The 72089-nt window shown below is 45.6% G+C and overlaps 1 protein-coding gene across 1 annotated transcript; it reads left to right on the top strand.

The window, feature by feature from the left end:
- The first annotated feature begins 27375 nt into the window (after positions 1-27375).
- Positions 27376-66374, top strand: LOC131741419 (protein-glutamine gamma-glutamyltransferase E). The gene is made up of 13 exons (XM_059038342.2): positions 27376-27407; positions 40514-40681; positions 41024-41266; positions 41875-41993; positions 43384-43512; positions 46956-47133; positions 47237-47372; positions 53655-53758; positions 55540-55785; positions 59074-59382; positions 61720-61877; positions 65220-65353; positions 65723-66374. The coding sequence occupies exons 1-13, from the start codon at positions 27401-27403 to the stop codon at positions 65868-65870; spliced, it is 2079 nt and encodes a 692-aa protein (XP_058894325.1). The 5' UTR covers positions 27376-27400; the 3' UTR covers positions 65871-66374.
- Positions 66375-72089: the final 5715 nt, after the last annotated feature.

Raw genomic sequence — 72089 nt, 5'->3', positions numbered from 1 at the left:
TGAGCCATGGCCGCTGAGCCTGTGCGTCCGGAGCCTGTGCTCCACAAGAGGAGAGGTCACAACAGTGAGAGGCCCGCGTACCCCAAAAAACCAAAAACAAACAAACAGAAAACAGAAACAGACTCACAAACATAGAGAACAGACTTGTGGTTGCTAAGAGGGAGGGAGAGGGAGGGTTGCATTGCGAGTTTGGGGTTAGCAGATGCAAACTCTTATATATGGGATGGATAAACAATAAGGTCCTGCTGTATAGCACAGGGAACTATATTCAATATCCTGTGATAAACAATAATAGAAAAGAATATAAAAAGAATGTATATATGTATATAACTGAATCACTTTGCTATACAGCAGAAATTAACACAGCATTGTAAATCCACTATACTTCAATAAAGTAAAAATTTTTTTAAAAATAATTCAAGCCTTTCCCCCGGTTGCTCCTCTCCCTCAATCCCTTCAGAGCACCTTCCCAGCTCTCTGCTCCCGCAGCATCAGCGTGAGTATTGTTGCCTTCATCAGTCTCAGAGGGTGAAGGGACTTGCTACAATCCCACAAGAGAAGAAGACAGAAAATACCGAGTTGTTCAGAGTAAAGCAAGATTATGTCTGGTCAAGAGATGGGGGGAGACTTTGTGAAAGCAGCACCTTAAATTTCATCAGTAAGAATCTGTCAACAAACATGTACGCATACCCACTCTGCCAGGCTCCATACCTCCCCTGAGATGCAAACAGGAAGGATGCAGACTTGGACCATTACCCTTTGGATCAGAGGAAGTGACAGACAAGAAACATGCAATAACAGTGTAGTGTGAGAGGCTCTGGAAGCCCAGAGGAGGGCTATTAAAGCTCAAACCAGCCATTCCAGGAAGGCTTCCTGGAGGAGCTGGCGGTTGAGCTGACTTTTGAAGTACAGGTTTGAATTATCCAGGTAGAAAGGGGTGTGTGTGTATGTGTAAGGGAGGTATTGATGCCATTACAGTGTTTTGTATGGTCCAAAGCCCTTATCCATCCATTATTTTATTCAGTGTTTATATGATACTTGTTGAGAGTCTTTTTGGACCTCCTGACCCTCAAGGGACTAGGATGGGAGGCTACCCTCATCATTACAGTAGGAGAATCAGAGGCCCTCACTTGACAAATACACTGATTATGGAAGGAATCTTCTCTGGTGCTGGGACTCTATCCATGATCCCCCTCAGTCTCTCTAGTAACATGTGAAATGGGTGGAATTTTCTCTCCTTTATCAAGGAAGAAACCAAGGCTTAGAGAGCCTGAATTTTTCCATCGACACTTGTGTACTTAATGACTAAGCAAGAGCTCAGCATCTTTAAACACTTTCTGGATTAAGGTGAAGACTACATTAACAAATAGTCCTCCGGAAGCAGTGTTGTCTTTTACCGCAGCTGCCTGCTATACACAGGAGGAGTTATGATGATGCTGATGATGTACCTCACTCACTCCCTGTTTAATCCTCGTTGTCAGCTATCATAACCCAGCAACATTAATGGCAATGAGATTGTTTTAATTTGGCTATGGATAATTAAAATCATGCCATTTTTGTCAGCTTCTCCCATGATTACTTAACTCATGTCACAGCAGAGCTGATGATGTCCAGGGCTTAAGCACAATGTCACCTTGATCCTTCTAGTTGTATTTCTTTTCTTTTTTTTTTTTTTTTTTTTTTTTTTTTTTTTGCGGTATGCGGGCCTCTCACGGTTGTGGCCTCTCCCGTTGCGGAGCACAGGCTCCGGATGCGCAGGCCTAGCGGCCATGGCTCACGGGCTTAGTTGCTCCGTGGCATGTGGGATCTTCCTGGACCAGGGCACGAACCCGTGTCTCCTGCATCGGCAGGCGGATTCTCAACCACTGCGCCACCAGGGAAGCCCTCTAGTTGTATTTCAAACAGTGATGCAGAGAGGTGGGTACAGAACTTTGCCTGAGCGCCCTAAGATTTCCAGGAAGTGCTGGTAGATTCCAACACATACAGTAGCTCCCAGGTATAGGGGTCTATGTGTTCAAGATAATTCATTATCGGTGAATCACAGTAGAATGTGGAGATTGTGAAGGACATGTTGTAGTTCAGAATATTGTTTTGATAATCAGCTTTTTAAAAAAATAGATAGTTTCAAAAGTTCCCTTGTAACTAAAATAGAGGTTGCTCTACTATGAGGAGAAAAACCGTAGCCGCAAATTTTAGATGAATAGGAAAACTACCATTTAATTCTGGAGAGGGAAGGGAGACTATTTATTTATTTATTTTTTAGAAATTAATGTGTAATTTACATACAGTGCATACACCCTTCTTAGTAAACATTTCCCCAAGTTTTGACAAATGCCTACACCCACATAACCACCACCACAATGCAGGTATAGAACAGTTCCTTCACCCCTCAGATTTTCTCCTGGCTCTTTTTTTTTTTTTTAAATAAATTTATTTATTTATTATTTATTTTTAGCTGTGTTGGGTCTTCGTTGCTGCACTCTGGCTTTCTATAGTTGCGGCGAACAGGGGCTGCTCTTTGCTGCGGTGTGCAGGCTTCTCATTGCGGTGGCTTCTCTTGTTGCAGAGCATGGGCTCTAGGCGCTTGGGCTTCAGTAGTTGTGGCTTGAGGGCTCTAGAGCTCAGGCTCAGTAGTTGTGGCACGCGGGCTTAGTTGCTCCGCGGCATGTGGGATCTTCCCGGACCAGGGCTCGAACCCGTGTTCCCTACATTGGCAGGCAGATTCTTAACCACTGCGCCACCAGGGAAGTCCCTCTCCTGGCTCTTTATAGCCAAGCCCTCCCACCACTCTTAGCCCCTGACAACCACTGATCTGTTTTCTCTCCCTATAGTTTTTTTTTTGTGTGTGTGTGTGTGTTTTTTTTTAACATCTTTATTGGATTATAATTGCTTTACAATGCTGTGTTAGTTTCTTCTGTACAACAAAGTGAATCAGCTCTATGTATACATTTATCCCCTCCCTCTTGAGCCTCCCTCCTACCCCCTCACCTTCCCACCCCTCTAGGTCATCACAAAGCACGGAGCTGATCTCCTTGTGCTATGCAGCAGCTTCCTATAGTTTTGCCTTTTTTGTTATTCATCATAATGGGATTACACAGATGTAGCCTTTGAGAGACTTTTCATTGCATACCTTTTCATATCTCGTTAATTTTGTACCATGTGTGTATATTACCTATTCAAAAAATAGATACTATTTTTGGAAGGTTAAGAATCATATTTCTAAATAATCCATGTTAAAGAGGAAAGCCAATGAAAATTATAAAATACTTAGGGCTGAATAATATGAAAGTATTAATGAAAGCATTAATTAAATGGGTTTTTATATTATCACACACAATGGAAGTAATCAAAACACATGGATGCAACAAAAGTGATACCTGGAGGAAAATTCATAACCTTAAGTGCACTCATTAGAAAACAAAAAAAAATTTTTTTTTAATATTTATTTTATTTATTTATTTATTTTGGCTGCATCGCATCTAGGTGGGGCACATGGGACCTTCACTGTGGCACGCAGGATCTTTTCGTTGCGGCGCGCGGGCTTCTCTCTAGCTGTGGTGCTTGGGCTCCAGAGCTCTAGAGCACGCGGTTTTAGTTGCTCTGCGCCATGTGGGATCTTAGTTCCCCCACCAGGGATCAAATCTGCATCCCCTGCATTGGAAGGCAGATTTTTAACCACTGGACCACTAGGGAAGTCCCCCCAACATTTTTTTAAAGAACCTAAACCTATTTTAAGAGCCAGAGGGATAAAAAAAGGTAAACCCAAAGAAACTAGAATATAAATAATTATTGAATAATTAATGAGTAAAGACAAAAAATAAATGGCAATAATAAAAATACATATGATTTGTATATTGGTGCACAAACCAACTGAGGGTGGTGGAATGAACATTGGACTTAACACCTTTGAGCCTCAGTTTCCTCACTTCTCTGATGGAGATAGTAATACCAGCCTCTGCCCAGCAGTTGGTAGGACTTCCGCCAGTAAGGATTTATTTGGCCGTGATAGCACTTCCTTTTCCATGTGCATCGACATAAAAGACCATTACAGTGATGATTATCGTGTGCCATTAGGGAAGTTTCTCATCAAGATATTACGTCTGTGTTCCCTTACCTGAATTTCTTTCTTCTCTCCTACCTCTTAAATCTTTCCTTTCCTCCTCTGCTATTGACCTATGCTAGTGAGGCACTCAGAAGAGGCACACTGGGGCCTCTGAGCCCTTGGTCAGGCCAGTGGGAGCTCACACCCTGGATTCTGGACCCCCTGAGATACAAGCTAAAGCCCTGTATTCGGAGGTCAGGGTTTCCAACGACATCTACCACCTTCTAGCTATCGCTTTGAGTTTTGTGGCTGTATCTATCAAACGGGATCATAATAATGCCCATACTATAGGACTGTTATGAGAATCAAATGAGGTGATACATGTGAAAGTATTCTATAAATTGCAAAGTGCTATAAAAATGTCAGTTATTATGGCAATTATTGTTATTAAATTTGTTCACCAAGAGTATACCCCCAAAATACTTCCTCCATTCAAATGTGACTTCTGTGCCTGTGACAGTTGGATTGGAATGGTAGTTCTTCAGAAGCCAGATTAGATGTCTGGCTTCCTGGGTTGGCTGGCCAGCCACCCAGCAATACTTCAGTGGATTTCCCAGCTTTTCAGGTATGTGGTTAAAGAGACTGCAATGGAAACTTTAGGGAAAGGGTTAAGGTAGAGAAAAGAAGGAGGAATTTTGTTGCTGTTGTCGTGAAGAAAGTTAATTACTCTCACCTTTATTTCCTAGGCTCTCAGATAGCCTGAACAAAGGAGCTTTTACTGAAAGGTTAACAACTCATATATAATTCTTTTTTGTTAATTTTTAAAGCTTTTTTTCTTTTTTCACACAACATAGTGATTTGAAATTTTTTATACGTTACAAAATAATCGCCATGATAAATCTAGTAGTTACCATCTCTTACCATGCAAAGTTACTACGATATTATTGACTATATTACCTGTGCTGTATGTTACATCCCTGTGGCTTATTTATTTTATAACTGGAAGGTTGTATCTCTTAAGCTCTCTCACCTATTTTATTCATCTCCCCCAACCCTCCAATATATAATTCTTTTTCTAAAGCTTCTATAGACTAGATTGCAGTGCTGTTCAATAGAATTGTAATGCAAGCCACAAAGGAAAACCATACATGGAATTTAAAGTTTTCCAGTAGCCATATTAAAAAAGAAACAAATGTGATTGATTTTAATAATATTTTATTTAACCCAGTGTATCCAAACTATTATTGGTTGAACATTATTGGTTGAACAATATAAAAAAAAATAGTAGTGAGATATTTTACAGTCTTCTTTCACACTAATCCTTCAAAATTTGAGATTCATTTATAGCCCATCTATTTGGACCTGCCACATTTCAAGCACTCAGTAATCACAAGTGACTTGTGGCTGTCATATTGGACAGTGAGGACTAGAGCTTAGTTAGGCTTGAGGAAAATAGCCTCACTTCTGAAGGGTAGAAAATATGGTAGGAATCTAAAAAGTTTCTTGTAGAGCACAGTCAGAGGAGAAAAACGTATACCAGATTTGGGTTCATTCAGTCATTTGTTTATCAAGTATTTATTTATCTAGCACTTACCTTGTACCAAGCACTGTGGTCTTGGCTCTGCAGCCAATACACTCAATGACTGTGGGCAAGTCATTTCTCTTCTCCTCAGACTCCCTGTTCCACCTTTGAGAAAATTAAGATACCCATATAAGAAGGAGAAAAATGTTTGTACCAGCAGGAGGAAAATGCATCTGGAACTCATTAGCTTACTTGGTGGAGTTTTGAAAGGCCATCAGTACCAGTCACTTTCATCGATTGTTTGATGAACCTCTCACAATCCCTTTATTATTAATCGACCCCATAGGAATTTACGGGAGGACTTAATCATATAACTCTTATCCATGGAAATGGTGATTTGTCATGTTGATGGTGTCACCCAGGACCCTGAATTCTTCACCAGTGTCTTATGGACCACACTTTTAAGGAGGTTCTAAAGAAGAACTAATAAAACAAATCATAAATTTCTTTGTGACACCAAGCGCTTTAGAAATGCTAAGTAGAACGTGTCTGGGGGGTGTTGCAAGTAGAATGTCTGTCGGTTCAAACAGTCATCAAGGCTTGGAAATAAAGTCACATTGATTAGCTTGTAGGTGGCTGTGACTTAGAATGACTGTAGCTTAAATAGAAAAAGGAAATAGAGCTACACTTTGTGGTAACAGGGCGGCATCAGCCAAACAGCTGGGCTATCAGGTGAAATCAGTTTTCAACTTCCGTGTTGGGAGAATGATTCTTACACGTATTTAGAAAGAGAGAGAATGACTCAGAAAATGGAAGTGTTGGAAACTTATTAAGGAGATAATGATCAGAAAATTAGGTATTATCACTTGCGGTTGCAGCCGAAGCCAGAATTGGTAATCAGGAAGCATGGAGACAGGCAGGCATCACAAGGGCTACCACAAGTTCAGGTGGTAAGCATGGAAGAATAATACCTGACATTGGTACCTGGTCTTTTAACTTTACAAAGTGCTTTCGCAACATTGTCTCATTGGAGGATCACAACAGCTCTTCCTGGTAAGTTGAGGAGACAGAGGCCCATGGTGAATGGCAAAGATGTCTCTAAGAGTGATGGGTTTTTGTTGTGTTTTTGTTTATGATCACTACATCTTCCTAAGCTTCCCCAGAACAGAAAAGTGGCCTTGAATTCTTATACAACTTGGGGCATGTGAGGAGCTTCTTAGAAGACTGTGTGTCTAGAGAGATCCCAGCAGTTAAGCAGACTTTCAGCTAACTGAAGAGAACTGAAACATAGAAGGTGGTCATCCTCTGTTCTCTCATAAATGTGTTGACTTTTCACTTTGGATGGGATGGAAGGAAAGACAATAGCTGTTCTCATCTACTCTATTTCCAGTGGTGTCAGCCACAAAAGATGTAGGATCATTGCTAAGAAACACTTCCCTAGAACTGAACATAATGGACTTTATTAGAAGGGAAATATTCTAGATCCCATCTTATATAAAACAACCCCTTCTCTTTCCAATGTACTTTATAATTTATGAAACTTTTTCAGACATATCTCAACTCATACATGTAGCAATTCCACAAATAGAGAAAGTTATTACTTCTTGCATACAGTGCTCTGTTGAATTAATGAATAAATGAATCTCCAACTTACAGATGAGAAAACTGAGGTCCATGGTCCTCTATGAGTTCTCCCTTGAGATCTGGTTTCAGAACCTGCGCTATGGCAAATCACTGGGGGAAACAGTCAGACTTTCCGTGATGTAAGGATGTGGGGGTATCTCAGGCCTCTCCAGTCATTCCTGGTCATTATTCACTCTCTCTGGAAGAGCAGTAAAAAGGTCAAATTGGCATTCTGCTTCCCAAACAGCCCAAGGCAGAGTGAAGATGGCAGTGAACAGAAGCCAAATTTCTAATCATCTCATCAAAAACCAAAACAGAGGAATTAATCCATGGACCATCAATCACAAGTGTAAAATAATGCCAGCTTGTCAAAGAAAGTGGGGAAAATACACACACACACACACACACACACACACACACACACACACGTAACCCCACCCCCACACCCCAAGCAGCACCTGGCACTGAAATCTGAAATCCCAGTTTATGGGACAGATGCCTCAACAAGAAAGACTGTGTTTATTTATTCTCCAGGAATTTCAAAAGTGAAGAGAGAAATCTTAAAAGAAGTTGAGAGCTCCATGTGTTTATTAGTAGGCCTCAAAGGAGGAATGATGGTCGGTGGTGAGGGAAAGGATGTGATTTCTATAAATCCAGAGGTTTTTGGAGAAATTATTTCTTTCCGGAAGGATTCAGGCACTACTGGACAACCTCTGCCCAAAAGGGCAAGCATCTTCTTCTCAGGAACTTTCTAGAATTCAAGTCTCCACACTGAAGGGGCCCTTAAATTGACCATCTCGTGTAACCCCCTTGACCCCAGCTGGTCTGCCAACTGTCTCCAAAACATTTCTGTCACAGTCATTGAGCCTCCACTTGTCCTGCAGTGGTGGACAAATCCAGCCTCCTTTGAAGTACTGTTTCTCTTGATCTGAGTTCTGGAAAGTGTTGCCCTTATGTTGAGCCAAACCTGCCACCCAGGTACTTCTACGTTAGAGCTCATTCCAAACAAAGCTAATCCCTCGTCAACGTGACAGCCCATCAGCCACTGAATACCTTAATCGTGATGCTTCTGTCTCATGCAGCCAAACATCTCTACACCAAGTAACTCCAGTCAGAGGGTAGTCCCTGAAAGCATTCCAAGAAGAACTGGGTTTACAGACCCATTATCATCATGGCCATCCTCCTGGCCAAATTTCAGAATTGAGCTGGACCCCAGAGATAGTCTGAACTGCAGAGGGCACTTCCTCTCAGACGGTTACCCAACGTCTACCTCTGACCTCAGAAAAATGCCCATTGCGAGGGGAGGGAGTGCAGGATGGAAGGGTGGTCTCTGAGCTCAGGGAGCTTTAGAGCTTTAGAACTGGTAGGGTCCACGTCCTGTGACTGTTCTGGGTTATCATGGCAACAGGCATCACTGTGTCAATACCTCAGCACTAGCCATCAGGGCCTGGCCCTGGCCTGTGCCTGTGGCTGTGGGCCCAGCAGAGGGCAAGGGGCTGAGCTCTCGAGAGAGCCCCTCAGAGCAAGCTGGTTCTCCCTACTGCAGCTCAGGCCGCAGCCCCGTGAGGCCCACTCTTGCCCAGGCTAAGTAGTTGTAATTTAATTTATACTCTGCCAGCAGCACGGCCTGCCCATCCTGGGCCTTGAGTCTCTCGAACATGGGTTCTGTAACCTCAAGAGAGAAAACATGCCCAGTAAATGGCCAGGGATTAAACGGATGAGGCCGTAGAGCAGGGGAAGTGAGGGGCAGTAGGGTGTCAGCTATGCTTTGCCCTTTGACTTGAAGCTCCCTTCCATGGAACATCCACAGATAAACATCACAAACTCAACCTCCTCCTTCTTGGATATGAGGAAACGGGCCCAGAGAGAGGGGAGGTGACCCACCACCACCACCCAACAACAAGGGCACACAGAGACGCAGAAGCAGAGTCTGAGAAAGGCCCAATACCTGCCCCCTGGAGTCTGGAGCAGCTAGCCCTGTTCTTCTAGGACCTACCTCGAAGGCTCTATAGCAGGAGGCACTTGATACAATGCCCCCCTTTCTCCACCCAGTCCCCACAGATGGTGTGCAGGCTCACAAGCACTGCGTTTTCATTTCCCACCTCGATAGCTTAAGTCTCACACTGCACATGAACTATGGGCGGGGGCCCCGTGCTGGATCCCAGCGACGCGAGACCTCAGCCCCCTGGCCTCACTTTCCACATGTAGCCTGGCCTGGTTTAGTTAGTCACCAAGCTCTCTTTTCCACCTCTAACTTTCCGTGATGGTTCTGTGGTCAGGCCAGGAATGTTTAGCTTACATTGCAGAGGGATTTCACCCACTGTTAGCAGAATTAATAAGGAATCTCTATCTCTGCTTCTTTTACTGTCACGAGAGAAGGAAGGGTTTTGTGGATGTGACTGGAGGTCCTAAGGCAGCCCTGCTGTTCCCGGTGGGTGCGGGCCAGGAGCAGAGGCTCCAGCTTCCCATGGGCAGTACTGGCACCTCCCAGGAGCCCAGTCCCCTGAGCTGTTCAGCCTCCCAGGAAGCCTTCTCCAGGCCCCTGAGACTGGTTCAAGGGCAGTCCGTGTGCTGCTACAGAGTAGCCAACACCATCACCACACTGCCATGTGGCTGCCTCTCCACAGTGTCGTGTTGACCCCAGCACCTGGCACCTGCTGGGTATTTGCCTCATTCCTAATGACTGATGAAAAGGGCAGAGCCTCTCCACGGAGACAGGAAGGCAGGACAGGAGTGAGGTTGTGGGAGTACTGGGAATTACCCTGCTTCAGCCTGTCATATTACTTGGGCAAGTCTCCTGCTTCTCTTTTTATACTTAAAGGAGTCTGATTAGATGAATATTTTTCCAAAATGCTCCAAAAACACAGGTTTCTTTGTATTTTGCATGAAAATAAACAGTAATTTGGATGATGAGGCACAATACAGCTCCCTCTCAGAGGCTCGTGTACACATTAGAATATTAAAGGCTCTGAGAAGTCCCAGAGTAAAGACGTCAATTTGATTTTATTTAAACCAACTTTCTCCAAAATCTTCTGACTTCCTTCTCCTCCCTGAGGAACTGCTGTTGTGAGGCACACAGCCTGGGAGATCCTGAACTAGACGATCTCCAAGACCTCTTGTAATATATCCCATCCAGAGATGAGGTAGCCTGATGTAGGGAAAAGACTGGGGATTTTGGAGTCAGACAGACCTGGGTTTGAATCTCGGCCCTGTCTTTTCATAGCTGTGTGGCCTTAACCAAGTTACTTAACTTTCCAGACTTGGATTTCCTCATCTGTAAGATAAGCATGATAGCACCTACTTGTTAAGGTTGTAGGTTACTGAGAGAATTCAGTGAGATAACAGATATGGAGTATCTAGTACAGTGTTTCACACATAGGAGGCCCATAATAAATATCAGTTCCTTTGCCCCATTACTCCTGACACTCTTCTTCAATCTCTCACCCCCACATCCTTCAAACCCAGAGCCAGCCACTAGCAGGGCAGAGAATGTAGCAGGAGGTACGCCGAGTCTAATGGGCTCACATGACTCTGGCAATGTTCTCTCAGTTTCATAGAAGGACCACACCCCAGCAGGACTAAGGAGAAGGGGCCCAGGGGGAGGTAGCAGAGAAGCCTGACCTTCTTTGCCAAGCAAGTGTGTCCTCTCTGCCTTAGGCAACCATATACTGTTGGTGAAAAGAGAAGATTGAAGAATGCTGTCAAACTGTTCCAGAAGAAATGCCTACTGTCATAAATCCACTACCTAAAATACCAAGCCCTACTCAAGTCCCAACTCGAGGGCAAAGCCTTGGCCTGTCTGCCTGGGCAAGAAGCTGAAACAAAAGCAGTGCTCTGAGTGATGGCAGCAAAAGGGGCAGGGTTCAGGATGGCTCCTAGGAGCCTTGACACCAGGACAGCCACAGCAGAACCTGCCCTTGGAGCAGAGCCACCACTTGACAAACAAGTCAAGCATCAGGTTTGTGCCAGACACAGGGCTTGTTCATGGTGGAGGAAGCCAGGAGTTTGCAGGGGAGGCAAGAATGGCCATGGGGCTTGGCTCTTCACAGGAACTGAACAGGCTGGCTGGACCAAATGCATTGACTCTTGCAGACGGATCTTGTTTTTGTAGAGCTCCTTTCTTCCTCCCTTCCCACTGCAGGGCAGTGTTAGGAGAAAGTGTAGGCCTTAGAAACGGAAGTGGCTTCAAGTCTTATTCTGCCTTTGCTAGTTTTGTGACCTTGAGCAAGTTGCTTAACCCCTCTGAACCTTAATTTCCTCATGTGTAGGACGAGGACCATTATCCTTACCTCTGAGAGTAGTGGCAAAGACTAAACGAGCTAATCTAGATGTACCCTGAAGTGCGGCATGAGTAACTATGACATGGGGACAAATATTTTTTAATTCTAATAGTTATATGTTTATTTAAATACACATTAGAAAAATAACTAACATGCCAAACCATTCTATAGATATTGATTGGTAGACAGCTAAAGTAGGTATATAAGTTAAAGAAAACAAGAGAGTTGATTTAAAGAAAACTACTAAGTAGAGTAGATAATGGTATAGCTGGTATAGACATGGCAAAACCCATGAATGTGCTATATGAGTGACTGAGGAGTGGGAAACTGTACAGAACCCAACACAGTGGCTGGCACATGGCAGGCTTTGGAGGTCTCTTCTCCTTCTTTCTCTTCTACTCCCAAGAGATGAAGGAGAGTAGGGAAGGGAGGAGGAAAGAGGGAGGAAGTAAACCTACTTACTTATGTACCTACTTGACTTGTAAGTCTATTTCAGCCCCACCCTTCTTGTTCCAAAGTTTCCCTTTATGTAGGAATTGCCTCCTTACCTCTGTTTCCTCCCAGATGCAGCTCTTAGCTGTTCCACTAGAACATGATTTTTGCCTTAAGTCTTCTGATATAATCAGGTATTGGAAGCTCTAACCACCTATACTAAATCCTCACAGTGCAGTACGTCCTCTGGCACTTTGCAGGAGATAAACGTTTTAATGGATGTGAGAGAGACAGAGACAGAGACAGAGAGAGCATGAGAGTTACTTATGGGAGGAGAGGGACCAGAATTCAGGAGGGGGAGGCTGTGGGGCTACAGAGTCAGATCATGACTCTTGAGTCTTTGGGACTCTCCTGAGTTGTCTTCCTGTTTCCTAAATATTTTTTTTTTTTTTTTTTTTTCTCTTGAGGAAGTGAAAATTCAGAGAGGGGAAGTGATTTGCTCAAGAAAGCAGCAACTTAAACCTGCATATCTCAGTTCTTGGTCCTATTTCTTGCTTTCTTTCATAATGGGGACTCTGGGCTTTACAATCCTAGGAGAACCAAAGCAGTTCTTAAAAATAAGCTCTGCTGGGCTTCCCTGGTGGCGCAGCGGTTGAGAGTCCGCCTGCCGATGCAGGGGACACAGGTTCATGCCCCAGTCCGGGAGGGTCCCACATGCCGCGGAGCGTCTGGGCCCGTGAGCCATGGCCGCTGAGCCTACGCGTCCGGAGCCTGTGCTCCGCAACGGCAGAGGCCACAACAGTGAGAGGTCCGCAAGCTCCGCTGTTCAAAACAAAACAAAAGCCAAAACACTGGGACTAAATATCTCTAAAACCCATACTCTCTCAGGTCAAGGCCCGGCTTTTACAAAGCACAGTTGAATGGGCGCTGGAGAAAGAATCCCTGCCTGGATGAAGCTTCCATCACATGGAGCTGGGGGGAGGGGCACATGACCCAAATGTCACAGGCTCTCGCTGTTCCTACTGAGATTTAGTAGGTTTTCTTAAGTAAATGCATTTGCTGTATGGCTTTAGAATAATTTCCAGAGACTTTATATGATTTTTAAAATAATTTTCACCATTTAGATGTTTGTTTTGCTTGGGGGGAGTCCATTAAGTTCCCCACACCACCAGTCACACAGTCACTTTTCTCATGGTGACTGTTTTCTCCCCTTATTTCAAGGATTTTTGGTATGTATATGTATATATACATAAAATATATATGTATACATACATATATACACATATGTATATATACATATACATATATACATGTATATATACATTACATAAAAATATAATAAATTTATATTTAAATATATATATTTTAAGACAATACACATCTTTCAGAATGACCCAGATCTAGAACACCAACAACACCAAAGGCTGGAGAGACTGTGGAGCAATGGCAACTCTTATTCTTTGCTGATGGGAATGCAAGATGTCACAGCCACTTTGGAAGACAGTTTTGCAATTTCTTACAAAACTAAACATGCTCTTACACTAAGGAACTGAAAATTTATGTCCACACAGAAACCTGCACACAGTTGTTTATATCAGCTTTCTTCATAATTACTTCATAATTACATCTTGGAACCAACCAAGATGTCCTTCAGTAGGTAAATGGATAAATAAACCGTACATGAAGAAAATGGAATATCATTCACATTAAAAAGAAACGAAGGGCTTCCCTGGTGGCGCAGTGGTTGAGAATCCGCCTGCCGATGCAGGGGACACGGGTTCGTGCCCCGGTCCAGGAGGATCCCACATGCCGCAGAGCAGCTGGGCCCGTGAGCCATGGCTGCTGAGCCTGCGCACCACAAAAAAAAAAAAAAAAAGAAAGAAAGAAACGAGCTATTAAGTCATGAAAAGACATGGAGGAAATTTAAATGAATATCACTAATTTAATCTAATTACTAATCTAATTACTAATGCAACCTGAAAAGCCTAAACACTGTATAATTCCAACTACACGACACTCTGAAAATGACAAAACTATGGAGACAATAAAAAGATCAGTGGTTACCAGGGACTGGGGAGAGATGGGATGAATAGGCAGAGCACAGAGGATTTTTAGGGCAGTGAAGCTATTCTGTGTGATACTATAATGATGGCTACATGTCATTATACATTTGTCCAAACCCACAGAGTATATAACACCAGGAGTGAACCCTCATGTAAACTATGGACTTTCACTAATTGTGATGTGTCAATGTAAGTTCATCAGTTGTAACAAATGGACCCTCTGCTGGGGGATATTAATAGTGGGGGAGGCTATACATGTGTGGTGGCAGAGGGTATATGAAAAATCTCTGTACCTTTCCCTCAATTTTGCTGTGAACCCAAAACTGCTCTAAAAAGACAAAGTCTTAATTTTAAAAAGGCAACACATATATGACAGACATTACTAATTCCAAAGCTCGTATCCATTCTCTCCATTCTTACTAACAGAACCCCAGTTTTACATGAGGTGGCAATATGTCCCAGCCTCCCTTGCAGTCAGAAGTGACAGCCACACAAGTTCTGAGCAATGAAATGTAAGCAGAAGTAAGCTTAGGATGGTTACCAGACAGCTCTTTTGTGGTCATAATCAGCAGGCAATGCTCTTTGCCTTTTCACCTTCTTTCCTGAAACACAGGGGCTCTGCCTAAAGGTATAGCAGCTGTCTGTGAGCTTGCTGCCTGATGCAGGCCAGAATCTCAGGAAGGGGAACAGAGAGCTGGAAGGAGCCTGGGTCCTTAATAACATGGTACCAGCTCTAGACAGCCTGCCCCAGACTTCTTATTTAGTAAGAATAATAAAATCCCTTGTTTGCTTAAGTCACCATTTCTCAGGTCTCTTTTACATGCAGTCAGTTGGCATTCCTAACTTAATATGTATTTGGTAAATGAATTCAATGAGGATACAGTGAAAAGTCAGTCCCTTTGTTTCCTTAACCACCAGACTCTAGGTCTCTTCCCTAGAGAAAAAGCACCGTTAGCACCTTCTTTTAAATCTTTTCAGTTATTGTCTAAGCACACACAAGTATATGCAAGCATCATTGTGTGTGTCTATTTTTTTCAATGCTCTTTTGATAATAATTTAAGTCTAGAATCCTAAACCTTAAGACTTGCGGGTGTGAAACATACAAAGGTCATTTTGTTGAGATTCTCAGAGAAGGTCAGAGAATGGGCCACACTTGTTGACCATCACTGTGTCCAAAGAGGTGTTCTGGATGAGAGTGTGTAGAACATGTGATTGGTGTAGGGCCTGAAGAGAAGGTCTGACCTACTGACTGACACCAAACCCCACATTTCCAAGGTCTCCATGTGAGTTAGTGAAGAGCCAGGACTAGCACTGTTTCCAGTTATCTAACTAACTGCTCAAATGTCACCCAAATATAATCATTAAGGACAGAGACTCTGAGCCGGAGGAAGTCCTCCTGGCTGTTTTGCTGCGGGGCAAAGCTGAAGAGAGGCCAAGTGTTTGGGTCCTGTTGGAAGCAGATAGTGGCTAGTAAGTTCTTTCATTGGTCCTGTATCGCGATTGACTTGAAATTCCATTTCCTCTCATGTTCCCTGTGCACAAGGCCTGTGAATATTGCCACCTCTCTGAGAGTCAGCCTACTTGGACTTTCCAGGACTTCGTGCTCCAGAGCAGTGAACAGAACTTCTAGTGCCCTGACTCTCTTCCAGCAGACAGGGTTCTAGCATTGTTTGCCAGTCACTCTTCCAGTTTAAAGTCAGTAACTTCCTTGCTGTGAAGGGCCATGTTATGCCAGCACAAGCTTGAGGCCTCTGTAGTTTATAGCTTTCTTTATAGATGCATGAAACTAAGATCTAAATCTTATGCGTGGGATATCCCCACTTGTCCTTGAGAATTGAAGAACCTTTAGTATCGGATACATTCCTGAAGATGAAAATTGCCAATCAAACCCAGCCAAGAACCAATAATTCAAACTGTAAAATAATTCACTCATAAGTCACCTAGTGCCAAATCCATACTTATTTCCCTCATCCAATATACAACAAGATCAAAACAGGATGGAAAGTGCACCCTTTGCACTCATTCAGAGCAGGCTGTTTGAAAAGGTGTGGACAAACTTGATAACTAAGCATGACGGTTGGCTGGGAAAGGCGGGCATCTTACAGAGAAGAGTTGATCATGCGTGATCAAGCCTCTTCCCTTTCTTTTCGCTGCAAAGAATGCCCTTTCTTCCAATTTTTGTTTGTTCATATCTACCTTTTAAGGAGTGGCTCAAATGTCTCTTCTATGAATCTCTCCTCGAGCCCTTTTCACTGTGATTGTTCCCTTCTCACAGCAGGTAAGCCTGCAGAATGCTGCTGCACGGTGTTGTCAGGTTTTCTCTTCTCATCTCCTCTGTTAGGCTGTTAGACTCAACTCTCTAGAGGCAGGGATTCTATTTTATTAATAGTTTTTTTAGAAAAATAAAAATTTTCTTGTTACATAATTTTACTTTCTTGTTAATAATTTATGCATATTCATTCTAGACAGCAGACAATACAGCAAAGCAAAATCAGGGAATACAAACATTTGCATTTTGTTGTACAACATTCTAAGCTCTTAAAATTCCTACATTTAATAACAAAAAAGCAGACTCAGAGATATAGAGAGTAAACTAGTGGATACCAGTGGGGAGAGAGAAAGGGGAGGGGCAATATAGAGACAGGAGATTAAGAGGTACAAACTATTAGGTATGAAATAAACTATAAGAATATACTGTACAAAACAGGGAATATAGCCAATATTTTATAATAACTATAAATGGAGTATAACTGCAAAAATTGTGAATCACTATATTGTACACCTGTAACTTATATAATGTAAATCAGCTACACCTGAATTTAAAAAATTCATACATTTAAAATTCTTACCTTTATAGGTGTATCAAAATTGGATTATCCTATAAATAAAGTTTTAAAATCTTCTTTTATGTTACTCTGTATCATTAACATCAGTGAATATGATGGTATTTTTTTAATGGAAATATGTCATTTTTCTGATTTTTAAAAAATGGAAATATGTTGTTTTTCTGATTATAAAAATATGTGATACGATTTATAAAAATTGAAAGAATACAGAATTGCATACAGTATCAAGATTATCTTTTTTTAACATCTTTATTGGAGTATAATTGCTTTACATTGTTGTGTTAGTTGCTGCTGTATAACAAAGTGAATCAGCTATACGTATACATATGTCCCCATATCCCCTCCCTCTTGAGCCTCCCTCTCACCCTCCCTATCCCGGCCCTCTAGGGAAAGCACCGAGCTGATCTCCCTGTGCTATGCGGCTGCTTCCCACTAGCTATCTATTTTACTTTTGGTAGTGTATATATGTCAATGCCACTCTCTCACTTTATCCCAGCTTACCCTTCCCCCTCCCCATGTCCTCAAGTCCATTCTCTACGTCTCCGTCTTTATTCCTGTCCTGCCACTAGGTTCTTCAGAACCTTTTTTTTTAGGTTCCATATATATGTGTTAGCATACAGTATTTGTTTTTCTCTTTCCGACTTACTTCACTCTGTAGGACAGACTCTAGGTCCATCCACTTCACTACAAATAACTCAATTTCGTTTCTTTTTATGGCGAGTAATATTCCATTGTATATATGTGCCACATCTTCTTTGTCCATTCATCTGTCAATGGACACTTAGGTTGCTTCCATGTCCTGGCTATTGTAAATAGTGCTGCAGTGAACACTGCGGTACATGACCCTTCTTGAATTATGGTTTTCTCAGGGTATATGCCCAGTAGTGGGATTGCTGGGTCATATGGTAGTTCTACTTTTAATTTTTTAAGGAACCTCCATACTATTCTCCATAGTGGCTGTATCAATATACATTCCCACCAACAGTGCAAGAGGGTTTCCCTTTCTCCACACCCTCTCCAGCATTTATTCTTTGTAGATTTTTTTAACATCTTTATTGTAGTATAATTGCTTTACAATGGTGTGTTAGTTTCCGCTTTACAACGAAGTGAATCAGTTATACATATACATATGTTCCCATATCTCTTCCCTCTTGTGTCTCTCTCCCTCCCACCCTCCCTATCCCACCCCTCTAGGTGGTCACAAACCACCTAGCTGACCTCCCTGTGCCATGTGGCTGCTTCCCACTAGCTATCCACCCTACGTTTGGTAGTGTATATATGTCCATGCCACTCTCTCACTTCGTCACAGCTTACCCTTCCCCCTCCCCATATCCTCAAGTCCATGCTCTGGTAGGTCTGTGTTTTATTCCCATCCTACCCCTAGTCTCTTCATAACTTTTTTTTTTTTCTTAGATTCCGTATATATGTGTTACCATACAGTATTTGTTTTTCTCATTCTGACTTACTTCACTCTGTATGATAGACTCCAGGTCCATCCACCTCACTACAAATGACTCAGTTTCATTTCTTTTTATGGCTGAGTGATATTCCATTGTCTGTATGTGCCACATCTTCTTTATCCATTCATCTGTTGATGGACACTTAGGTTGCTTCCATGTCCTGGCTATTGTAAATAGAGCTGCAATAAACATTTTGGTACATGACTCTTTTTGAATTCTGATTTTCTCAGGTTATATGCCCAGTAGTGGGATTGCTGGGTCGTATGGTAGTTCTATTTGTAGTTTTTTAAGGAACCTCCATACTGTTCTCCATAGTGGCTGTATCAATTTACATTCCCACCAGAAGTGCAAGAGTGTTCCCTTTTCTCCACACCCTCTCCAGCATTTATTGTCTGTAGATTTTTTGATGATGACTATTCTGACTGGTGTGAGGTGATACCTCATTGTAGTTTCGATTTGCATTTCTATAATGATTAGTGATGTTAAGCATCCTTTCATGTGTTTGTTGGCAGTCTGTATATCTCCTTTGGAGAAATGTCTATTTAGGTCTTCTGCCCATTTTTGGATTGGGTTGCTTGTTTTTTTGATATTAAGTTGCATGAGCTGCTTGTAAATTTTGGAAATTAGTCCTTTGTCAGTTGCTTCATTTGCAAGTATTTTCTCCCATTCTGAGGGTTGTCTTTTTGTCTTGTTTATGGTTTCCTTTGCTGTGCAAAAGATTTTAAGTTTCACTATGTCCCATTTGTTTATTTTTGTTTTTATTTCCATTTCTCTAGGAGGTGGGTCCAAAAGGATCTTGCTGTGATTTATGTCATAGAGTGTTCTGCCTATGTTTTCCTCTAAGAGTTTTATAGTGTCTGGCCTTACATTTAGGTCTTTAATCCATTTTGAGTTTATTTTTGTGTATGATGTTAGAGAGTGTTCTAATTTCATTCTTTTACATGTAGCTGTCTAGTTTTCCCAGCACCACTTATTGAAGAGGCTGTCTTTTCTCCATTGTATATTCTTGCCTCCTTTATCAAAGATAAGGTGACCATATGTGCATGGGTTTATATCTGGGCTTTCTATGCTGTTCCATTGATCTATATTTCTTTTTCTGTGCCAGTACCATATTGTCTTGATTACTGTAGCTTTGTAGTATAGTCTGAAGCCAGGGAGTCTAATTCCTGCAGCTCTGTTTTTCTTTCCCAAGATTGCTTTGGCTATTCAGGGTCTTTTGTGTCTCCATACAAATTGTGAAATTTTTGTTCTAGTTCTGTGAAAAATGCCATTGGTAGTTTGATAGGGATTGCACTGAATCTGTAGATTGCTTTGGGTAGTATAGTCATTTTCACAATATTGATTCTTCCAATCCAAGAACATGGTATATTTCTCCATCTGTTGGTATCATCTTTAATTTCTTTCATCAGTGTCTTATAGTTTTCTGCATACAGGTCTTTTGTCTCCTTAGGTAAGTTTATTCCTAGGTATGTTATTCTTTTTGTTGCAGTGGTAAATGGGAGTCTTTCCTCAATTTCTCTTTCATATTTTTCATCATTAGTGTATAGGAATGCAAGAGATTTCTGTGCATTAATTTTGTATCCTGCTACTTTACCAAATTCATTGATTAGCTCTAATAGATTTCTGGTAGCATCTTTAGGATTCTTTATGTATAGTATCATGTCATCTGCAAACAGTGACAGCTTTACTTTTCTTTTTTGATTTGGACTCCTTTTATTTCATTTTCATCTCTGATTGGTGTGGCTAAAACTTCCAAAACTATGTTTAATACTAGTGGTGAGAGTGGGCAACCTTGTCCTGTTCCTGATCTTAGTGCAAATGGTTCCAGTTTTTCACCATTGAGAACAATGTTGGCTGTGGGTTTGTCATATATGGCCTTTATTATGTTGAGGTAAGTTCCCTCTATGCCTACTTTCTGGAGAGTTTTTATCATACCTGGTTGTTGGATTTTTGTCAAAAGCTTTGTCTGCATCTATTGAGATTATCGTATGGTTTTTATCCTTCAATTTGTTAATGTGGTGTATCATATTGATTGATTTGCATATATTGAAGAATCCTTGCATTCTTGGGATAAACCGCACTTGATCATGGTGTATGATCCTTTTAGTATGCTGCTGGAATCTGTTTGCTAGTATTTTGTTGAGGATTTTTGCATTTATATTCATCAGTGATAATGGCTTGTTGTTTTCTTTTTTTATGACATCTCTGTCTGGTTTTGGTATCAGGGTGATGGTGGTCTCGTAGAATGAGTTTGGGAGTGTTCCTCCCTCTGCTGTATTTTGGAAGAGTTTTAGAAGGCTAGGTGTTAGCTCTTCTGTAAATGTTTGATAGAATTCGTCTGTGAATCCATCTGGTCCTGGGCTTTTGTTTGTTGGAAGATTTTTAATCACAGTTTCAATTTCAGTGCTTATGATTTGTCTGTTTATATTTTCTATTTCTTCCTGGTTCAGTCCCAGAAGGTTGTGCCTTTCTAAGAATTTGTCCATACTAGCACTTGACATGAGGTGGAGAAGAAGGAGGATGAAATTAGGAGTCAAAGGTTTAGATATGAGTCTGGCTTCTGCTAAGACACACAATCTATCTGGGCCTCCCATTCTCTTCCCTATAACATGGCAGTTGTACTAAAATCTGCTCCTAGGAGCCAGGTAAGGATCAGGGGAGATGGTGAACATAAAAGCAAATGTTGTGATAATTGTACAAATATGTAACAATGTTAATAATATTTGCTGCTATTTTTTTTTCTTTTTTTATTCTTCTTTTTTTTCCTACAAACCCTTGTGTCGAGGGCTGACTTTCAATAGATCGCAGCGATGGAGCTGCTCTGCTACGTACGAAACCCCGACCCAGAAGCAGGTCATCTATGAATGGTTTAGCACCAGGTTCCCCACGAACGTGTGGTGCGTGACGGGCGAGGGGGCGGCCGCCTTTCCGGCCGCACTCCGTGTCCCAGGACGAAGGGCTCTCCGCACCGGACCCCTGTCCCGACGCGCGCCCCAGGGGACGCGTGCGGCGGCCCGCCAGCGGGGACAGCGGGAGACCGGCTATTTGCTGCTATTGAAAAGATTGAAAAACATTTCCCTAATCTTTTTTTTTTTTTTTTTTTTTCCAGCACATGGGCCTCTCACTGTTGTGGCCTCTCCCGTTGCGGAGCTCAGGCTCCGGACGCGTAGGCTCAGTGGCCATGGCTCACGGGCCTAGCCGCTCCGCGGCATGTGGGATCTTCCCGGACCAGGGCACGAACCCGTGTCCCCTGCATCGGCAGGCAGACTCTCAACCACTGCGCCACCAGGGAAGCCCTCCCTAATCTTGCATACCCGACTCTTGAGGCCTTTCTAAGATGGGTTTCTTAACTGAAAAAAAAGGAAGTGACCAAAATGGCAGCAGAAAGAGCAGAGTGTGGCAAGCAGGGAAGCCCACATTCTAGTTCCAGGTGTTGCGGCCTCATTGCTCTCTTTGGTGGAAGGAAGAAGTTGGACAAATGACCTTCAATGCTCTTCCAGTTCTGAGCCCAGGCCAGTTTATTCTGTGACCTTAGGCAAATCATTTCTCCAAAGGCCTCAGTTCTCCCATATGTAAAAGGCAGGGTTGGTCTGAATGACCTCTCTGGGCCACTTCCTTTCTGAGGATTTACGCAACCCCCCCGGGGACCTGCTCTCTGTCCTTGTTTCCTGCTGAGCAACCCCGGGGACCTACCCTCTGTCCTTCTTGTTTCTTGGTGGGCAAGCCCGGGGACCTGCCCTCTGTGCTCTTGTTTCCTGGCATGCTCTTGGTGCCTGTGCTCTTGTGCACATCGCCAGCCTTCTGGTGGTGGCTTCCTCTCTTCCTTGTTTAATTTTCCAGCCACGCACTCACAGATGGCTGTGTGACAGCTTGACAGAGTGAACCAACCCTTCCGTCAAGAGGTGTCACGGATGTGCTGAGAGGGGCTGCCTTCTGATGTCCCTTCCTCACGCCCCAGGATCAGGTCCTCATCCTGTTTCAGGGCAGAGCTGGCCTCCCCCACCCTCTCCCACTGTCCTCGCGCTGGTGCTTCCCATAAACTCACGTGCAGTCTTTTCCCGAGAAGGCTGCCTGCTCTCCTCTGCCTGGAAGGGCTCTCTCTGGTCTTTTTCTGCCTCCGCCTCAATAAGTAACTCTTTTTTATCTCTGCGGTCGGTGGCCATCACTTGTTCTGCAGGTCTTTCCAGCTCTTACGAGTTTCTGCTTTTAAAAAAAGTTCAGCTTCACCCTAAGCTGCCCCCTGTCTTCCTGAGGGCTGGGAGTCTCCAGTACTGACCAGTTCCCACCCCTCAGACAGACATTGCATGAAATGAGCACTAACATGAACTCTGAGGGACTTTTACAAATCTACTCTCCCTCCAAGGTTTTGCTTTATTTATTTGTTTGGGTGGGAGTGGAAAATTTGGACATAAACACATTAAAGTCAAGGCTTTTCCTTCCTTCTGTTCAGCCTGAGTTAATATCATTGTCACCAGTATCAGTAACAACAAGCTCCTGAAGGCAAGACCCAGAGACACCCTGGTGTCACTGAACTGGAGGATTCATCAGAGACAGGGCAACATAGATAGGCCTCTGCTGTCCAGCAGACCTGGAATCAGATCCTGCTTTGCTACTTGTTAGCTGTGTACCCTTGTCAAGTTCCTTAGCTTCTCTAAGCCTCTGGTTTCTTATTTATAAAATGGAATTGTAATATCTCCCTGGGAGGATTGTTGCGAGTTTTAAAAGTCAACTGATGTGAAACTCTTGGCACAAGGCCTGGTGTCAGGAAACGGAGGCCAGCCATATGCAGACGCACACACTCCCCTCCTGAAGAAACGTCACTAACAGAGTCAGATCGTGTATCGTTCGGTGCCTGATGCGTGACACTGGACAAGTTCCAGAGGCTCACACGGAGAGAAGTCAATGCACCTTGTCCTTTACAAAGAGCTTTTATGTGTATCATCACACGATTCCTCAGAACGCTCTGGAGGGTTAGCGGTGCTGGCATCATCACGCATTTTTCAGAGGAGAAACCTTAGGCTCAGAGAGGTTAAGTGATCTGGCCAAGGTCCGTGTGATTATAAAGATATGTGCTCATGAAATGTGTCTGAGGCTTAAACCTAGGTTTGCTTGTTTCATCACAAACCCTCTTTCCACAACATACTGGAATGACCAGGAGGAGAGGAGACACTTGCTTTGGGCCTTGGAAGTGATGAGATCTTGATACAGAAGGAATAGGGAAGGTGTTCCAGGCAGAGGCATTTTATAAACAGGTATAGATAGAGGCAGGGACAATCATGTGGGGTTCCAGGAAAAATGATTAGACATGCTTTGCTGAACAGGAGAGTTCATGTAAGAGTGGTAGAATAAAACAGAATTAATTTGGACATTTGCTGGCGTGAACACCAGATTAAGGAACTTGAGCTGTGATGGGCCATGGGGAGCCATCGGGAGCCATCGAAGCTTTCAGAAGAGGGGAGTACATGAACTCATCAAGATGAGAGGCCTCCAAATCATGACTCACCAGGAATGGTTGGAGAAACGGATGTTTAACCTGTTTGCCAGACTTGGGGGAGAACACGATGGTTGTTGGGTGAAGAGGGGGATGGGGGACTCATGTGGGATCAGTGAGGGGTGGGGGAGAAGCAGCGAGGATCAATGGGCAGAAGCTCTAAGGGGACAGATTCTCAGTTCAAAGGAGGAAGAACTTTCTGGTCCTTTCAATGTACTTTAAACCCCAGTTACTGAGAGCCCACCGTACGCCCTGGGTGCAGCGATGCACTGGGGATGGCGCAGTGATGCATCTGGAAAAAAAGCTCCTACCTTCACAAAACTCCTATGAAATGGGGGAAGATATACCTTAAACAGAATCATCCCAGAAACGGATGTTACAGCCAGAGCTGTCTGGCTCGTGTATGGGCTGCTTTGAGACTGTGAGTTCCCCGTCACCAGAGTTTTTAAGAGGAACTGTGTCAGGAAAGGGGATTTTTACACTGGGAAAAAGGCTGAGTAGATGACTTCTCATAAGGTTTTATACCTTTACACCTGTAGTGAAATCTTCAGCAACTCTAAATCCCTTAATTAGAGGGAGAAAAAAAATTCAAATGATCAATTAGCGTCTCCTTTTTTTTCAAAGCCCATATTTGCATGTTGCATCCTAACTGGAATCTGAGGTGCAGAAAGGGTGGCCAAGCAGGAATTTCATCCTACGCGTAGCTGGGTGACTCCACCTGTGAATTGAAAATCATTAGTTGGAATTGTGACACAGCATGCAGATTACAGCATTACCCCCGCCTGCAGGCTAGGGCTGTGGCTGCATCTGTGGCCATGGTACAATCCTCCAGCAGCTAACGTGAAGTCAGCTCAGGACAAGGAGGCAAGGCCCCACTGCTGGGCAGTTAGCAGGCTGCAGGGAGCCGGGCCAGAGCAGCAGGCAGGGCGGAGGGACGCCGGCACCACCCTTCTATAGGGGAGTGTCATATCTACGATTTCAGGGTTCTTAGCCTCACAATAGCGCTAGGAGGTGTGTGCTGATGAGGAAACTGAGGCTCCGAAAAGGAAAAGGAAAAGGATTCTGCCAAAGTCACACAGTGGGCAAGCCCCAGAGCCCGGTGTTTAGTTGGGTTCCTCTGAATCCAACTTGGGCATCTTTCTACCACACCACCCCGGGGTCAAGACTGATCAGCTACAGATCTTTCCAAGGGGAAACCAAGGGGTCGGTGGACAGGCACCACTGTCCACACTGTGGGTCCCAATGCAAAATCTATGACACTCGGTACTGCGAGGTGCTTTACGGGCAATGAGAATACCAATAGCATCAATGCTAACGTGTTATGCTGAGCGGTGCCACACGTGATGCCGAGCGCTTATATTCATGCTCTCCTTCGATCCTCATGGGGCTTGTATCTCAGCTTTACTGATGAGGGAATGGAGGCTCCAAGAGTTGAGATGATGGCAAGCCAGAGTTTGGACCCAGGTCTGTGTGACTTCAGGATTCTTCAAGGGCAGCACCGCCTCCCTGTCCCCTTGTCAGGTTTCCCTGCCAGGTCAATGAAAGGGATGCTTAGGGTCCAATTCTTGGCTGCCAGGCCAACAACCACAGTAATAATAATAAGCAGCCCCTCCCCCCATTTCTTTATCCCTCGCTTGAGGGCATGCGCAGCCCTTCACATCCGCTCATCCCGTTGGAATCACACAGCTCTCGGGGTTTCTGGCAGGACTGACTCAGCATAGTGAGGGCCTTGCCCAGAGTCACAGCCAGTGCCACGGCAGGGGCCAGGACACATGCCACATACCCAGCTGCTGATGGGGCTAGCTCTCCCTGCCATTACCTCTCTACACTCCGCTCTCTTCCGAGTCATCTGCCGGAGCCAACAGTGGCCACAGTCCACGGGACCGTGGGTGCAGAGCCGCCAGAGGCCTGGGAAAGGCTGAGGTCCCACGTCACTTAGGCAGCCAACCTCCAGGTTAAGCAGACGGGCTCTGGAGTCGCTCACATATGGGTGTGAATCTCCTGGTCACACAGACTTGTGTTAACCCATTTCTCGCTCCCGTAAGAAAGCAAAAGTAATGGTACCTATTCCATAAGACTGATTTGAAGACAAGAAAAGGTAATACATGTGAAGTGTTCAGACAGTGCCTGCCCAGGGTAGGCTCTACATTGATGGTAATTATTTCCATCTTTACACTGATTGATTGATCCACTTATTCAAAAATATTTGTGCTCCTGCTGTGTGACAAGCCTATGCTCTGTTGAGAAGATGTGGATAACACACAGCCTGGACCTTCAGAGAGTGAGTGATGGGGACAGACCTAACCAGATTGCCCCAGTGCAGGGAGGTGCATTTGGTAAGAGAGGCCCTAAAATGTACCAAGTGCCGTGGGAGCCCAGAGGACAGAGAGACAATGCGGATGCCTCTTTTCCCATCCACCTGTCTATTCAGTCTCACTTTTCTCAAGATCCAGCATTCCCACCTTCTCCCTAATGACCTAACCATGTTATAATGCTTCCCTCCCACTCCAAGTCTGGGGGAAGCCTTGAGAAGTCGCCACTCTGTCATGAACGCTTGGAGCATTATCATTTTTTAAAAGTCCCTTGTCTGTCACAGGACACCTTGGAACTTGTAAATAGCCACAATAGGATCTTTTGAAAAATATATCCCCTTAAAACAACAAACAAGCAAATAAAATATGTAGAATGAGAGTCTCCCTCTCCTTTATTTAACCAGTGTAGAAGCTAGGCTCAGAGATAGTCCGTGACTTACCCTCCAGTGTTACAGAGAGCACATGGCAGAGCCAGAATGAAAGCATGTCACAGCTACAGGTTCAGGTGCTGTCCCCACTGCCTCATTAAAAGGAACAATCCCCCCCCTCCCCTCCCCACATCTGGAATCAAACTGACATTTGATTCCAGGTGACAACTGGATTTAATCCATTACGGTTTACATTCATGCACTTTCCACTCACATCACCTATTTGATTATTCCCCCACTTATCGAGTTGAGAAGGGTGGGCATGCCACCACCCTAGTCAGATGAGGCTTTCAAGGTTTAGTGATAGCCCAGGACACAGCCAGCATCTGAACTGAGTGCTTCTAACCCCAAATCAAATGCACTTTCTGGCACACTGCAACCTGAACGGTGAACCGTGATGAGCATCTCACGCCACTCATGCAAGTGGAGACCATCAGCGTGTGCAGCTGGTGAGAAAGGACTAGGCAGTTTTCTGCTCTGGGTTCTGGGGAGACATTTCTTTGACCTTCCCAGGGGACTTCTCAGCATCAGCTCTGAACAAGCTACTTCAAGGAAAGCATGACATCATTTCCTAAAGCCTATAATCCAGGAAGTTGTTCATCTTGAAAAAAAAAACATCATACGATCAAACTCTGCATTTTTTTTTCTTATCTCCCCTCTTCTCCCCAAGCTGGTCTTGCATAAGCAGCATGACCTTCCATTGGGTGACAAGTATGTGGTTAGTGAAACGTTTACAGGTACTACAGGAAGGGCCTGGTGCCTCACCCACCTCATTAGAATTCTCACTGGGGTGTGTAGGAGAGGCTTCTATAAATGGTAAGGTGATCCTAGCAGCCAGTATCCCCACACCATCTGTGCCATTCTCAGACGAGCCCAGAGAGGAGGCAGAAGAAGGTGAAACATGTCTGGTGAGTACATGGAATCTTCTCTGCCAGTCCCCGCTGGACGCCATGCTTCTGGGCCGACGGAGGGGCAAGAGTGTCCAGCTCGGGACAGCTGGCTTGGGAACTCTGAAGGCTAGACCTTGGTATTTTAGGGTTCTCTTTCTCAGTGGCTGCCTAGTCCCTCTAGCATGGTCCCGGGGATAGAGCATGTTTGGGATGGAGTCCTGAATAATGGGCAGGGTCTTCAACGCAGCTGGAGGTCACAGCCCCTTAGACGGACAGACAAGCTTTGCCTTTTCAAGCCAGCTGGTACCTGCTTTCTGTGTTTCTCAGTGCAGTTTTACCAGCTGTCAGTCACTCTGGTAAAGAAAAGTGCATCTCAGGGCTACAAGGGAGGGAGGGAGTGACAGCATGTAAGTTGATTTAAAAGAAACCATCGGCAGCGCCGGAATGCTCCTAAGTAAACTACACATCCAGAAGCACCAGCAAGCTCTTTGAAAGTGACTTGGTGAGGTGAAACCAGCAGGAGCATAGGAGCAGGTGTGCCGAGGACAGTTCCTACCAGCGGCACCTGGGAAGGGGGTGAAAAATCACTGCTGGGGAGCTCAGGTCCTCTGGCTCTGCAGTCACTTTGAGGACTGGGCTCTGCTTTGACGGCGCCCCTGCTAGGCAGCAGGCTAATCATTGGCTGTCATGAGTGCTCTGCCTAGCGGTTTGGCAGCTACACCAAATCCAAACAAGGCAAGAGTCAAACGGGTAAAATACTGTGAATGGTGGTTAGGGATGCAGGAAGGTTTGCCCAAGAAATCGCTGAGCACGATGCAGAAGGGCAATGCTGGTTACTTCAGAAGTCCCAAAGACCAGGACAGGGTGGCAGCAAAAAGGACCATTCCCTTATCCCCAGCTTCCTCCCGTGAACACGCAGCAGTGCTGGGTGGTTAAGAAGGGGAGGTTTGGATCCTGTGGACTTTAGCAAGAGGGGATGCCAGCTGTCAGCCAGGCCATCTCCCTCCCTCTGGAGGAGATGGTGGCCCAGGAAGGTACAGACACTTACCGGGGTCCCACAGAAAGTTGATAGCAGGGCCCAGACTCGGTTCTAGCAGTACCCTTTCCACTGTGTCCTACTATCAGATCCGAGCTTATCTGTGAGTGTGGGTGACATTTTGTGAGTGCGGGTGACATTTGCGACACAGGAAAGCAGTACTGAACCTGGTTCCTCATTTGAGCCTGAGACTCAGCAGCAGCAGAGCCTCAGGCTCCCGATTCAAGACAAAGGGCTTGAAATGGATAGACTTCCAGGCTCCTTCCAGTACTCACAGCTCTCTCGCCATGAAAGGGCACCCGGGGACAGAGAGTGATGGGCCCCGGGAGAGGCTCACCCTCCGGAGGCATGTGCAGCCACAGTAGCCTGCCCACCGGGAGACCTGCATGACATCCTGAGGGGCCCAGTGTGCCCGTGCCTGTGACTCATGGAGTTGAGCTCTTAAGGCTCAACTTCTGGATCCACCAGATGTTCTAAGGTCACAGTGGAATGTGGACGATGGTCAGTTCAGAGAAAATCAAATTTTTAAAAAGAGAGACAGGGAAACACCTTCACTCCTTTGCAGCTCTCACACCTGAGTTCCTGGCCCGTCCCAGTCACTCAGCCAACCAGGTTTCAGAAAATGGTTCCTGAACGAACGGGTTCACTTACTGGACACCCAGGGAAAAAGCCACGAGGTGCGGTGGAGCACAGAGATCATGAGGTGCGGTCTCTGCCCTCGTGGGGCTCGAAGTGGATTGTCATTAGGCTGTGTTACAAATCCAAGCAAGAGCCAGGGGGCCAAGAGGAGGAGGGGATTAATCTTGGCCATGGTTTGGGGTAGGAAGGACCCTAGGAGCCCAGGTGACACTTGGTATGGCCGATAAGTTGGACTCAGTCAGAAGTAGTTTTGTGGGGGCTTCCCTGGTGGCACAGTGCTTAAGAATCTGTCTGCCAATGCAAGGGACACAGGTTCAAGCCCTGGTCTGGGAAGATTCCCACATGCCGTGGAGCAACTAAGCCTGTGTGCCACAACTACTGAGCCTGTGCTCTAGAGCCCACGAGCTACAACTACTGGGCCCACATGCCACAACTACTGAAGCCTGTGCACTTAGAGCCCGTGCTCCACAACAAGAGAAGCCACCACAATGAGAAGTCCATGCACCTCAACAAAGAGTAGGCCCTGCTTGCCGCAACTAGAGAAAGCCCGCGCACAGCAACGAAGACCCAACGCAGCCAAAAAAATAAATTAATTAATTTTTTTAAAAAAGGAGTTTTCTGGGGTGAGGAGTGTTCTGGGTGGAGGTAACAGGAAAAGAAATGTGGGTGGTTGGGTGTGCGTGACCCAGGGGACTATCAGGGTCGCAGTGTGCTGGTCTGAGAGGGCTGCATCTCGCTCCCAAGTTAAGGTTCGTGTTGGAATCCAAGGTGTGCGGTTATTCCGCCTCCCGGGGTGGGGGGTGATGTGGTGGAGGAAGGCCTAGCAGCCTTCTGCACAGAGTGGTCGGGCACCATCTGCCTACCGCGCACCGAGGCCAGAGCCCCACGCCAGACAGGAATGCAGGCTGTGGACACAGACGCTGGGCCCAGTGTGGAGGGGAATCATTGCTCCCCATCCTCGAAGCCACTCGGAGGCCCTGGGTCAGAGGCAGAGTCCCCAGGGTTCAAACTTGAATGCAGACCTCTGCCTGCAGGAGGCCAGAACCTCTGTGTTGGGGACTGATGCCCTGTCCCGCTGGGATGGTGAGCTTTCCCGCCAGCCGCTTTGCTGGGCAGAGCTCTGGCTTCAGGACTTACCCTCTCTGGCCTCAAGCCCCAGTCTGCAGACGACCCGTGCTGTGGGTCTGCACAGAAACCCTTTCCTGGGAGCTGGGATGCCAGCGGCTCTTTCCCCATTTCCAAGCCTCAGCGCTCGTATCCACGCTGCTCTGTTCACCTCAGATAACTTCTTGGCTCAGCCTCCACCCTGCTGGACTGCGCTCCACAGATGGAGAAATGGGGTTCCTTCCCCAGGGCCCACATGTTGGCCTGGGGTGTGAGCTGAAGTGAGGAAATACTTTCCCCTATTGCTGAAGTAAGGAACGGGGCCTCAGGTCTCTGGTAGGGGCTGAGGGGGATTCCGAAGGAGTCTGCACTCCTCTCTCTCAGCCTGTTTTCCTCCTTTGTAAACAGGAGGTGGTGACTGCCCCCAACCCCACCCCCACCCCCACCTCACTCCCAGAGCAGCTGTGTGGCTCAGGGGAGAGAATTCACGGAAAGGAGCTTTGATTAGTGTAAACTTTATGTAGGTCTAAGGCAGTGATTCTCAGTCCCGGCTCTGGCTCCGAATTAGAGTCACCAGGAGAGTTTAAGGGAAAAAAAACCAACGCTGTCGCTAACGCAGAGATCCTGATTTCATGGGTCAGTGGTGGGGCTTAGGCTAGTATGAATTCTCCAAGGGATGCTCCTACTCCGTGAGGGTCTAAGAGATCCTAAACTTTCTCTGGAAGTGAAGGGAGCCCAGAATCCTTCCTTCCTCTCCTCTCATGCTGACCATGTAATGTCGAGGCAGGGAGGAGGCTGTGGGTGGCCCTTTCTCTCTGGCAGCTTCCTGGAACCGTGCCCAGGTCATGCCACCACCACGACCTCAGCTGGCTGCAGGGTGGCAGCGTGGAAATTGCGTGTGGTCAGGCCGCACCGGCTCCCACTCTGGGCTCGGGCCAGGCTCTGCCTGAGCAAGTGATATTTGGCAAGTGACATCACCTGAATGGACTTTCAAATCCCTCATCTGTGAAATGAGAATGACAACATAGAAGGGTTTGTAACTATGAAAGGACACATGCTCACACATGCTTAGCAGTGTCTGCACATCTGAGGCCCTCGATGGCAGCCCATGAGAAAGCTCAAACCCTCCTCTATCCTGTGTTGCTGGTGCCATTATGTGTGGGATCCTAAGGCATTTGGATCCCCCTGCCAGAGACCCAGGTCCTAGTGACGGGCACACGTGGGATCCCAACAAAAACCCTACAAGGAAGGATGTTTGATTTCACTGTCCCCTTCTAAAGAGATGCTGAGACCTTGCTCAAGGCTTCTCGGACCATCGCTTCAGGGCTCATTCATCCCAGGATCCTCACCGGCCCCTCACTCAGCCACCCAGGGAACCTCCATTTCCCCACGACCTGGGTGCCAAGAAATTGTACCACCCATGCTGCACAGTGATTGAAAATGTCAGAATGTGGGGGAAAGATGAAGGGAAGCAGCACAGGCTAGAGAGAGAAAAAGAAGAGAGTGGTGACGGCTGGAGCGAGTGGGGGCCCTGCCAGGAGCTGGAAACACCCCGGTGCCTGGAGCTGAGGGGGGCGTTGGGAATGACTCACAGCCCACCAGTGACCAAGATCTAAGACCTGGTTTCTGAGCCAAGCTCTGCCTCTAAACTACCCGGTGACCTCAGCAGATGGCTTCCCCTTCCAATGCCTCAGCTTTCTTTCCTGTCATATGGGAATATTGGATCACATCAATGTGTTTCAAGCTGCCAGTTGTCACCCATTAGCAAGTTGTGAAATCAGTTTAGCGGATTGTGATCAGCAAATTTTAAAAAAAAAGCAGAAAATATCAGTGCATTGTACATAGCAAGGGTTAGTATTGTTTTGTGAAACTTTACGTCAATTATAGACCCATGTGTGTAAACAATGTACAAAATGTATTTCTGTATTAATGAAGTCTCTAACAAAAAGCTTGAAGACACTTGGCTAGATGATTTTTAATATGTCTCTCAGCCCTAATTAACTCTAGAAATCTGTAAGATTAAAAAAAAAATCTTAGTCTAGAGAAGAGACCTAGGGAATAATAGGGTCTGGGCAGGCAGGGAAGATGCAGCCCCTGGAGTATCATTATGTGATGGGTACCTGCCAGCAGCTCTCTGTGGTCCTCCGGGGAAAAGCAGGTGAAAATCCCAGTCCCACACCTACAACCAAGTCATCCTCCCCACCTGCTGCAGGTGACTCGATTACAGAGCCCAGCTGATAAGGATGGAGACAGTTGCCTGGTGAGCCTGCTTTCACAATCTGGAATCTCTTCTGTGCTTCTCATGTTACCCCTGCCAAAGGTGGACCACAGAACAAGGGGAGGTTACATTATCAGGTATATGTAATTAGGTTTAGCTGTGAATGACAGTGAACCCCAAATAACAATGGCTTAGAGAAATGAACAAGACAGAAGTCTACTTCTTCCTTACACAATAGGTCTGGATGTAGGCCCTTCTGGCGGAGAGGACAGCTGCACAATCCCCAGGGGCCTGGGCTCTGTGCAGGTCCCCACTCTGATGTCCTGAGGGCATGCATGGTCTAGAGTTGAGTCTACATCACACCCACACCCGGGGCAACATGTGGAAGAAGATGGAAGTAAGCAGGCTAAGGGCATTTGCCATCTGTTTTGAAAAAGAGGTTTCCTCAGAAGGATTGAAAACAGGTATTCAAACAAATGCTTGCAAATGAATGTTCATAGCAGCACTATTTACAAGAGCCCAAAGGTAGAAACAACCCAAATGTCCCTCAACTGATGAATGGATGAACAAAATACAGTATATAAACATAGTGGAATATTATTCAGCCACAAAGAAGGAATGAGCTACTGATAAATGCCACCACATGGATGAACCTTGAAAACATTATGCTAAGTGAAAAAACAGGCTCAAAGACTACATACATGTGTGACTCGACTGATATGAAATGACCAAAATAGGCAAATCCAGGGGAACAGAAAGTAGATTAATGGTTGCCAGGGGCTGTAGTTAGGGGGGGATGGGGAGTGACTGCAGATGAGTGGGGGATATATTTGGGGTTGATGAAAAAGTTCTGAAACTAGATAGTGGTGATGGTTGCACAACATCGTGAATGTACTAAATGCCACCGAATAGTATGCTTTAAACGGTTAAAACGGTGAATTTCACCTCAATTTTTTAAAAAAGAGGTTTCCTAGAAGTTAATACACATCACTATACCTACAAGTCATTGCCCAGAACTCATTCACATGACCCCCAGCTGCAGGGGAGCCTGGCCATTAACATGGGGGCTTTTATTACCAAGAAAGAAGAAGCAAGTGAACACTGGGATAGACGTTTGTCAGTTGCTACCACATTAGTGGTGCTGGCGGCACTGATATTCTCAAGATAAAGAAATTGGGGAAATTGCCCCCGGCCTGATGGTAGAGTTAAGCAGTGACTCAAGGAGGCGGTGTGGGATTGTGAGACGGGCCCTGGATGAGAGTTCAGAAACATCCCACTGTGCGCAAACCACCTCCTGGGCCTCCACGTCCTCACAGCCAGAATAAGGGTGTGGGGAGATGCTCCGTCTCCAAGGCTTCTCCCTCTGATTTTTGAGAGTCTGTGTTGATGAGTCAACTGTAAGGGCGAAGCCACTCTCCTTTCATCCCTGCCCTTCATCCAGGCAGGTGTAAAAAACAGCTCTGAGGCTCATAAACATCCATGAAGTTGTAAACTCAAGAAGAAACTTGGATGGCTGTGCACCTCCCCTACCCCCTGCCCTATCCTTTCTAGAACACTCTGGCTGTGATTAGTGCTGCACCAAGGGGTGGTGGGTGGGAGAACAAAGGCCCTGGAAAATCCACAGACAGGATCATCAGATCCTTGATTTAGGGCTGACAGAAAGGATCCTAGGGCTCACAAGTGGGGCAGTGACTGAGGGAGGCAGGAGCCACCTGGGGGCTTTGTGAACATGCACTCAACATGCCGTCCCCCTCGGGATTCAGGGATGCTCCTCTTCTACTCACCTCCCGTGTAGAATGCCCTTTTGGAACACATTTCCACTTCCAGGTGCTCACTGTCTCCTCCGTGTCAGGATGCAAATGCCAGAAGGGACGGCAATGCACAGTGAGGGCTCCTCACTACCTGGGTGCCTTCTCAACCGGAAGTCCTGCCAGAGTCCCCTTCCCTGGTGGAGAACAGGGGACCATGGCAACAGGGAGGTTCAGTAAGACCTGGGTTCAGAATCCTGGCTCTGCCAATAATTAGGTATATGACCTCAAATAAGGTATCAGTTTCTTCCTTTTTTTTTTTTTTTTTTTGGTTGAAGTATACTTGATCTACGATGTTGTGTTAGTTTCAGGTATACAGCAAATTGATTCGGTTATACATATATATATATTCTTTTCCATTATAGGTTACTACAAGATATTGAATATAGTTCCTGTGCTATACAGTAGGACCTTGTTGTTTATCTATTTTATATATAGTAGTGTGTATCTGCTAATCCCTCCCTCAGTTTCCAGTTTCTGTAAGATTTCATCGATGACAGGTGTAAGGTGTTTTGTGGGGGGGGGGGGTTAGCAATACAAAAGGTAAATATTTATTCAGAACAAAACTTTAAACAATCGATTTTACATTCGAAGCCACCAGGAAATAGCAAAACATAAAGGAAAGACAAAAGCTAAAAGAAAAGCAGTGTACTGTCTTTTCTACTTTAACCTGATAACACTTAGTAGACCCAATGCCCTCTAGCTTGGCCTATTTCACAAGTACATTTTAGAGTTAACAGCTCCCTTGGAATTCCATTTTTCTCCTGAGAGCCCAGAGGTTGCAGATGAGCTCCAGTCAGCTGCTTCTCTGGGGACGCTAGCTATTGAGGCTAAGATGCAAATGTAAACCTTTCTTTACTCAGGAGCACGTCTATTTCTCACTGATGGCAATGAACAGGGAAGGGGAAGGCCACAAAGGAGCAGGGCCACTTTAATCCAAATATGGTACCCCAGGGGGCAAGGAGTACACCCTGATTATGTTCCTTTGTCCCTTCCGTATCTCCCAAGTATTCTGAAGCTCCTGCCAAATCTTCTGCTTCCTTCCCCAGATGATTTCTTAGCATTCCCCTGGGCTCATTATTCTGGAAAGAGCAGACTTTCTGGGCCCTCAAGTGTTGAGGAAAATGTTGTGAGGTGTGAGAGGTAGTGGAATGAGCACCGGGCTTGGGGTCAGGGAACTCTACTCTAGGCTAGCTCGGGCATCAGACAGCTATGTGATTTTGACCCAGTCATTTAACCTCTCTGGTCCTGTTTCATCTGTTGGAAAACCAGTGGATTGGTCTAGACCCATTTTTAGGTCTTTTCCAGCAGGAAAATTCGAGATTCCATGATTCTGTGAAGAATGGCTTCTGAGCCACTGAAAGCGCTGTCACAAAGTCCATACATTTTAATGCCACAAGAGAGGCCCTTGGCCACCATTCAGAGCTTATTGACTCAGGTTACATACACTTCTGATAACACTGGTTTCACAAATTCTCAGACCACAGAGTTTAGAAGCAGCAAATTAAAAGGGAACAGGATGAGCTGCAAAAGATAGACACCCTGACAGACGCCAGGGTCAACAATGTTCTCAATTCAACAAACATTCATCTCTTTCAAAAACGATTTTAAAAATGGTTTAACTACAAATAGAACTACCATACGACCCTGCAATCCCACTACTGGGCATATGTCCTGAGAAAACCATAATTCAAAAAGAGTCATGTACCAAAATGTTCATTGCAGCTCTATTTACAATAGCCAGGACATGGAAGCAACCTAAGTGTCCATCAACAGATGAACGGATAAAGAAGATGTGGCACATATATACAATGGAATATTACTCAGCCATAAAAAGAAATGAAACTGAGTTATTTGTAATGAGGTGGATAGACCTGGAGTCTGTCATACAGAGTGAAGTAAGTCAGAAGGAGAAAAACAAATACCGTATGCTAACACATATATATGGAATCTAAAAAAAAAAATGTCATGAAGATATTAGTGATAGGAAGGGAATAAAACACAGACCTACTAGAGCATGGACTTGAGGATATGGGGAGGGGGAAGGGTAAGACGTGACGAAGTGAGAGAGTGGCAGGGACATACATACACTACCAAATGTAAATTAGATAGCTAGTGGGAAGCTGCCGCATAGCACAGGGAGTTCACCTCTGTGCTTTGTGACCACCTAGAGGGGTGGGATAGGGATGGTGGGAGGGAGGGTGTTGCAAGAGGGAAGAGATATGGGAACATATGTATATGTATAACTGATTCACTTTGTTGTAAAGGAGAAACTAACACACTATTGTAAAACAGTTATACTCCAATAAAGATGTTTAAAAAAATGGTTTTAAAAAAAAGTTTTGGCACTTAAGAGGGGTAAGCTGGCTCTGTGTTCACCCTGGCAGGCAGGCGGGTGTTCAGTGCCCGGCCACGCCGGTTAGCTGAGCTGCCACGGAATTGTGAACTGCTTTGGGACACTGGGCAAAGGCATGTCCTCGCTTGCCACAGAGGTTACACACGATGCCCTTCCGGCAGTAAGGGCTCAGGTGCCCCTCCTCCCCACACCTGAAGGGGTGCTCTGTGTACTATTAAGAGCAGTTGACACATAGGAGACTGATGACAAATGTGTCATGCTCTTCCTCACCCTCCAGTTCAGAGAAGCCTTGCATGTCCCACGAGCACCGCACGAAGGAGCAAGACTCCTTCATGCCGGGGCTCATGCTGGGAGAGGCAGAGATGACCATCTCAGTCACCCCGGGACTTCACCTAGTGCGTGCAAAGTGCCCTTTGTCTCCTTTCAGTGTCTCTGCAGCCAAGGCACCCTGGAGCTCAGTCTTCTTCATCATTTTCCCTGCAGACAAGCCACTGCGTTCTGGAATGAAAGGGAGACATCACTACTATTTTTTTGATAGTTAGAATTGTTTTATTTTTCAGGACTTAAGCAAACCTTTATGTAAACTGGCTGTGTGTACTTTTGCATATTGATTCATCTTTTTTTCATACAAATCCTTTTTTAAGTTGAAGTGTCGTTGATTTACAATATTATATTAGCTTCATGTATATAACATAGTGATTCAATATTTTTATAGATTATATTCCATTTAAAGTTACTGTAAAATATTGGCTATATTTCCTGTGCTATACAGTCTATCCTTGTAATGTATTTATTTTACACATAGTACTTTGTACCTCTTAATCCCCTAACTCTTTCTTGTCCCCCCACCTCCAACTGGTAACTATAGTTTGTTCCCTCTGTCTGTAAATCTGTTTCTTTTTTGTTATATTCATTCGTTTCATTTTTTATTTTAGATTCCACATATTAGTGATAATATACAGTATTTGTCTTCTTCTACCTGATTTCACTAAACATAATACCCTTCAGGTCCATCCATGTTGTTGCAAATGGCAAAATTTCATTCTTTTTTATGGCTGAGTAGTATTCTATTGTATATACGTACCACATCTTCTTTATTTATTCATCTGTTGATGAACATTTAGGTTGCTTCCATATTTTTTTATTGTAAATAATGCTGCTGTGAATATTGGGGTTCATATTTCTTTTTGAGTTCGTATCTTTGTATTCTTTAAATATACACCCAAGAGTGGAATTGCTGGATCATATGGTAACCCTATTTTTGGTTTTTGAGGAACCTCCATACTGTTCTCCATAGGGGCTGCACCAATTTACATTCCAAACCAACAGTATAGGAGGGTTCCCTTTCCTCCACATCCTTGCCAACTCTTGTTATTTGTGGAGACCCCTCCGTTATTGGCACAAGTATAGCAAACAGTGCATAACCCTTGGCACAGCAAAGGCCTGTCAGAGGGAAGGCAGAAGCTGGCTATAGATGGGAATCCCTGCCACCCCTCTTTCCTCACCCCTGTGCTTGACTGAGGGCTGTCTGGGGACATAATTGCTGCTCTCAAAGAGTCCATGGTCAAGAATAATAAGCTTCTCCTGGGGAGAAGGCACATATCCTTTAGGGTTTGGGAGCAGGGAAGAATCTCCGGGGAGGCTTGTGTGACCTCAGACCACACATTTCTAAGAGCTCTTCTTTTTTCTAAAACGAGACAGTGAGTAAAGCTCTACCGAATCCCATGCACAGAAGGCAGTGAGCACAGTTCGTAAGAGGCAGGGCTTTAAAAGCTGGGGATGGGGTTCGCTTGTGGCGCAGTGGTTGAGAGTCCGCCTGCCGATGCAGGGAACACGGGTTCATGCCCCGGTCCGGGAAGATCCCACATGCCGTGGAGCGGCTGGGCCCGTGAGCCATGGCTGCTGGGCCAGCGCGTCCGGAGCCTGTGCTCCGCAACGGGAGAGGCCACAGCAGTGAGAGGCCCGCGTACCACACACACACAAAAAAAAGGTGGGGACGTTGCCCTAAAGAGTCTTAGCTTTTAGCAAACCAGCTCTCTGCAAGTCATGTAGAGCTTGATGTTTGCCAGAGGGTGCCTGAGAACTGAGCTGTCGCCGTTCAATGTCTACATACAGGAGCATTCATCTTCTGTCCCACCTCCCCTCCCTTTGCCTTGTCCTTCATTCAATAGATATTTTTGATTGCATGAATGTTTTAGTTTCCCTGAGTTAAAAAACCTACTTAATTTATTCTTTCAATAACCATTTGTTCAGTGAATGAATGGACAAGTGGACATTTGAATGAATGAATCTTTAGTACTCCAAGTGGAGGTGAGATCACCTCCTGAGCCCTGCTTCAGCAGCAGCCTTTGGCTCATCACCTCCAGAGTCTGCGTCCCACTCAAGAGAGTGTCTCTTATGAGCCTCTGCCTGTCTCCAGAGTTGTTTGGATGGGAGCCCCCAGCCTTAGGCCCGCCCTGGAGCCACACCCTCCCTGCCTCCCCTTTCTCCTCTGTGCAAAGCCTCTGCTCTAGCCAAATGAGACACCTGCTCTCCTGGGCCTTGGGTCTCTCTGCCTGTTGGAATGCACATGACAATATTCTCTCTTCTTTCAAGGCCCAGCATTTTCAATGAATTTTTTCTGATCCCTATAACTGAAAGTGATTCTTACCTACATCTCCTAGACACCTTTTTTGGGGCAGATTGGATTTACCTCATTCCACCATTCATTCTGATGTTGTCTTATGCACTCCTGAAGCTCTATGAGGATTCAAACTACTTTTCATACATTTTCACACCCCCAACATTGTGCCTTACATAGTGTCCTATAAATAATATGTGTTCTCTATATGTTTACTGAACGAATACCCCATATACACCTTTCCTTATAGACTAAATTTAGAGCTCTTGTCATGATAGTCATTGCATGACATTAGTTTTATGTTTGTTCGTTCATGTATTCCCTCAGTAATACAGTCAAGCAATGTGCTAGGCATCAGAATATAAAGTTCAAGAAGGCATATTCTGATGAACACAGACAGACACCTATAAAAAAGAGTTGTGCCTGGTGCTGGGTTGGGCTACCCCACTCCCATCATAGCCATGGCTACATCATAAAGACAGAGACCACTTTCATTTGCAGAAGAATGAGTGGTGAACATCTCAAATGTAACTCAAAGGAATTAAATATCTCAAAAGGTTTAAATTGGCTAAATTCCTCATATCTCCTGGAATCTTTCTTCTCTGAAACCCTTCTCAGCTTAGCTCCCTCACCTCCACAATCACCTGAGAAGTTTGGGGTTGGATTTTGAGGTGTTAGTCCTCAGGGTCTTATCCAGAGATCTCATGGCCTTAGACCACTCTTGCCAGTGAGCATTTGAAAGACCTTCCAGGCCAGTGATTGCCCAATCTTCAGCCTCAAAATGCTTGTCAGGGTTACACAATCCTCCGCAGCATCGGATGCTCAGGCCAACACCGAGGTGTTGCACATATAAAGTACAGATGACACAGCTAAACATTTGCTGGGTGTTGGAGTGACAGAAGACACCTGGTATCTGGGAAGACACAAAGGGAAAAGCAAGGAAGCCAAACCAGCGTGGTGGATTCGAGAGAAGTAGCTTCCTCCCAGTTCTACCTGAGCCCCCATCCACAAAGGAAGGAGGATAAAGTGGACAGAATTGGTTACTTAGTTCTGTGGGCTGGTTGGGTGAAGCTACTTCTTTGAGGGCTGAGTGACAGTTGGCCAGGTGGAGGAGGAAGTGGGACTAGTGTGTGCAGAGCTTCAGCAGCCTGAAAAGGCAGATGGGAATAGGTTGTAAAGGGCTTTTTGCTATGCTTGCATTTCAACGTGATTCTTCCTAGAAGATTCTTCCCCAGCGAGCCCTGTCCAAAAGCAGTCTCGTTGGTAACTTACACCCTTTCTCCCACACCACCATCCCTTGCCTCTGAGGATCTCAAGTCTTCTTTTCTGTCTCATGGCTTTAGAACTCCAGAGTGTCGACTGGCAGACAGCCTACAATGGACAGGAACATCACACAGACAAGTTCTCCAGCCAGGAGCTTATCGTGCGGAGAGGCCAACTCTTCTCCATGTCATTGACCTTATACCGAAGTCTCGGCTATAAAGGACATGTGACATTCACAGCTTCCACAGGTACCTGCTCCCTGCTCCCCCAGCCAACACATCTGAGTAGACCTTGGGGCTGTGCATCCAAGGGATGGTGGTGGTGGTGGCCCCAGGCTTTAGCCCAGCTCTACCATTGATTTGGTGTGACCTTGAGCAAGTTTCTGCCTGTCTCTGAGTCTGAGGGTCACAGTCTTCACATCAAGAGGGATTTGGCCCACGTGGCCTCTCCAGCTGCTTCCAGCACCATAACACAATGCTTCATTGTATGATGTCTCCCAAAGGGCCCCAGCAGTTATATGGGAATCTGGTTTCTCCCCACAGTCTGGCCAACATTACTTGGTTTCCATTGTCCTATGCCTTCTTTTACAGGGCCTTACCCCTCAGAGTCGACCAAGACAAAGGCTGTGTTTCCACTCTCCAGCAGAATAAGTGGCACTGGCTGGGGTGCACAACTTCTGTACAGCAGGGGCAATGTTCTGAACATCTCCATCCTCAGTCCTGCCAATGCACCCATAGGAAGGTACACGCTGAGCGTTCAAATCTCCTTTGAGGACAATGACTCCACTCTGAAACTTGGAACATTCATACTGCTCTTTAACCCCTGGTTGCGAGGTAGGCACCTAGCCACCCACACTCCCAGCCATCAGCTAAGCGATGCCCATGGAAAGGAGATGGGGGGGAATGATTTTCATGGGCTCAGGTTTGATTAGGGAAAGTTTGTGGAATATGGAAACAGCACAGAAGCTAGAAGACAGAAGCCAGGGGTTTGAGTCCAGCTCTGCCACTTAACCAGCTTTGTGTGTCTGGCAGTCGCTCTACCCTTCTAAGCATCAAATTCCTCACCATTAAATGGACATCCTGCTATTTCTGGAGCTTTTGCAGGGATCTCATGAGCTTTTGAAAACTGTATAGTATGGTGTCATGACCACAGCACAATTCTGCAGTGTGGAGATAGCTTGTGCCTGAAAAAGCAAGCGTTTCATTCCCAGGGGTCTCATTTTCAGATTCTCAGGTCATCCCAGTTTCTTTTTCAAGCTCATAGTTCCCATAATAGGAGGTGGAAGCATTATAGCCCAAGGCTTCACTCCTCAGAGGAGGTTGGGTCAAGGGTTGCAGGTGGGGCTTGCTCCAGCCCCCAGGAGGATACTCAGGACTGAGAGAATGACTGGTCTCTATAGTCCTCTCTATAACCCTTAATATCTGCTTTTTGTGTCAAACAGCCGATAGTGTCTATATGAGAAACCAAGATGAGAGAGAGGAGTATGTTCAGGAAGATTCTGGCGTCATCTTCATGGGAAGAGCAAGTTACATTAGAATGATTGGCTGGAACTATGGACAGGTAAAAAGATCATAAAGCCTGGTGGTAATGTCCCTATTATACCCAAGAAGCTCAGCCGCTGGCCCCACAGATAGGCGGAAGTTCCCAAATCTGTCCATTCGCCTGCCTTCTGTTCATTCATCCATTCAGAAGGCATTTACTGATGACCTACTATGTGCCAGGCCCCAAGCTGCACACTATGGATACAGGAGATGGATAAGACAGATTTCCTGTCTTTGAGGAGGTCACAATCTAGTGGGCAAAACAGACACATAACTAAATTGATGCAATGAAGTGTTATTGGTACCATGATGCACAAATGAGGATAAGGCCCAGTAGAGACACTTGGGACAATAATGTAGTTTCTGTTATTCATTCTAGGTAAGAATGTGATGGAGCTTCCTTGGTGTGTGCATTCGACCTTTCAAAGGTCCTTCATTAGTATGACATCTGAGTCCACAGAGTTCCCAGGTTTGCTCAGCCTAAAAAACATCCAGGGATTCCCTCCACCTTTTCTTTTTTCCAGTGGACAAATGAAGACATTACAATGAAGTGCCTTGCGTGGGGTACCTTGCCTGTCCAGCAGAGGGTGGACAGATGCATTCTCTGCCATGTCCAGACCCCATTCTGTAGTCAACCAGAGCACATCTGCCATATATTTTATATGTTGCATTTTATATGTTGGGTTCTGTGTTAAATTTCATTCAAAAAGAAAGTGGGGTGGGGTGGGTAAGGGCATAAGGTGCACCCGGGGGTGGAAGGGAAGATAGTTTTGAAGGGCGAGATCTGGGTGAGCCTCTCTTAGAAAAGAACTTTTGATCAGAAACCTGAAGGAGACAAGGGAGCAGATAGATCTCTTGGGGAAGGGCACCGGAGGTAGAAGGAACTGCACACGCAAAGACCCTAAGGCAAGAAAGAGCTTGGCCTTCTCCATCTGAGAAGCAATGACAAAATTAAGTCTTATTCTGTGAAAATGGCTTCAAGTTCCAATTTAATGAGACATTTTATCTTTCTAATCAGTTCCCCCAGTCTGAGTAATATGCTCAAGATCAATGTCAGATCTAGATGGAAACTTTGAGATGATCTCAGTCTGATACCCTGTTATAAAGATGGACAAATTGAGGCCCAGACAGGCCAAGTGATTGCTCTCAAGTTCATAACAGTGAGGGAGTGCCATTAACTTTAGGGGCTTCAGTGCAAGGCCTTGTGTATCTCAAGAGCTCTGGATGAGCTTGCAGAGTTAAAGCCCAAGTTGGGTGGTTGTTCCTCAGATTCTCTTAGCTCTGGAGGCTGCGGAGCAGAAGGATCTGGGCAGAGTCCATGGTTCTTAGCAGTGTAGCCCCCGTGCCTTGAATAAGCTGATACTACTTGTCATTTCTTTTATCATAACATATGGTCCCATTTTGAACAGTTCGAAGAAGGCATTCTGAACATTTGCCTCGCTCTGCTGGATAATAGTCTGAATTTTCGCCGTGACCCTGCTACTGACGTGGCCCGCAGAGACGACCCCCGGTACATTGGCCGGGTGCTGAGTGCAATGGTGAGTGATGAGAAAACCATAATAACTAGTTATTCCTGTATATCAAACCCAGCTATGGGTTAGGCACAACCACTTATAGCATTGATTGACATCTCACCAAATATAGTTGGGGCTGTTACCATCCCCATTTCGCACACGTGGAGCCTCTACATTAAAGAACATTCTTGAGACACACAGTGGGTGAGTGGCAAAGGCAGAACTGGACCCAGGCTGCCTGGCTCCAAAGCCCTTTCCACTGTATTGTGAGGCCTTCCTCCAATGACAAAGGATTTGATCTTTGGGTGTCTGCCAGGACCAGAAGGAGGCAAAGCTGAGAATTTGCTCCATCCCTGGGGCTCCTGGGAAAGGCGGTATCTCCTGAGTGAGCCTGAAGCGTTAACCTCCTTGCTCTGACTCATCCCATCCGCAGCACAGAGGGCTCCAGCGCCAAAGGGGAGGGCAGAGGTCAACACAGTCATTGTCTAGATGGGGAAACTGATGCCAGGGGCCTGAAGTGACTCACTCACAGCCTCAGCCTGTGAGTCTGGCCAGAACAAGACCTCCAACTGCCCGCCCAGGTCCTCCTTCACTTGCCCAGTCCCTCCACGCGAGAAGCCTGTCCCCACTTCCCTAGACACATGCGCACGCGCACTCAGAGGCACACATAAGCTGGATGCTGGAGGAATGCACTGCTCTGTAGTCAGTGTGCAGAGAGCACCTCCATCAGAAAGTATCCAAACAAGGGATAGCCTGCTCAAAAGTTACAAAGTAAAAAGCTAAAAGTCAGAGAGTTCTTAAACTTTAACCCTCTGAAACTAAATGATTACTCAGAATTGTCTTTAACTTTTTTTTTTTTTTTTTTTGATTAATGGACTAGGCATTTCAAGTCTCTTTTGAGTTGGGAGAATATCCAAGCTAACAAGCTAGTGACATGGTTAGAAATTTGAATGACCTTCTGACTGCATTATAGATATCGGGGGGTCATCAGACAGCACTTTTTTTTTTTTTTTTTTTTTTTTTTTTGCGGTACGCGGGCCTCTCACTGTTGTGGCCTCTCCCGTTGCGGAGCACAGGCTCCAGATGAGCAAGCTCAGCGGCCATGGCTCACTGACTCAGCTGCTCCGCGGCATGTGGGATCTTCCCGGACCGGGGCACGAACCCGTGTCCCCTGCATTGGCAGGCGGACTCTCAACCACTGCGCCACCAGGGAAGCCCCAGACAGCACTTCTTAACCCAAACTTCGCAGGACAGCTGTGGGGAGGCCCAGGCAATGTGGAGGCACTGAGGAAATGGTGGGAGCCAAGACAGCCGGGAAGAGTGCAGAGAGGGAGTGGGGCCGGGGCCTGGGCCAAACCTCGAAAGCCAAGTGGCCCGGGAGGGGTTGGATTAAAGCCAACGCCAAGGTCGAGGGAAGCTGGATTCAGGCACTTTAGGAAGCTGAGCCTCCTCAGCTCAGGAGAGGGGAGGGGAGGCATCTGGCTCCAGTAGCTGCTGACTCACCCCTGCCCTCCAGACAAACCACTTGATCTCAGAGCTGGGTGCCTCAGCGGTACCTCCCCACTCTCTCTCCAGCCCTCCTGGTTGGGCTGGGCCATGAACTAATTATGGTCTGTGTGGGGCTTTGAAACCTTGGCTTTCAGTCAGAGGTGACCCTGCTGATTACCACTTTGGAGGCTGGTGCACCTGTGACTCAGGAGATGGGGATGGGCTGAGCAATCTTCCATCTTGAAGGAGCCCCATCTGGCCCCATCCTGCTATTCCAGCCCAGACCGTCCTGGAGGGGGTGTGGAGCTCACCCACCACACGGAGGGGCCGTGGAGGGCTGGGTCAGCCTGTCCTGGGCAAGGATCCTTCCATTTCCAGACTGTTCGTCCTCATAGACCTTGCCCTTGTGGCCCCCACAGAGAGAGGGAGCCGTTCTCACTGTAAGGTTGGGATAAATGCTAGTCAAAGTATCATAAACTCTGAAAACTTGGCTGCTTCAAGACAGCTGAGGAAGTACTTGTTTCTAACATTCCCTGTGTTGGAAGGTGAAGAATGAAGGCCCAGAGAGGTGAATCGACTCGCCCGCAAGCATTCACCCAGCTGACAAGCATCCAGGCTGGGCTTGCAAATTGGGTTTCTTCTTCTTTTTTTTAAAATTTTTTATGGATGTAGGGTTGCTTTACAATGTTATGTTAGTTTCTGCTGTACAGCAAAGTGAATCAGTTATACGTATACATATATCCTCTCTTTTTTAGATTTCCTTCCCATTTAGGTCACCACAGAGCATTGAGTAGAGCTCTCTGTGCTATACAGTAGGTTCTCATTAGTTATCTATTTTATTTTACTTTATTTAAAAAAAATTTTTAATTGGGGTGTAGTTGTTTTACAATGTTGTGTTAGTTTCTACTGTACAGCAAAGTGGAGTTCCCTGTGCTATACAGCAGGTTCTTATTTGTTATGTTTTATACATAGTAGTGTATATATGTCAATCCCAATCTCCCAATTCATCACACCACCCCCTTCCCCACCTTGGTAACCATACATTTGTTCTCTATATCTGTGTCTCTATTTCTGCTTTGCAAATAAGTTCATCTGTACCATTTTTCTAGATTGCACATATAAGCGATAATACACGATATTTGTTTTTCTCTCAGGTTTCTCCTGTTTTCATTCTCTTTTAACTTTTTATCATGGAAAAGTTCAGACTTTCACAAAAGTAGAGGAAAAAGTAAAATGAACTCTTACGTACCCATCACTGGCTTCAGCCATTACCCACTCAAGGCCAGTCTTGTTTCATCTCTGTCCCTTCCTCCACAGATTGTTTGATAAATCCCAGACATTATTTCATTTCGTCCCTAAATATTTCAATATGAGTCTGTAAAAGACTCAGACTAAGAAACTCAAATCTTTTGATTGCTAGTCCAGTGCTCTTTTCATACTGCATCGTGGTTGTGTTACCTACACAAGAATCATGCCTTAAGTTGAGGGGATGAATAAATGAATGAATGAATGAAAAGCAACAGTCCATCTTTATTCTTTCCAAGAAGAAGTTAGTTGCTAAAGTTCTAAAGTGATCTTTTTAGAAGACCAGGACACCAAAAGAGAGCTTCAAACCATGGACCCCCAAGTCAGGCAGCAGCAGCAACCCATGAGATCTGTCCAGAAATTGCCTGCAGGCTGATTTTCTGCCCCTCCCTCACCACTGACAAGCCACGGAGCCTCAGTTTTCCCTGTGAGCTGGGAATGATATGTGAATTAGGGGCAAACATGGCCTGTTAAGGAAAGCACTTTTAAATTCATATACCGATTCGTACCCCTAGGGGGGTCATTATCACAGTTATCATCCAAATCTCCCAGAAAGACAGAAAATCCACTTGAAAGAGTCTCCCTAGCTTCCTTCCTTGTCTCCTTATCTTGTCCCCTGAACTCTGCATGTCACTCTCTGTGCTGATTTCTTTGGGGTTTTTTTCCCTGCCCAGATCAATGCCAATAATGACAATGGTGTGATTAGCGGGAACTGGAGCGGTAACTACACAGGTGGCCAGAACCCAAGTAACTGGAATGGCAGCGTGGAGATCCTCAAGAAGTGGAAAAATTCTGGCTTCAGGCCAGTCCTATACGGCCAGTGCTGGGTCTTCGCTGGGACCCTCAACACAGGTACTCTTGGTGTGATGTGCCTTTCCTGGGTGGGCAGCAGTGGGGTACCTCAAGGTACCATCTCCACTGCACCCCGAGTCCTCAGACTGCCCTTGACTTGCAGCGCTGCGGTCTTTTGGGATTCCCTCCCGAGTTATCACCAACTTCAACTCAGCTCATGACACAGACCAAAACCTCAGCGTGGATGTGTACTATGACCACAGAGGATGGCGCATGAACAGAGGCAGTGACAGCATATGGTGAGTGTCTGACCCTTTCTGAGCACCACATCTGAGCAGCTTCTCCCCAGCTCTCCCCAGCTCCTGAGACCCAGCTCCAAACAGGAGTTGGGAGGCAACATATGGTTTAGAGTGGAAATGCTATCACTTCTTGGCCTTTTGGCTAAGATCAAGTGTAAAATGAAAATGCTGAATCTAGCAAGAATCTAGCAAGACCGAAACAGCTCTTCTCAGAGTTCTGCAAATTCTGATGGTCTACTTTATCTCGCCGCCAGATGAAGGCTGTTATACCAGTGAAAGATATGATTTTCCTGGGCTCTTCCCTGAATTTGTAGCGCCCACTAGACCCTATGCTACTTTAGAAGATAAACACTGAAACTATTGATTTTCTAGTAATAAATATAGATTTATGTCACTTCAGGCAACCCATATGACTTTAGGGTTTTCTTAGAGAAAAGCGACACATTTTCTCTTATGCATATATACTTTCTGTGTATCTTGGTTGATAGAATAAAATGTTAGCTTATTCTGGATTCCAACTGAAAAACAAAGAAGCTTTATATGTAACTGGCATATATATTTCTAACCATAAATATGCTATGTGCACACGTATCTATCCACACACATATGTATGTAATACATAATAAATGCCAACTGGAAGTAAGTTACCTAAAACTTATAGACACATATTCATAACTTTGTATAGCTGCATATATACATAAAATAGATATTGTTACAGCTATTTAAGATTATACCATATGCCAAGTTATTACCAGATGGCAACTGAAAATAATTATGTCTATATCTGTATATACACATAGATATCTATGTGTCTATGCATATAAAGTACTACATGCTTATTATGTCAATTATCCATTGTTTGAATCCATTTCAAAGGCTATATACACACATAATCCCTCACAGGCATATACTTGTCTAGATAACCTGATAACAGATGCCATCTTATTTCCAGATGTTCAACTTTGAAATGGTCTATAAAAAAAATTCTTTATTACTTATTATTCCCAGAATAAGTAGATCCAACTTTACTGAAATGTACTCAGGGTAACTAATAGAATAAAGTCAAAGGAATATTAAAATTAACAGAAAAAGCTTTTAAAACAAATAAACAACACCCCACACCAATAATGGCACTGAGTAGTGTAAGCGTCCCCTCCCCTCTGAAGGGAGGGAGGAGTATGAATTCACTCGAAGTCACATGGATTCTAGGGTTTCATGGGGAAAAGAAAGCTTATTTCAGATGTTCTTTCTTAATCTGCCCATACACAGCGTTTCTCTCTAGTGGCACGGGTACTTACAGAGAGGTTTTTTTTTCCAGCTTCTCATAAATGAAGGTCTTTTCTTCTCCCCATTTTTTTCTTTTGTTACTGTGTCCAAAATCCCATTGTAACCTGTTCAGATCCTTGGGGCAATGTCATTCCTGACTTTGGTTTCCTTCACAAAAGGGGATGCTTGGTTCAACAAATGACTGATTTGGGGAACGGGAGGTCCCCTCTGACGTAACCCTTCTGTGATCATCCTGCACACTAGCAACTGCAGAGAGACCAGAATGCTTAAGGCTCAGTCCCTCCACCGAGAGCATATCTGGTGCAGCTAGGAGATAAGGAGTGGGGAGGCCATTAATAGAAGCTATTTAGCAGCGTGGGATGGTGTGGGGTATGCCAGGTGCGTGATTCAGACAGTAAGCACTGTGGGAACTCAGGGAGGGAGCCATCAAGGAAGACTTCCTGGGAACAGGAAGGTGGGGCCTTTAAGCTGAATTTGTAATTAGCCCTGAGATCTCTTGGTTCCTGGTTCATGCTACCACTCCACATTAGCTTCATAATTCATTCCAAATATACTCACCTTGGGGCAAGTCTGGGCCTGTGGAGACATTCCAGGGTGTCTCCACTGTCATTTCTGTTGGCCTCATTGCAGGGTATTGGGCCCTAAAGCTGTGATATTTTTCCTGGGAGTCTCATCCCCCCTCATCAGAACCCTCCTCAGAAAGCGGTGAGAGCTGTGAGTCCCTCCCCATCCTCCTCCCTACCAGCTGTGGGTGGGGAACCAGGACTGGGTGGTGTGCGGACAGGGAGTCCTGAGCCCTAGTTCCAGCCCCACTACCATCTGGCTCTAGAACTTGTGAAAGCCACTTCATGTTTCTGGTCTCCAGTTTCCCCAGCAGTGAAATATAAAGGTTGGCCTGAAACTAGATGTTCACTTAAGTCTCTTTAATTTTTTTTATTCTCTGCAGCTTCAGCTTGCCCCACTTTTTATGTAAGAGCTAACCCTCCCAAGGGAGCTATCACATCCTTTCAACATGGTTCCCACCACGGGGTAGTGGGGGAGCTATCCCACCAGTCATTTTCTGCATGGAGTGGAATGACTAACGTATTATTAAAGGGCAGTTTGGGTTTGAACAGAAATCCTTCCAAAGGAATCTTTGTATGTTGCAAATGTTAAAAGTTTTTAGAACCTTGTCCAGATTTGCTTAAAGTAGTAGAATGTAAGGATCAAGTGAGGTTAAGCATCTGAACGTGCTTAATAATAATAACAGCAGCAACTAATAATTTGCTGAGCAATTGTTGTGTTCCAGGTAATGTTCTGAGTGCTTGCATGTACTCTTCAGAAACAATGAAGTAGGCACTATTATGAACACCCCATTTTACAGCTGAGGAACCTGAGACACAGAGTCATTCACCCACGGGCAGGTAACTAGAAAATGGTGGAGCTGAGATTTGAACCCAGGTGGCTTTTTGTAAACTATGAAGCACCAGAGAGATGCCAAAGAATGTTATCACTATTCCTGACTGATGTTTGAGAATTCAGACGCTTACTTTGAGATTTTCCAGAAAAGGAGTGGCTGGAAACCAACCAGGTGGAAAAGCTGGGTTCTTAGGTTCACACTTAGGCAGCAAATGCAACTTTTCTACGATACTAGATGCTGTCTCAGGAGCTCAGTGGGGAGAAACAATTTGTCCAAAGTCAAACGGAAATAGCATCCAAGTTGGAGGTGGACCTATGTGTCTGTCAACATGACCCTCCCCAGTCAAAGAACATTAGAGCTGGAAGTGATCTTAGGGAGAGACCTACTCATTTCATAAATCAGAAAACAGAGGCCCAGGAAGAAGCACCCGTAAACAGCTGGAGACATTTGGACGCTCTAAATAAGTGTCTAACTTTACATAAATTCCTTAACTTTTCTGTACCTCAGTTTCCCATCTGTAAAATGAAGGGCTAGGTCGGGGACCTCAGAAATTTTTTCTAGATCTTTCTTTGAATCACATTACAGCATCCAGTGGGGTCCATTTTCTTCTAAGCCATTCTGCTCATGACAGTGGTTGGACTTAAAAGGCACAAGGCTCTGGAGTTTTCACTTCTTCTGAGTCAGGAGACTCTGGGGGAAGCTTCGTTAATATGGTTCCCTTCTACACCACTATAAAGGAGGTTTCTGAGACCTGCAACCTAATGATTTGGAACAGTTCGGTTATCTTTATCTTGACATTTCTGGCTCGTTTTCTTATTTCATTCAACTTGATTCCCCGGTTTCTCGAGTCACAGACTTGACTCTATTTGTAGCCTTTTATAGAGCTCCGAGGTGGAAAGCAGATGGAGATTTCCCGGCCCCGTGGTCAGGGAGGTGGAGTCGGTCAGTTCTGGAGAAGAGCTGTCAGAACCCATACCCCCCACTCGAGCCCTGGCTCCTAATGCATCTCTCCATGGCCACCAGCCTCCACTAATACTTAGCTAGACCCCAACGTACCTGGGGCAGCTTGCTAAAGACCCACAGCAAGGAAACCAAGACTGCAAGAGTGTCCTGGTTCCAGAAAAATTCAATTCAGTGAGCACGATGTAAGTACTGCACACCAGAGCCTGCACTGGGCACAGGGCACCAAGAGGAGTGAGACACAGAAATCTCACTAGAGGAGTTCCTAGCTGCATGAGAAGCTGGGTGATTACAGAGCAGAAGTCAAATAACTGAATCATGCAAGATGCAGAGATAGCACAGAGGTAAGGTTGGCACCCTCTGAGTATGTTAGGAAAAGATTTTCTGAAGGAGGTGGTATCTGAACTGCATTTGGAAGGACAAATAGGCAGAATGGGTAGGGATTTGGGTCACTTTCTAGAGAGGGTCTCCTGACCCCATGAATTCAAAGGTAAGCATAACTCAGTTGCTGTCTCTAGGGGCGGTGGTTTATAAACTTCAAAGGTCACATTAGAACTGATTTGAGTGGAGGGAGCTGGGAAGGGCGGGAATCTGCATCTTTTTAAATAAATGCCTCAGTCTGTCCTTTTCCTAAACTCCTACTCCTGAAACACTCGAGACAGGAGCAGAGCCCAAGGTTGGGAGGTGGGAAAGAATGCAGCACACAACCAGAAACAAAGCTGATGGTGCATTTGAAAGGCACATACTTCCCAAGTAGCTGTGAGCAAAGTGCTGACTTTCAAATGATGGAGAGACCAGGATGAACTTGTTATCTGCTTTTCTTAAATTCCTGCCTTGCAAATAAGTAATCAAACAGAGCTACTTACCAATCTATCTTAACCAACCCACCCTTATCTAGGGCTCTCTGCCAGGAATGAGATGAATGTGAAAAGTGGTGTTCTCCCTGTTTCCTCATCCTCTCTTTCTCCTTTCACCCTTCTAGGATCATCTTCCCACACTCCTCCTGCTTTCTCCTGGGTGAATTCTAACTGATCTTAAGGACCCATTCAAAAAGGCATTTTGTGGGGCTGCCTGGAGATAATTTTTATGATGACTTTTTTTTCACAATTATAGGAAATCTCAGAAATATGTAAAGAAGATAGTTTTCTATCCAATCTTTTCTTTATTAGTTGTTGTTTTTATAGAATTGGGATCATACATTTTACAAAGGCATGGGTAAAAGACGGAGCATATGATAGACACATCCTACTTTTCCCCCCACCTGGAAACCAACCACTTCATAGTTTTAAATCATGTGTTTTTGACTAGACATGATATTATGAACATTTTCACTATGTCTTTAAATAATCTTCAAAAAATAAGATTTTAAAAGTATCATGTTCCATTGAATGGTTAAGCCATTATCTCTTTTCCTGCTATAAACTATTTCCTATTCCCTATGTTGCCTGTCCCCTTTATTTCCTACTGTAAATAACACAGTAACGAGCATTGTTATATGTAAATCTTGAGCTCATCTGTGATTAGTCCCATAAGAAAGATTCCTATTAGTGGTATATCCTGGGTTAAAAGGAATGGACATTTTAAAATCATCTAGTGCTGTAACCTTCCAGAAATTTTGTAATGACCTATGTTTATTTTTTTGAATTTTATTTTTTTTATACAGCAGGTTCTTATTATGTATCTATTTTATACATGTTAGTGTATATATGTCAGTCCCAATCTCCCAGTTCATCCCCCCCACCCCACCCCCTGCTAAAGACGCACTAAACATTCTTTTTTTTTCACACACACACACTGTATTTTATTTTTATAAGAGGTAAATAAACTGACACCAAGCATTGTAAATGAATGACCATAACAAAAGCAACAATGATTGCAATTACCAAACACGAAACACACGCATACTATGTCATAATATTGACATTCAGTCCAGTAATCCTCCACTGTAACAGCTCCTTTACTTTGCAGTGATAATTGACTTGTATATTTTTTGCCTCTGAGTCCTTGTGAGATTTTTTTTTTATTCAAACAGAAAGTCACAAAAATTATAATCATCCTCATCAGTTCACTCAGTCCCATGTAATTAATTTTTTTTTCATCTTGATCTTTTGTTAGCACTTTAACGAATTCATCAGTTTTCCATTAGAGTTCTGAAAATGCTTATTCATTCAGTTCAGCAGTATAGTCAGTTACCCGAAACCTGTACTTGTCTGAGTCTTTTCCATGAATTCCTTGAAGATGAAACCCTTTTATAGGAACATTTTTGCAAAAGCATGAGAGTACACCCAGAACTGTCTATAAATGACAAAAGACTTAAAAATGACCACGGTTAAAGATTTGATGAAAGTTAATAATAATGAAATTGACACGGAAATTTAGTTATTTCTGAGATATACATTTAAAAGTAATAACTAGAATTATGACTTATAACATTCATAAAAATAGTACCCATTTAACAGTGCTGTGAGAATTTAAGTGTGACGATGCTTGCTAAGGTCTAGCACAATATCTGGCACACAGTAAACTCACATGATGAGTATCAAGGTGCTGCACTGTAAGATCAGAGATGTGGTGTTTTGCCACTCCTCTGCTGTGTGGCCTTGGCCAAACTCTGTAGTCTGTGGTTCTGTCTGCAGGAATTTCCACGTCTGGAATGAAGCCTGGTTTGAGCGGACTGACCTAGGCCCATCATACGGTGGATGGCAGGTTCTGGACGCCACCCCCCAGGAAAGGAGTGAAGGTAACCAACCCTCTGACAACCCCCTTCTCTGCGTTTGGCTCTAAGTCATGACCTCTCGATACTTTATAGTGGTGGATAGTGGCACAGCAAGGTCACCCAAATCCTCTCTACCTCCAGAGGGAAGGGAGGGATTAAAACAAAAATATTTTGAAAATAGATTTCCCTCCCAATCTTCTTGTTTCAGGCTGCTATTAAAATGATTGCCATACCTGCACTCACTTGGCTGCTGCAGAGGCCCTGGCACGTGCCCTGCAGCAAGGGAAAGGAGCCGTCCCCTGCCAACCATGATTCTCCTGCACCACCTCTGGTAGCCCATCCCTCCCAGCACAGAAAGCTTCCAATTCCCCATCGCCTTGGGACTTAACCCAAATTCCCTGGCTCAGCTCCAGACCTCCGTGATCACGGCCCCCATCACCTCTCTCACCTTCACACGTGTCCCCTGCCAGGCCGAGCTCTCCTTCACGCAGGCTGGCCCAGCCCCATCCCTGTGCTCCCACCTCTGGCCACTCTCCCATCAGAACTTGGGTCTCAGGCTCTCCAGGAATCTTTCCCCTTCCCTCCCCTGACCTCCAGAGCATTCTGGTCCGTTACCCTCATTTTCAGTTGTTTCTTTCAAACTTCAAAAAAAATCATAAAGGTCATATAGGCACATGGTTTTAAAAAAATTCTAAAAGGACTTAAAATGAAAATGAAGTCTTACTCCCTTCCCCAACTGCAGTGTCTCTACCAGAAACAATGAACGATAGATTTGGGGAACGTGGGTGTGAGGAGGGTAACCTTCCAGATATTTTCGACACCACTATTCAACCTTTTCACTGCAACCCATTAGCAGCTGTAAAATCAAGTTAACGGGTTGTGACCATCATTTTAAGAAATGAAATAGAATATCATGGAAAGGAGTGGGGAAAAGAAAATATCAGGGTGCATTGGACATTAAGAATAATAATTGTCCTGTGGAATTTTTGTTTCAGGGTCATATATGTGCCATGATGTAAAATCTACTTATTTCTAAAGGTCATGCGAAAAAAAAAAAAGGTTGAAAGTCACTGTTTCAGGCTTATAAAAGTGTGTGTTTGTGTGAGTGTGTGCGTGTGTGTGTGTCTTTGTTTGTTTTGTAAACACAAATGGAATAATAGTCTTGTTTCTATTCTGCTGCACCTTGCTTTTTTTCAGCTAGGCACTTCATGAATGAAACTATATCTGTATATCCATCCATCCATCCATTCATCTATGAATCTATCTATCTGTCCATCTCTCTATGTATCCATCTACTTACCTACCTATCTGTCTGAGCTACCTATGCTGAGTGCTCAAGAAGGGATAATGGTCAGGGTTTGGGAGCCCAAAGAAGCATGACATCCCTGTGGGCTGGGTATGCAAAAAAGTCTTCCAGGAAGAGGGGGGTGATTTGGGAAGAATGATTTGCAGAGTAGAAAAGAGGCAGCCCTGAGCACAAGACAACAAGACTTTCCCCTTTAGGAAACAGACTGAGGGCAGTGGGTCAGCACCAATTATGCACCCACAGAATACAGGATTGGGCCGTCTTCTGTGGAGGTGGAATTTCACCAGGGCACTATTGCAGAAGTTAACAATAGCCCTGGAGTGTCTTGCTGAGTGCCCAAAGAGGGGGGCAGACTGTTGGGGTTGAAGGAGTTTGGCGGGGTAGAGGCAGGGGAGTTGGGTGGTCATGGGTGGCCCCCCAGAGGAGCAGGCCATGGCGTGTACTGTTGCAGATGGGCCTGGGTTTGGCATGTATCCAACCTCTGAACCTTGGCCCCCAGGGGTGTTCCAGTGCGGCCCTGCTTCGGTCATCGCTCTCCGAGAGGGTGATGTGAACTGGGACTTCGACATGCCCTTCATCTTTGCTGAGGTTAATGCCGACCGCATCACATGGATCTACAATTCCTGGACCGGCGGCCTGAAGAAGAATTCCACAAACTCTGACACCATTGGCAAATGTATCAGTACCAAGGCGGTGGGCAGCAACTCTCGCGTGGATGTCACCGAAAAGTACAAGTACCCAGAAGGTAGGAGGGGGTCTGGACGGGCTGTGCCCCCCAGGGCTTAACGGGGGGGAAGACAGCTCTGAGGTGGAGAAGGAAAAATTGTTCATACTCCTTCCGCATTGTCAGCCGATTCTGCCTGAATGGTAGGACTACTCCCTGGCATCTACTGCCCAGGTCCCCAGACTGTTTCCCATGGGAACAGAACCATCATGAGAAGACGCGGTACCAGTGGGAATTTGCCATAGGACTCAGGGCCAGTCCAGCTCATCTCCAGCTGTGTCCCTTTGCCAATTACACAACTGGGATGACAGCGCCACGACTGAACATCACAGGGAGAAACATAGCCCCCACGAAAGACGCCCCCCGAGGGCCTCTCAGTCAGCCCACTCCCCTAGCCTCTAAGAAACACAGGCAGGAAACATTCTCTGAAAAAAAGAAATGGACAGTCCCCCAAGACGTGGGGACTGCTTCGTCTGCTTCAGAGGCCTCCCCAAAAGCCAGATGAGGTGGGCTTACACCATGAGGACAATGCCTGAGTCCCTGAAATCTTCAGCATCCACATGAGTGCTGGTCTCCCTAAAGTCACTGAGAAGCCCAGCTGCTACGAGGCCACCTTTAACACAAATTACATTTGTTGCTCTATTTAGGAAGTTGCTTTCAGAGTCAGAGACTTACCTCTTTGAGGAGTCTCAGTGGTGACCATAGTTCCACACTTGAAGGTGATGTTCAGTTATAGAAACAGGCAAAAGTGAATTAACGCTTGCTCTAGCAGGCTAATCACTCCTTAATGGGGTCAACATGTCTCTCTTTCTAAAATACTTGGAAATAGTTCCTTCAGCTGATCCTCACTGTTGGTTCTGAGGTGTCAAGAAAAGTGCTCTCGTGAAGGTGCCCACGTGCCCCCAAAGTGAACCCCACAGCTCCGTACCCTGCTGACTGTTGCTGTTGGCTGCCACTTACAAAAGAGGAAAGCTGAGCAGGGGAGGTGGGCTCCAAGTCCTGGTGGATGAACCTCTGGATGTGGTATTTGTGACTATTTTGAGGCATGACTCTAGGGTGATGAGATTGGTGCCCTCTTGGACCCCAGTACACCTATGCAGGCCATTCCCCCCAGCTGGGGTCACATGGCCTTTCTCTCAGTCAATAAACATGTACTGAGACCCCTCCAAGTGCCTAGCCATGCTTGGCTCTGGGAGGCCAGGAAGCATCCTGCAGATGGGCTTCTGCCCCTGCAGAGCTCACAGGCCAGGGGGACAGGCTGGTGCGTGACAAGAATTCTCAACGGTGTCATGATGTAGAAACAAGAGTAGGGGCCAAGGAAAAGATAATCCCGGGCAGGAGGTGAACTCCATCCTACCCTTATAACTGTGCAACCTCAAGCAAGATTCTTAGCCTCTCTGATCCCTTGTTTTCTCACCTGTAAAATGAGAAGAGCAAGGCCTGTCTTCAGTGGGATTTAAATGAGCTAGTGTACAGAAAGTGTCAAGGGCAGTGCCTGGCACATAGTGAGGACTTAATAAATAGTGATGGTTTTTATCAACTGGAACATCTGCAACCTCATTGGAATGACCTGCCAGAGGGACTTCTGAAGTTCACTACTTACACGGTTGTGTGATTCTGTGGGGTGCCTTATCTGACTGTCACACCTTGATTCTGCTTCTTGGGGGCTCTGGCTGTCCCAGCGAAACCTCCTGAGCAATGGGAAGCGGCCACGGCCAGGTTGGGGGATCCCTGCAGGACCCCTGGCGAGGACCCAGCCCCTGTGTGACAGCAGGGCTGATCACACCGCCTGTTGTTGACCAGTCCTCCTTACCTAATGATTCCAGATTGTGTCTGATGGCCCCAGGGAGGAAAAGCTCATAAAATGGGTTGCTACGCATTTGCACAACAGCAGCACCAAGGGAGAAAACAGTAGCAGGAAGCTTGGTCTTGAGGAAGCCTGGCAGGTGACCTATGTAGGCTCTGAGCCTCATTGTGCATAACACACCTGCTTCGAGGTTCTTGGCACAGAGGCTCAGCTCCCTGCACAGCCATCAGACCTGAGTGTGGACTTAACAGCTCGGCTAGAGAATGGGAATGCACCAAAAGGAACCCAGCCCACCAGGATCTGTCAGCCTGGGTAATTTGGCTGCCTGTCTTCTTTTCAGTAAGGTGTGTGGGAGGAACTACTAGACTCAAGTCTAGACTTCTGGGGACTGGCCCTCTCTCTGCCCCTAATTCCCAGATTACCAGTCCCTTGGACCAGTCACTCCTCCTCTTAGGACCTTAACTCTAACAGTGGGCCTCTGGGGTCTCTGCCAGTTGTTACATGTAACTTATGGGAAAGACCTCACTAAATTGTAAAGTGCTTCTAATAAGTCACCTGATGCCTTAAAATTTCACAGGTTGGTTGGGGAAGTTAGGGGGCGGGGGCATAAGTATGGTCATTCTTTGTGTATCTCTGTCCTTGTTCCTGGAAGGTCAATACTTTCTCTTTGATAGTGAGTCTTCAGGTCAGGCAGGGAGACTTATGTGCACTGTGTGGTCTACCCTGGATCAGAGGCTTGGAGTTGGTTATCAGTTCTTAGCACCCCAAGAGCCGTGATTTTTAGGCCATGATCTTGGCCATTCTCCAGGGACTGTTTATAGCATCACATTCAGCAGCACCCGTGACCCAAGTCAGAATCAGAAACCCAACCTGTGGTTCAGCCTTTGTGTTTATGAAACCTGAACTCTCTCGACAATTTAAACTAGTCATAACCTGGAACCACAACAACTGTGAGAAGTTCTTGTCAGCTGACATGGACAAAAGTTCCACTCTTCAATTCTCAAAGCATCTTTAGAAACAAAGCAGAATAACATGGTAAACTGGTTGGAAAATTTTTTCAATGAAGTTAATTCTAAATCATAACCTTTTTTTCACTTCTGAACTTAGTGTAATCTTTTTTTACCTCAGTTTTTGTTATTTTTAAGTTATCTGTTTTTTCTTTGTCTCACAAAGGACCATTTATCAAAAGAAAGAGAGAAGGAAGGAAGGGAGAGATCTAACCTAATTAGCCTAAGCAAAATATCAAGCCATATAGTAATTTTATGCACCTTTCCCTACATCTCCATGGAAATTTAGAGCTGATTGAAACAGCTGGGATGTGAGCCTCGTGTTAAGGAGGATGAAATGAAGACCTGCAGAGGTCAGGCACTTGCTTGAATCAGAATCGTGTGCAGGCAGCAGAACCAGTGTTAGTTCCAGGCCACCCTTCCAGGCTGGGCGCTGTCCTTTATCCAGGTTGCCACTGCGTCCCTGAGATGCTTCTCTCTTTTCCCACCACACAGGTTCCAACCAGGAAAGGCGAGTGTTTGAAAAGGCTTTGGGGAAACTTAAACAATACATGCCGTTTACTGCAACATCTGCAAGAAGCTTGAGAATAGAGGAACAGGAGCCCGGAATCTCCGGGAAGTTCAAAATCACTGACAAACTGACAGTGGGCAAAGAAGTCAACCTGACCCTGATGCTCAAAAACCTAACGAGTGATTCGAAGACAGTGGTAGTGAACATGACAGCCTGGACCATCATCTACAATGGCACACTTGTACACGAGGTGTGGAAGGACTCCGTCACCCTATCCCTGGGTCCCGAAGAAGGTAACTCATCCTGTAGGTTGCTGGGGTACCACGCACCCAAAGAAGCTGGTATTCTCTTGGGATTGGAGAGTTCCTGTTGGAACCGAGTCAACTGATTAAGGAAGGAACAGCACATGGCCTCTGTGGTCAAGCCAGGGTTTTGAAATTTTGGAGGCTGCTATTATGGTGAACAGTGCAAGTCAGTGTGGTGCCAACCAAAATCCTTTCATGCCCTGGGGGAAGAAGGAGGTAGGCTTTGGCAGTTAATAGACACACTGTAAATACCCCTTACAGGTACATACCACATTGCCCAGTGTGCAGAGTACTTCCTTATATATTCGTATGTACTATCACATTTGACCTTCTAAAAAGACAGATTTCAGTATTCCCTTTTACAGAGGTGAAAACTGAGGCTTGGAGAGATTGTGACTCGTTTAAGAGATTGTGTCATAGCTAGCAGGTGGCAATGCCAAGTCTTGGTCCTAGATTTCCTAATGCTAAATCCAGTGCCACCACCCATTTTCTAGGTTTTATTGCTGCCACCCCTCCCCCATACCAGCTGCCACCCTACCCCACACCTCCCCACCCCACAATGAATCACTTTCTGGGTTTGACCCTAGAAGGGTTGCAATATACCACAAGGTCTGGAACCCTCTCCAATGTTCCTCCACAGCTTCCAATGGGTGGGTGGAATTTCTTGATTCCCAATGACAGTGATAGGTTTTCTCGGAGATCTGAGCCTCTGGGAGGAACCGTGACTCTGTACTCCTGGGTAGCATAGACAGAAGGGGACCAAAGTAGAGGAGAGAGAGTCTGGGGCTGTGGAAGGATTAGAATGCAGGTGTGCCCACATTGGCAAAATCCTTCAAGCTGTTATGAAAAGTTTGGACTTATACAAAGCAGATTAACAAGGGTGGGATGGCTATTTGCTTCACATAAGGAACTAATAAAAACTGATTAATTACACAGCCCATCTTGAAAGAATTCTGTCTGCAAAGAAACTGCAATACCTCTGTATTACACGTGTCAGGAGGCAGCATCTCTAGCAACCTCTCTTCTGGCAGAATTTAGCAGAAATCTTCCCCATACCAAAAGCAGCTGCTTGGCTGTTATTTACCTTCAAAGCTCAAGGGAAGAGCTATTTCTGTAGACCAAAAATAATTTACATGAGGTAAATGGTTTTTAAAAAGCCATACTTCTGCCAGAGGCAGCAGAGAGAAATGGGAAGGAAAGGAAGGAGGCAAGTGAAGTGGTCCTGGAGGCCTGACATCATCACCTACTTTCTGGGCGATGCTGTTAAGTCCCCCTCTTTTTCTGAGCCTCAGCATTCACTGTCCAAGAGGGCTGGACCAGCTGATGCAAGGGCCTGCGTCTCCACATTTGGGGCAGGCTATGTAAATCCCTCCAGTGCTTAAAACAGAGACAGCTCCTTCCTCACAGACTTTCCTCAAGGGGTGTATGACCCTGTGGATGCAGGGGCCCCCCCAGACCACCCAACATGACTGTATAAGGGAGGGGGGAGTGCCCTGCACCCATTGGAATGGGAGGACCCTCGCTGCCTGCCCTGTGAGCCAGAGAGGAGCCTTGAAGCTTGGGGAGGAGCCAGATAAAGGGAGGAAAGCTGGGGAAGGCCTTTCCATCTGAGGGGACCTTGTGAGTCAAAGCTTGGAGGTGATAAGGTACCTATTTTGTCAAAAGGACAATGAGAAGCATGGGAGGAAACGTTCTTTTGAGGGAAAGAGTCATGAAGGGCCATACTGAGGGGTCTGAACTTTATTCCTGAGGCAGCGAGGGGCCATGGAAGATTTTTGAAGCGACATGGAAGAAGAGTGACGTGATTTGGGGGGCGGGAAGTGCTTCTAAAGCCTATCTTCTGGTGTGTGTGAGTGTGTTGGAAGCAGGGGAGACCAGAAGTGGGGAGGTCGTCCAGATGCTGTTGCCATAGAATCCCAGACTACTGGATGAGCGGGGAGGACCCAAGCGCTTATTTAGCCCTGGTTTCCTTTGCTAGTTATTATTGTGCTGTCATCATTACTGTTTTCATCACTGGGCAATGAGTTAGTACTCGTATTCTTCCCCTGTCCCTTAGAAGGAAACTTGCTCTCCGATATTTTCCAGGACAGGGAGGAGGCTTCAGCCCCTATGAGCCCATCCAGCCAGAGTCCTGGGCTATCCCTGGCCCCTGCTCTGCAGCCTGCACAGAGCAGACAGATGTTTCCCACAGGGCCTGGCAGGGAGGGCTCAGGCAAGCCTGGGCTGCAGATGTTCCCAGCCAGCTCACATCGACTTGGCTTGGCATCAGCTTTCAAGGTTTCGAACCCACTCCCTCTCGCTCTGCTCCCTGGCTTCTCCTTCCAGAAATACAGCATCCTGTAAAGATCGCATATGCTCTGTATGAGAGGTACCTGAAGGCAGACAACATGATCCGAGTCACAGCCGTGTGCGAGGTCACCGACGAGACCGAGGTGGTGGTGGAGAGGGACATCTTCCTGGACAACCCCACCCTGATCCTGGAGGTAAAGGGGTGCTGAAAGGGTGTCTCTCCAGCCAGCCTAGCCCTCCCAGACCACAGAGAAGGGCCTCCCCTGCTGAAGGGCCGAGGACCGGGCCCAACTCGGCTCCAGCCTCTGCCAAATAGATCAGCCAAGAGTTCCACTCAGAGTAACGTCCTTGGGACTTCCCTAGCGGTCCAGTGGTTAGGACTCAGAGCTTTTACTGCAGGGGGTACAGGTTCAATCCCTGGTCAGGGAACTAAGATCCTGCAAGCTGTGTGATGAGGCAAAAAAAAAAAGCAGCATCCTTGCTCCCTGTCTGGCAATATCCACAGACACGTTGCCCTGTGGCTTCTTTGGTTGCAGCTCTAGTCCCACTGGGGATGCCAGCTGAGGAGTGACCAGAGGGGCTCTTCAGCTCACTTGCTCCGGACATCTGCTGTGTCCTGGGCTGTGCCAGGCTTGGGAGTCACAGGGGGCTACAAGGGATGGGTCAAGACTGCAGGAAACCCACAACCCAGCCCCCAGACACATTTGTAGAGCAAATCAGAAATGGGCATAACTCACGTGCATCTCCCGACTCTAGACCCCAGAGTTACAGAATTGTGGACTCTTGGAGACCTAGTCTCGAGCTCCCATGTCCTGCCATTTCACATATCAGTAAACTGAGGCCCAGAGAGGAGAAGGGAATTTCCAATTACTGCCAGAGCCAGGGCTAGACCTCAGGCACTTTCCAGGGCATCCAGCACGTCCACAGCCAGCAACAGCATCTTCCCAGTGGTTGAGAATGAGGATGCCTCATTTTTTGGCTGCAGGCTCTGCTCCCAGGCTCCCTCTCAGGAGCCCAGGCATGTTGGGGTTTGCAGGTCAGCGTGAGGCACTTGGGGCCATTCTGTTCCTTCCTCAGCACTGGGGCTGGAAGTATTTGGCTGACTCCAAGCCTGTCCCTACCCACTCCAACCCCAGCCCAGTGTGGAGGCTGCCAGAGCCAGAGAGCACAAATCTGAGGGGTGAAATCCTGGCAGGGAAGGACAGGCAGAGGAATGGGTCAGGAAGATGGGGTCTTCCCATGGGATCCCATAGAGAGCTTCATGGGTCATGCTCCTCCCGAGTCTGCTGTACCATCTGCGCCAGCGGTCTAGACAGAGATTGCCTTTTTTTTTTTTCCTTCGCAGTGCCACTAGCCTCCCTAGCCCCAGATTTCTAGAGTACTTGTGGCTGCCCTAGTCCCACCCTCCCTAAGCTACACCCCAGCTTCAGAGGTTCCTGATGTCAGACAGAGAGCAGGGGGACCCAGGGCACCCGCTCCATGCAGCTAGCCTGCAATAGAGCTCTTTCATTGTCCTGGTTAGGCTCGACTGTGCTTCAGAATGGGGGGAGGGGGTGGTCCATCACCTCCACGGCTAGGGAGGGGGTGCCACCCCTGTTGTGGGCCCATCACAGTGGTTGTGAAACAGAAACATCCCCCCCCCGCATTGGGCAGGACTAGAACAGAGTTTCTAGGCTCCAGGCTCGCCTTCTTTCCTGCCCAGCGAGTTTTCATCCTCAATCCATGATTGTCCCCTGAGTGTAGAAGTTTCTCCTGCTTCCCAGGACATTTCCAAGAAATACACCCCATCCCTGTAGAATGACAGGCAGCAAGTGTCGTTTCCCACTCCTGAGGCTGTGAAATGAAACATTCTGCATAAAAATTATCAGTGTTTAAATGAAGTTAGTTTTTCACCCATTATATTCCCTCATCCAATATCCTCAAACCTGCTTATAGCTTTCTCTTTTATTCAATAATTTTAGTCTACATCTTTTAGACTTCCATATCAAATCAGCTTAGTCTTTCAAGAGAGTGTAACGTCTTTTAAAAGGAAATCAGAATACACACAGCCTGGAAATATTCCATCAAAACTTTCTTATTTAATCTTTTTAAAGGGCATCTGCTCTTTCTTGTTTGGGGCATCTGTATGTGAATTTGCTCTTAATGCAACCTCTCCTTATTTCAGCCTTCAGAGAATCAAGACAATCTCATCTTGATTGAATGAATCAATGCATAGTTCACTCAGAGCAGGGCACTTGGGTGATCTGTATGAAAAGATAATAATTTGGGTAAAATCCTATTATCTTACTTGACACTGATTGGGAGTAGGCATTGAGGACTTTAGAACCAGACCATACAATCTGAACTTCGTTCCAACAAAGGGTGATGTCCTTCACATTGGCCCATGACCTACTGACAATCAGACAGTCTTCTGGTGGCTCTTATCCTCTTCTTTGGGTGCATGCACAAATTTAGGTCAATAGGACAGAGTGGTAAGCAGCAATAAAGAAAGGAAAACAAATACACGAAAATCTCAAATTGAAAAATATGTGAAATATTTTTCAATTTGAGATTTTATGGCACCGTTTACGTACCCTTGTGTCCCAATGGCATAAAATTATGCTTCACTCTTCAAATCATGTCATACACTTTAAATGAGTTCCATGGGAGAAATTATGGTATAGAACATGGTCTCTAAAATGTTTCAGTTATGCACAAATTATTGGCAGGCATTTTAGGGTCTAGCAAGAAGGGCAATTGGTTCTGGAATCAGAAAGGCCTTGGTTATTGAATCAACCTGAACTGCAGATTTATTATTGTAAAATGGTTGCAGTGAGAATTGGTGGCAAGAAAAAAAAAAAAAAAAAAAAAAACCAAATGAACAAAAAGCAGCGGCCTCTAAGGATCCTCAACAGAAGAAAAGAAATCCACCAGTCACCCAGTTTTGGTTTCCAAAGCGCTTTCTTCTGCATCCATGATCTCATTTGGTCCCTTGTAGCCCAGGGAGGGAGGCGGGGAGGGATCAGCCCTCTTTATCAGGGAGAGAGTCAAGGCCCAGGGAGATGATGTATCTGCTCAGGCTTGGCGGCTTTTCAGCAGGAGAACAAGCTTTCATCTTTGGGAGCAAACAAATAGTCCAGGGTGCTTCTCTGACCAGAAACCTAGGTTTCTCCAGCCCCTGATCAAGGACCCTGTGCAGACCACATGTGGCACATCCTCGGAAGTGGGAGTTGCCCTTTCCAAGATGAACTGAGAAAGGGCCCGTGAATCTGGCTGGGAATTTAAGCCTTCTCAGCCGCTGCGATGTGCTGCCTCTCCTCCACACCTGGGTGTCCTGTCTGTATCCTGGGGATGACAGCAATTTCCTAGGAACCCCCTGCATGGATGTCGCTGGAACTTAGGAGGAATAAACCTCCTAAGGATAGTTATCCTCCCTTCCTTTGTCCTCAGCAACATCCTCTCCATCACCAAGCCTCCGGCGCAGCCCCATTGGCTCTCATCAAGGGCAGATAAAATGAACAGCCCAGCCCTGACTCTGTCAACCCCTCTCCCCACAGGTGCTGGACCAGGCCCAGGTGCAAAAGCCTGTGACCGTGCAGATGCTCTTCCGCAACCCTCTGGATGAGCCGTTGAAGGACTGCACGCTGATGGTGGAGGGGAGCAGTCTGCTGCTGGACACCCTCAAGATCGAGTGAGTCCCAGGCTGAGGCTCCAGTGAGGGATGGTGGGAGGGGGGCGGAGGGGCCCCCTCCAGAGCCCGGGGCAGGGCAGACAGAACTCCTCTAGCCTCTGAACTTGGGAATCTGCACATAGGGATACACGTTTGCATTTGGTTTGGGGGTTCACCAAACTTGAACTCAAGGGAAGTACAGGTCACCAGAGCTTGGAGCTGGTCCTCATATTTGGGAGATCATGGGCACTGCCCCTTCCCCTGCTGAGGGGTCCCAGAGCTGAAGGGGTTTGATGACCCAGGGTGGCAGCTAGAGGGAGATGAAGGAGCAGTGACCTTGACCAGAGCAGGACTTGAGGCCTCATGCTGACTCCTGCCTTTCCCCATCAGCATACCAACCCTGCAACCCAGGGAGCAGTCCCGTGTGCGTTTTGAGATCCTGCCCACCCGGAGTGGCACCAGGCATCTCCTCGCCGTCTTCTCCTGCAACAAGTTCTCTGCAATCAAGGCCATGCTGTCCATCAACGTGAAAGAGTGAAGCGCCCAGGTGGCCCCATACAAACTTGGGAACATGGAGCAGGCAGGGCTCACCTGTGGAGTGAGCCCCCTGCCCACACACACTGTCCAGCCTGGGAAACTCACTCCGTCCCCCAAGGCGGCCTGGACTCGGACCTCCAGGCTCCAGCACACACCCCTCCCTTGCTCCCAGGCTGGGCTGGTTTCACCCTGGCCCGCGGCTTGATCACTTTTGCACGTCCCCCAAGCTTCTCCTCAACACTGCCCACTCTGTGAGCTCCATGACCCTGCTCAGCCCTTATACCCTCAATGCTGTGGGCATGGAGTGGCACCTGACCCAGCAGCTCTCCAAATGGATACGGGGGGAGAAGATGGTCTGGACTGTTTGCTGATCCCCAGCCTGCAGTTGGCACATCCCTGCTCCTCTCTTAGGCCACTATGGAGGTGGGGGCATGATGGTTAGCCATCTGTTGTAACACTCACAAACGCACCCTCAAAATAAATGCTAAAAAGAGCGCGATCACACAGCACTGACTTTACAGGACTCCTGCTTCAGCTAAGTTGGTGGAGAAGGAGAGAGGGGGGCTGGGGCCATGTCCTTCTGGAGGACAGATGGCCTTGGGGAGGCCGTGCTCTCTATGTTCCAGTGTCCGAGAGGAGTGGGCTTGTTCTGTGTGGCTCCAAGTGCAAAAGTAGGGAGACGTTTCAAATCAGTTTAGGAAACCTCTCTAAGATGATGTCCAAAAACAGATTGGCTGCCTTGGAGCAGGCAGGAAGTGCCTTGGAGGGAACGTCTTGTCCAGGCAGGCTTCGGGCACTCTCTGTGTAGCCAGGCAAACTCTTCCAGGGTCTCTACAGGTGTCAGAGTGAGAAGGGACTTCAAAATCTTCACTGGGACCTTTCACAGAGCAGGTGTGGGTGGTGGCCCAACCTCTGTTCGCACTGGACTCGCCCCAACTTGTGCCACATTCCTCCTCTTGCAGCCAGAGCCCTGCTAACTCCACCAGAACCTTCTCTGCCTTCACACATGCTCTCAGGTTTCCTCAGTCTTTGCCCCTTGAAATAACCCCAAGCAGATCCCAGAGCTTTCCGTCACTGGTGCTGACTAAAGCCATTTTGGCACTCACGCCTCCCTGTTTGGATATAAGGGACCAGTCCAATCTACACAGAAGCTTCAACCTCACATCCAGCTCAAAGCTTCTGCCCTAAGCTCAGCTCAGGCCTGACCTGGGCTTGCAGAAAGAGGCACTGTGCATGCCCCCTCTTCCTTCCTCCTTCCCCTCTTGTTGCCTGATCCATAAGAGTTGGAGAAGGGACAGAGGAAATTAGGAGAAAGATGACAAAGTTCTATTTCACTGGTGTTGATGCAGCCTGGCCACAGAAGCCCGCCGCGTGGCTGACGTGTAAGTGCAGGCTTTCTGCATTGCGTGTCTCCAATGTGGTCAACATGCCCCTCAGACTCGGCCTCTAGAAGTTCTCCCCTACCACTAACTGCTCTGGAAGTAGTGGTCCCATTGTGATGGTTTGAGCCCAGTTCCCTTTCATGGGCTCCACTGCCCTGCCGCAGCCACCTCCTCTCCCCATGCTGCATCTCAAGCTAGTCCAGCGTCAGCTTCCCACCTCCAAGTGCCCCAGGTGGGCAGTCAGCACCAGAACCTATGTGCATACTTGCTCCTGGTGTCAAGGAGCTCTCACCAGGGCCCAGTACTGGTGTCTGAACGCAGCTGGGCCTCCCAGTCTCTGCAAGACACCAGGCCCCCAGCTGAGGAGGGGGAAGCTTGTCTCTCCTCTTGGAGCCTTGCCACTCTCTCAAATGCCCCTTAATTTGGCCTGGAGCTAGGCACCAGTCCCCAGTGAGGAGGGGCAGAGTGAAATAAGCAGACTTCTGCTCTGGTTTCTATTAGAAAGCAGGAAATCCAGAGGTTTCCATTTCCTCCCATCCACATGAGGCCTGCCCCAGACTTTAAATCCCTCAAACATCAGCCCTGTCAGCAAGCATCTCCTGAGTGCCTGCTTTCTTCCAGGCTCTGTCCAGAGAGATTAAAAACCAACAAGAGCATGATCCCTGCCTTTGGGTTTCCATCCTCAAGGGAGTCCCCTAAGGTGTGCCATTAAAAATCCATGGGGAGTTTGTAACCAACCCCAAGCACATGTGTCTTAGAGCTATGTCTAAACACCCCTCCCCCCTACTTGGGTTCTGAAGGATTTTAGCAATAAAACAAAGGAATAGCAGGGAGAGGCCACAGCACCATATTTATTTCTGGTAGAACAAAAGTTAGAGGTTGTAGCAACGTGTGAGATGCAGTCGGCCTGCTAGCTGAACCCCAGACTTAGGTGACCTTGCTCTATTGGTTAGGATATATGCTCAGCAGCCATAGCAGGGAAACCCAAATTGCCAGGGTCCTAAACAGAATGGACATTAATTTCTCTCATATAAGAGCCAAGGGAAGCAGCTCAGGGACGCAGGCTTCCTTGTCTTATAATGCTGTCGTCTTCCACACATAGCTTCCACCTACTGATTCCAGGTGGTTCTTCCAGCTCAAGGCAAAAGCCCACAGGCCATCCAGCAGGAAGGAAGAAAAGGGGAATACACGGGCACCCTCCTTCCCAATCTGAAAGTCAAAAGTTGAAATTATGCATTTCACTTCTGCAAACATCCCATTGGCCAATAAATCTAAAAGTGGGTTGTTTGAAATGAATAACACTGATATATCTCTAGCCAAACTGATTGCGAAAAAATAAAAAATACACAAATTACAAATATCAGGAATGAAAGCACCTTCAGCTGTTTAAAAGAAGTAAAGGAATATTATGAACAATGTTATGCCAATAAATCAGACAACTTAGATAAAATGAATTCCTTGAAAGACGCAGACTATCAAAATTCATTCAAGAAAAGTAGATATTCCCCACATCTGTTAAAGAAATTGAATTTGAAGTGAAGACCAGCAGAAACTGTCCAGGAGCCTAACAAGCCACAGAGTGGGTGGTTGTTTTGTCACTATGTTTTCCTGTGGTTTGTTATACAGCAAAGGAACCATTTTTCTCCATTTCCATTCCTACATCCCTGCCCTTTCCAGTGAAATGTCCCCTCTTCTGAGAAACCTTCTCCTTATCCCTCCCCTCTTGCGGCACCCATACACAGTTGGCCCCTCCTTTATCTACAATTCCCTTCACTGTGCACATGTCTTTTTAGACCACTTTGGCTTAAAGTCATCTGGGCCGTTGTACATCCCTCTCCCTGTCTTAGACTATGTACTTGTCATGGGCAAGAACCAGGTTTCCTTTAGCCCTCCACATTTAGCAGTGTCTGGTGTAGATTAAGTACCCATAGATATTCATTAAAGACCAAAGAGGTGAATGAGATGGTAGTTGAACAAACAAATGAATGAATGAAGTGACTAATTGGAAGTACTAAAAAATTATAATATCTAACATTCATTGAGGGTGTAAAATCTGTAAGTCACTGTTCTAAGGATTTTTTTAAATTTATTGAGTGCCTACAATGTGCCAGATATTGTGCTCAATGTTTCATGTCTATTATCTTACTGAATCCTATATAGCATTCTTTTCCAATTTTTTTTTTTTTTTTTTTTTTTTTTTTTTTTTTTTTTTGCGGTATGCGGGCCTCTCACTGTTGAGGCCTCTCCCGTTGCGGAGCACAGGCTCCGGACGCGCAGGCCTAGCGGCCATGGCTCACGGGCTTAGTTGCTCCGCGGCATGTGGGATCTTCCCGGACCAGGGCACGAACCCGTGTCTCCTGCATCGGCAGGCGGATTCTCAACCACTGCGCCACCAGGGAAGCCCCTATATAGCATTCTTGAGTGGCAATCATTGTTATTCTTATTTTTGTCCTTTTAACTTTCTTTTTAAATTGACTTTATTTTTTAGAGTAGTTTTAGATTCACGGCAAAACGGAACAGAAGGCACAGATATTTCTCATATATCCCCTGCCCCCACATACGCATAGCCTCCCCCATTATCAATATCCCTACTAGAATAGCATACTTGTTACAATTGATGAGCCTATATTGACACATCATTATCACCCAAAGTTCATAGTTTTACTTTAGGGTTCACTCTTGGTGTTGTACATTCTATGGGTTTGGATAACTTTATAATAACATGTACCCACCATTATAGTACCCTCCTTCTCCTCTAACACCTGGCAACCACTGATCCTCTTCCCGTCTCCATAGTTTTGCCCTTTCATACAGTAAGTAGTTTTGTCAACCAGGCTTCTTTCACTTAGTAATATGCATTTAAGTTTCCTCTAAGTCTTTTCATGACTTGATAGCTTATTTCTGAATAATATTCCTTTGTCTAGATGTGCCACAGTTTGTTTATCCATTCACCCACTGAAGGACATCTTGGATGCTTCCAAATTATGGCAATTATCAGTAGAGTTTCTATAAACATCTATGGGCAGAGTTTTGTGTGGACATAAGTTTTCAACTCCTCTGAGCAAATAAATATCAAGGAGCCCAATTGCTGGATTATGTAATAACAGTATACTTAGTTTCATAAGAGACTGCCAAATTCTTTTCCAAAGTAACATTATGCATTTCCACCAGCAATGAATGAGAGTTCCTATTGCTCCACATTCACATCAGCATTTGGTATTGGTAGTGTTCTGGATTTTGGCCATTCTTATAGATATGTAATGGTAACTCATTGTTTTAATTTGCATTTCCCTGATGACATATGAAGTCAAGTATCTTTTCATATGCATATTTGTCATCTATATATCTTCTCTAGTGAGGTGTCTGCTCAATGTCTTTAGCCTTTATTTTAATCAGGTTATTTGTTTTCTTATTGTTGAGCTTCAAGAGTTCTTTGTATATTTTGGATAACAGTCCTTTATTAGATATGTCATTTGCAAATATTTTCTACTAGTCTGTGGCTGTCTTCTCATTCTCTTGACAGTGTCTTTTGTAGGTGAGAAATTATTAATTTTGATGAAGTCCAGCTTATTAATTCTTTCATGGATCATGCCTTTGGTGTTGCATTTAAAAAGTCATTGCCAGGGACTTCCCTGGCGTTCCACTGGTTAGGACTCAGTGCTTCCACTGCAGCACTGCAGGGGGCCTGGGTTCAATCTCTAGGGGGGGAACTAAGATCCTGCATCTTGCTCATTGCAGCCAAAAAAAATTTTTTTAAGTAAAAATAAATAAATAAAGTCATTGCCAAACCCAGGGTCATCTAGATTTTCCCTTATGTTATCTTCTAGGAATTTTAGAGTTTTGCATCTTACATTTAGGTCTGTGATTCAGTTTGAGTTAATTTTTGTGAATGGTATAAAGTCTGTGTCTAGAGTCTTTTTTTTTTTTTTTTTGCATGTAGATGTGAAGTTGTTTCAGAATCCTTTGTTGAAAAGATGATCTTTTCTCCATTGTATTATCTTTGCTCCTTTGTCAAAGATCAGTTGACTATACTTATGTGGTTCTATTTCTGGGGTCTCTATTCCATTCCACTGGTTTATTTGTCTATTTTTTCACCAGTACCGCATTGTGTTGATAACTGTAGCTTTATAGCAAGTCTTGAAGTTGAGTAGTGTCAGTCCTTTGATGTTGTTCTTCTCCTTCAATGCTGTGCTGGCTATTCTGGGTCTTTTGCCTCTCCATATAAACTTTAGAATCATTTTGTTGATATCCACAAAATAACTCAATGAGATTTTAATTGGGATTGCTTTGAATCTACAGATCAAGTTAGGAAGAACTGACATCTTGTCAATATTAAGTCTTCTTATCCATAAACATGGAATATCTGTCCTATATTTAGTACTTTGATTTCTTCATTAGAGTTTTGTAGTTTTCCTTGTATAGATCTTGTATGTATTTTCTTAGCATTTTATCTATTTTATTTTGGAGGGTGCTAAATTAAATAATATGGTTTTTTTAAATTTCAAATTCCACTTTTCATTGTTGGTATATAGGAAAATGATTAATTTTTTTATATTAGCCTTAAATTCTGCAACCTTGCTATAATGGCTTCTTAGTCCCAGGAGTTTGCTGCTGCAGTGGCTGATTCTTTCAGATTTTCTGCATAAATAATGATGTCATTTATGAACAAAGATAGCTTTATTTCTTCCTTCACAATCTGTACACCTTTCATTTCCTTTTCTTATTGCATTAGCTAGAACATCCAATATTGAAAAGAAGTGGTGAGAGGAGACATCCTTGCCTTGTTCCTGTTCTTAGTGAGAAAACTTCTAGTATGATGCTAGCTATTTTGTAGATGT

The sequence above is a fragment of the Kogia breviceps genome, chromosome 14 (assembly GCF_026419965.1).
Source record: "Kogia breviceps isolate mKogBre1 chromosome 14, mKogBre1 haplotype 1, whole genome shotgun sequence".
NCBI lineage: Eukaryota > Metazoa > Chordata > Mammalia > Artiodactyla > Physeteridae > Kogia > Kogia breviceps.
This window is presented reverse-complemented; position numbering and strand designations above follow the sequence as displayed.

Excerpts from the sequence above, each read along its gene's own strand:
- LOC131741419 (XM_059038342.2), top strand. Across the intron at positions 41,994-43,383 it reads TTGGCTGGAACTATGGACAG|TTCGAAGAAGGCATTCTGAA; the intron begins GTAAAAAGATCA and ends CATTTTGAACAG. Across the intron at positions 47,134-47,236 it reads CGCTGGGACCCTCAACACAG|CGCTGCGGTCTTTTGGGATT; the intron begins GTACTCTTGGTG and ends CTTGACTTGCAG.